General features: G+C 39.8%; 1 protein-coding gene across 1 annotated transcript; it reads left to right on the top strand.

Annotated features, from left to right (window-relative positions):
* The first annotated feature begins 24,434 nt into the window (after nucleotides 1-24,434).
* LOC149164559 (uncharacterized protein At4g14342) lies at nucleotides 24,435-54,985 on the top strand. The gene is made up of 4 exons (XM_089430935.1): nucleotides 24,435-24,631; nucleotides 24,762-24,847; nucleotides 25,210-25,333; nucleotides 54,669-54,985. The coding sequence occupies exons 1-4, from the start codon at nucleotides 24,626-24,628 to the stop codon at nucleotides 54,714-54,716; spliced, it is 264 nt and encodes an 87-aa protein (XP_089287061.1). The 5' UTR covers nucleotides 24,435-24,625; the 3' UTR covers nucleotides 54,717-54,985.
* The last annotated feature ends 17,104 nt before the right edge of the window (nucleotides 54,986-72,089 follow it).

The raw sequence follows: 72,089 nt of genomic DNA, 5'->3' as shown, positions 1-72,089 counted from the left end.
ACACTTCCCTGGCAACAACACCAAAATGTTTAGTCAATTTAATGTTCTTAAATTTCTTACATAAATTATCGACCGGAGTTGGTAAAATTGTGAAGTGCAAGTGCACTATATATGTTAGAAGCCTTCTTGAGTTTATTAGAATGATGATTGTGTTTGTTTTAAGTATTTTCTTTATTCTTATGTTCCTAATGAAATTGAAGATTTACAATTAAATTTCTATGATCAATTATGAAAAGAAAAGTAAACGAAGTTATCATGATCCCATTTAACTGATTGTCATTAGTTTCAAAAGAACTACTATGCAAGGTAATGGAAAAGCAAAATTATTTTGTAAATTCTACAAAAATTTCTTTAAGATAAATTGTGTTTTTGAAAAAAAACTAAAAAGAAAGTTATTATAAAATCTATGAATAAACTACTTATGTTCTAGAAAGACAATTTTTTTATGTTCTAAAAGAAAATCACTTCTATTCTATAATGAATTTATAAAGCATCTTATGTTGAGACCTCCATACTGTAGTTAACAATTCTACTTGAAATAATAAAACAAAAATAGAAGGAATGCAATCTAATCAAAAATATTTTCTATGAAAAGAAGAAGATTATATACAGGTTTCTATTTTAGAAAGCATATAAACGATTGAAATTGGTAGACAACAAACGAAAGACTGTAAGCAAATAACTACAAAGAAATTGAAGTTGCGATAATGCAATTAATCAGGTGCTCAAAAATCAAAGTGTCAGAATTTTGTTAAACTTAGCTTGAGATCTAAGAGCTCATCAATTTGAATCCAACGGTATGAACGACACTCAAATCCGAGCTCATATGCAGAAGTTAGAGCAAGTCAAAGTTCAAGTTTGACTTGTCCAGGTGGCAGGAGGAGATGACGTGGCAAAGGTCTCAATGAATGGGGAAACGCCAAGTGGAAGGTGGTCAATGGGTCCTGCATATCACATATCAGAGCAAAAGGAAAAAGCGGCTTAAGGAATCGACATATCGCAAATCGAAGGTGGACAAATGGTTAAGAATCGGCCCCTGGCAGAGCTTAGTTGCGATGCGATATATCGCATATCGCAATTGTAAAAGGGGCTAGTGTTTACAAAGAGCCCCGGCTGTAACTGCCGATTGTGATATCCTGGATGCGGTAAGTTATCAACTCCAGTTAATAGTTTCGTCAGGTCCACCAAATCACAATCGCACTCGCCCGCCAAATTCACAGTTCGTAAGCCCACAAAACTCTGCTGATTGTGAAATGCGATGGGTTTCAGACCCGATATTTTATACATTGTATTTAATAATCTTGGCGGGTCTGCAGAGCACCTGATGTAAGGGTCTGTATGCTAATGGACTTTGTCGATTGCAATTTGCGATGGAGTCTGCTGGAATCGTCGCCTTAACCGACGGACCTAACTACCATGTGACCACTCGACCTTAATCGCGAGATAGGTGGGGAAGTTGGCGGACCTCAAATTTCGATGGAACTGCCAGAATTAGCTCCAGATAATGAATTTAACTGGCAGTTAGCCAGATTTGGAGGAGGAAATTGTGGAAAGACTGATAGAAGTCATAACTAAGGCAGTTCTTCACCAAATTGGATGCAAATAAAGGCTAGATAGCCATTTTTGGGTATTCTGGACTAATTGGAGCAAGTTTCAGAAGCATTTGAGCATTGTAAGCACAATTTTTTACACTTTTGAGCATAATAGAGAGGCCCAAGCCATTGGAAGCTGGACCGAGGAGACGTAGCCTAGGAGGGGTGAACTCCTTTATCTTGTGCTTGTTGTAATGTTATTTTGATGATGCTCTGTATATGTTTATGTTGTTGTTCACTTTCTGGTTTATGTTAAATTGCTCATAAAATTAACATAAAAACTCTTTAATTCTCTTGCAAAAATTGATGAATCCTTAAGCACAATGAAAGCATTTTGTTTATAATATGAGGAAGATCCTAGCACTGCAAACTAATATTCTAAATTAGATCAATTTGGTATCAAAGCATAGGTTTTATTTGTGAAAGAAGGATTTAATTGTTTGCAAGTTTATATCATGCTTACAAGGTTAAAACTCAAAAGAGGTGAAGAAAAGCTGGTTGGAAGCCTTGAAGCTGGGTCAAGGGGAAGAAGAGCAAGGTTGTCAAAATCTCCAACACCAGCTCAACCTCAAGTTGTAGTTGAGACTCCAGAGATCATGTCTCATGAAGGAGAACCTACAAACATGACATGAAGATGAGAATACATTCAGAAAGGCTTTCTTTGATATGACAGAGATGTTGAAGGTCCTCTATGAAGAGAGGAATACCAGGTTGCAAGGAGAAAGTTCCAAACCTCCCAAGGGAGAAGGCTCTTCAGGAGGAGGTAGTGGAAATGGAGACAAACCTCCACCCTCTCCACCATCTTCTTCATCTTCTTCTTCACAAGCATCTTCACACTCTTCTAGTGATACAACCCTTACTCATACTCATCATCATTCTTCAAAAGGAACTGGTAAATCACCTTTTTAAAAATTTGATGTTAAATTTGAGTTTCCCATGTATAATGGTGAAGTGAATGCAGAGAAGCTTGATGATTGGATTCGTCAGTTGGAGGCTTATTGCAGGATTCAAAACCTTCAGGAGGATGACATAAATATTCAGTTAGCTTCCTTGAGAATGGAGGGTTCAACATTAGTATGGTGGGAATCAAAGACCCAAGAGAAGATTAAAAAACACGGTAAGATCTCAATTTCTTGGAATGATTTCATTACTGCAATTAAAAGACAATTCTACCCTCTAGCTTATATGCAGAAAGCCATCATGAATTGGAATAACTTTGGACAGCTAAAAAGTCAAAATGTGCAAGATTACACCCAAGAATTCAGACAAAAAAAAAAGTCTAAAAAGTCTTTGATGTTAGGTGTAGATTTGCAGTCACAGGACACTTTGCTGAAGTATATAGTGGTTTTACACAGTTACCATAGGCATACTATCTTAATGTTTAATCCGAGTAATCTATATGATGTGTGGGTGCAAGCCACTCATCTTGAGGGAAGAGGGAAAAACACCCCAGAATAAGGTAGGAAAAAGTAGTTTGAGGGTAAAGAGAAAGGAAAGGGTTTTAGGGGAAAGAAAAATGCATCCATTAAAAAGGAAGGAGAGAAAACAATATGTAAACATTGTTCCAAAGAGGGTCAAGATGAAACTCACTATTGGAAGCTTCATCCCGCAATGAAACCAAATAAATTCAACAACAAAGGAAAAGAAAAGACAATTGCAATCACTCAAGAAGAGGATTTGGGATCCGAATCGGGTGATGAAACAAAAATCACAGCCATGGAGTTTCAAGGAAAGGAATCCATTCCCAACACTAGTTCTTCGGGCTCACAAAATGAAACTCTAAATGAAAATAGGAGAATAGGACTATTTCACATAAGGGTGATATTGAAACATAATAAGATTGATATGTTGTTTAATAGCGGCCCTCAAGGCAATCTTATCGCTGAAAACATTGTCAAGAGTTTAAATATGGACATTGTTCCACATCATAAACCGTATCCACTTGGATGGATATGTGACAATGAGTAATTGCAGGTTACGAGAAAGTGTAAACTGAAATTCGCAATCACTGGAAAATTCATAGATGAAGTGGAGCTTGACGTTGTGCCGTTAGATATATGTGGCATCATTTTGGGTAGCCCATACCTTTATGACAGAAAAGTTATTTTCCATCGACATGAAAACAAATATCACATATTCAAAGGTGGAGTAGAATATATTGTGAGAGCTCACAGTAAGAAAACAAATCTTTTGTTTGTTAATGCAAGGCAGATGAAACGACTCATGAATTCGAGCAAGAATTTTATGCTTCTTATGATCAAACCCGAGAATGATATTGATTACGAAGCGTTTGATGGTTGTAATTCGAATTTGAAAACTGATTTAGTTGATGTTGTTAACCAATCTGATGAAATGTTTCAGGAATCAAAGGGATTACTTCCTAAGAGGGGAATCCAACCTGAGTTTTAGTTGCAGAAAAAGTGTCTTCTTCCTAACATTGGCATGTACAGGATGTCAGTGATGGAAAGCACAAAAATTAAGACGCGAATCCAGGGATTATTGAATAAAAGGATCATTTGGCCTACTCCTTTAGCGTGTGGTGCACCTCTTGTTTTGGCACCCGATAAGAATAGTAAGCATTTCCTTCAATGGGATTCAAGAAGTGGTTTTCATCAAAGTAGAGTTGTTGAAGGAGATATAGGGAAGACGAAATTTAAAACTAGGCAATGTTTGTTTGAATGGCTTGTTATGCTTTTCCATGCTCCTACTACTTTTACGCATATGAAGAAAGATGTGTTGAAGCCGTTTCTAGACAGGATAGTCTACTTGGATGACATTTTCATTTTCAGAAAATTTCATTATGAACATGTCATGTATGAGAAAAAAATACTTGATGTCGTATGTCAAGAACATTTGTTTCTCAATATGTCAAAGTATATGTTGGATAAGACTTGTTTGATGTACTTGAGTCATGGAATTGGTTCTTTCAACCGTGTTCAAGTTCCCAAAGGCTTTTTGGCAGTCTACATGGGACGAGGAGAAGGTGAGCTGAAGTTAGACCTCTCCAAGATTGAATCCGTAACAATCTGTGGTCATATTGACTCCATTCCAGCAGACATAGGTGAAATAATCATACATCCCGTGAAGCCGCAGATGCCTTTGCTTTGCTCGCAATTTACACAGGTAGGCTCAAGATAGTCATTTGGATAAGAGGTTTATTGGGAGAAGCCCAATGTTGGAGGAGAAAAATTGTTATTTTTTCTTCTATTGTAGTTCATTTGCATTCATTGGAAGTTGTGCAAAAGGTCTTCCAGTGGGGAGGCAAACAACGAGAGGCATTTGATGCTTTAAAACAAAAGATCAGTACAACTCCAGTACTTGCTTTTCCAGACTTGAGACAATCATTTAAGTTTTAGGTTGTTGTATGTGACTATGCCATGGGTGCAGTCTATTTGCAATGTGGTAAGCCCATTTCTTTTCATTCAGAAATTTTCAATGATAAAGTGTTTAAGTTGCAGCGACAAAGGCACTTCCATTGGATGGGTTTTCTTCTACTATTCCACTCGGTCAAAAGGTATAAGAAAGGTATAAGCGACAAGTTTGTTGATGTACTTTCTAGGCCTATAGTTTGTATAACTATTTTCCTCAAGCATCATTTTGTTTTACATGAAAGTTATGTTCAGAAAAATACATACTTTCAAGATGTATATTCAAGCTTGAGTCAAACGAATCAAGTGGAGGAATTTGTTTCCCATTTGCATCATAATGTGTTGTATCATCTTGGTAAGAAGGATGTTGCTACTGATAGTAACATGGACAAGGCCAAACAGTTCATTGAACAACTCCAAATGGTACATCAAACAATGTAAGAACAACTTGAAAAGGTTAAAGCCAAGTATTGTGGAGATCACAAGTTCCAATTCAGTGATCAATGGATCGAGATTGGAAAGGTGAGGGAACTGTACCCTCACCTACTGGTCAATTGAAAGTGATCTTTTGGGGTCCAAAAGACTTCCAGTGGGGAGGAGTGATCAGGTGCTTAAAATTATGCTCAAAAATCAAATTGTCAGAAATTTGTTAAACTTAGCTTCAGATCGAAGGGCTCGTCATTTTGAATCCAACGGTGTGAACGACACTCAAATCTGAGCTCATATGCAAAAGTTAGAGCAAGTCAAAGTTCAAGTTTGACTTGTCCAGGTGGCAAGAGGAGATAGTGTGGCAAAGGTCTCAGCGAATGGGGAAACGCCAAGTAGCAGGTGGCCATTGGGTCCCTCATATCGCATATCAAAGCAAAAGGAAGAAGCAGATTAAGGAATCGGCCCCCAACATTGCCGATTTGCGATTGCGATTTCACATATCGGAGGTGGACAAATGGTTAAGAATCTGCCCCCGACAGAGCTTAGTTGCGATGCGATATATCACATATTGCAATTGCAAAATGGATTGGTGTTTACAAAGCGGGTCTGATTGTAACCGCCAATTGTGATATCCCGAATGCGATAAGTTATCAACTCCAGTTAAGAGTTCCGTCAGGTCCGTCGAATTGCAATCACACTCGCCCACCCGATTCACAGTCTGTAATCCCGCAAAACTCCGCTGATTGTGAAATGATGGGTTTCGGACCCGATATTTTTTACATTGTATTTAATAATCCCCGTGGGTCCATAGAGCGCTTGATGTAAAGGTCTGTACGTCGATGGACTTCGCCGATTACGATTTGCGATGGAGTCTGCCGGAACCGTCGCCTTAACCGCCGGACCTAACCACCGTGTGACCACTCGGCCTTAACCGTGAGATAGGCGGGGAAGTTGGCGGGACCGCCAATTTCAGAAGAACTGTGAGAATTAGCTCTAGATAATGAATTTAACTAGCAATTAGCCAGATTTGGAGGAGGAAATTGTGGAAAGACTGACATAAGTCATAACTAAGGCAAATTTTCACCAAATTGGATGCAAAAAGAGGCTAGATAGCCATTTTTGGGTATTCGGGACTGATTGGAGCAAGTTTCAAAAGAATTTGAGCATTGTAAACATAAAGTTTTACACTTTTGAGCATAATAGAGAGGCCCAAGCCATTGGAAGCTGGACCAAGGAGACGTAGCCCAGGAGGGGTGAACTCCTTTATCATGTGCTTGTTGTAATGTGTTTTTGATGATGTTATGTTTATGTTTATGTTATTGTTCAGTTTCTCGTTTATGTTAAATTGCTCATAAAATTAACATAAAAACTCTTCATTTCTCTTGTAAAAATTGATGAATCCTTAAACACAATGAAATCATTTTGTTTATAATCTGAGGAAGATATTAGCACCGCAAACTAATATTCTAAATCAGATCAACAATTCTGGAAATAACGGAAACAAAATGAACTGAGCTAAAAATAAAAGATTGAACCTTGACTGTTTGCAGGGGCCCTCCACAAAACAACGGGTTTAGAACTTTATTTCAACAGCTAACTGCGCATGGTATTGGCAAAAACACTTCTTCAATTAAAAAGAATAAAGTTAGAAAACTTCACACTGTCAATTAAAGATTTCATATGCATCCTTGCTGTCTATTTAGAGAGTTATATCTATATATCTATATATATATATATATATATATATATATATATATATATATATAGGATTTGTGCTCAACAGACTGAGAATTTTATGCCTTATAAAACTTAAAACAATCCTAATCTAAATTCTAATCTATAACAAAAAAATAACGTTTCTTGACGATTTGCTATTTGGAAAGAAAATAGGAGAGTTGTGATCTATCTGAACTCTCGCTGCTCCGTTCTTCCACGTATTGACCTGCTTCTTTGACTGCGCCACTGGGCGATTTCCTCGATGATTTGGCTATGATGAATAGGAGGAGATCCATGAGGAGATCGGTCCCCATTTGCCCATGTGCTTCTTTGGTTGCCTCGCGTACTAGAATCCGACAAACCATGGAGATAACCACGAAATCATGAAACAACTGCAGAATCACATTAATTATGTAGCTATTGCAATCTTTTTAACTTAATAATAAGGCACATTAATAAATATGAAAAATAATACATCTGAGTACCTTACCATGTCAAAATATATAGTTTATTGTTTATTTGAGTTGATAGCAATGATGAAAAGAGGAAAAATGGATGGAAAGGGTGTCAAAAACAAAACAATCATGAGACTCTACACTTTCCATGCATTTTTCATTATCATGCATTGTGGCATACTTCCCTAATTCTCCCCCCCTCGGAAATAAATCCTTGTGAAACCTTTAGGCAATTTCCACTATTTCGAGGATGGTAATTAGTGTAAAGCAAGTGACATATACTTAGTGTGACCAACCCCATGGGATTTGAATTATGTACTTTCATAACACACTTGATTACTGACAATATCTTGGAAACAATAACACCAACAAATTTAGCTAACCCTTAAGGCTACATACACCCCTAACACATTGCCTGTGCCTTTAAAAATTCTTCATTCCATAATTCAAAGGGAAGATTGGGCACTCTAACCCACATCATGGCCATATTTAATTCGACCCTTAGTGGCCAAATACATGCTTTTAGAAATTAAGATTTAAAGGTGAATTCTCCTAGAGTCAAATAATGCTCCATATTTGGTTATTTTCATGAAAACAAAGTAAGGTACCCTCATTCCGTCATGTGGAATTTTGGTACCTATATCTTAACTTTGGCTTCTAGTGCTTGTCCATTTATTTTTTGGGGATTTATATTCCCATTTTCTTTGCAAAAATTATCATATCAAGGCTATATATGCATATAAAAAGGCCATTTCATTTATAATTTCTCCATTTGTTTCAACCTTCACCCTCTTCTACTCTAGATTTACTATCCTTCCCATTTTTTGTCTCCCACTTCCTAGATTTTATCATCTCGAGAGATGACCCTCCTTCATGAAACCTCCATGTCCTTAGTGGTTTCCTTATTAATTTCTAGTTTCCCTGAGTTTATAATAGGAGAAGTATTCTAAAAGACCCCAACATACTCATAGAAAATACGAGGAGCTCCTCTTGCCCCAGAGAACCCAAGTTAAGGAGGTCTTAAAGGGGTTGACTCACCAAGGCATATCATTAGTGATTAGAGATCATTATACACATCATGTTCACCAATTAATGGGGTGTGGGGACGGGATTATCACTTTCTTGATGAAAAATGTCCCCCTTAGCACCCATAAACTTTGCAACACATTCTACATCTTCTATGATCTCAAGATAGACCCATAAAAAATATTTGTAGGATTGGTTTATAGTTGATTGCCATACAACAAATTTAATGCTTAAAGTAAGGGAGAATCATGGGGTTATCATTGTTAGAATCCATTGCTAATCTCCAATGCTTCCTCCTTTTTTCTTCTCATAATTTCATTGCATAATGGAACACCACCTTTTAAACCCCAAAGTGTTGTGATTGTAAATAAGACTTGTAATGTTGGAGTGGCTAACATGAACATATTCACAAACTTTAATTGATGTAATATGCATTTTTACTTAATGTATTACCAAAATTGGAGAAGAGAACGACCAATATGGATCCCAATGCCAGAGGGAAACTGTGAGGGGGGGGCTTAGGAAACTGTTGTGACCTGAATTTATTATCCTATGAAGGGGGGCTTAGGAAATTGTTGTAACCTGAATTTATTATCCTATTTTCCCCCTTTTTCCAAGAATTTATAAATTTGGTAGTTGAACCATCAACTGCCAATAATTATGAGAAGAGAATGGTGAGTGGTACAAGGCTACGTAGAGGTATATGAAACATACAATTTGGAGCTTTTTGAATTGACTGTTGGAATTATGGCTTGATCCAGGAATCTTTTGCTTATAGATGTATTAAAGAATCACATGTAGAAATTGCAGCTTAACCATAGAAATCTAATGTGCACATGAGAGAAGAAGAAGAAACACATAAAGCATGAAAGAAGACAACAAGACTTGATAACGAAGTTCATCCAACTTGGACTACGTCTCCGGGCCCTGCTCGATCAATGGGGAGGCCTTCATTCATTAAATGGCATGAAAAAGAAGAATACAATCATCAATTACAACAAAGGAGTCTTATACCTCCATTCTGGAAAATGGTTGAGAAATGGAGAACTCAGATGGAGAAATGGATAGCGCCATGGCGTTCGTGGCGTCGAGAAGGGCTGAAACCATATAAAATTTGTCAAAATATGGACAAAATGGACTTTCGCCCCTCCTGCTTGCTCCTGCCTTGAACTGCGTGCCAATTCCTCTCCCCCCGCACTTTTCTTCATGCATCAGCTTTATAGCATTTCTTTGTTACTAGGTTGTTGCAATCGGAGGTCTGCCTGTTTATAATAGCAGTGGTTTGAATGGAAGGATCAGCGGGCGCAACAAAACCCTGAAAATAACCTCTCTCTTTTTTTTCGCTTAAACAGACAATACACGGAAACATTGAAAATTCCGACCGCAAAGCTTAAAAGCCGGACTTTAATTTCATGAAATCGGGTCTATAAACCATCGGGTCCAGCCCTTTATCACAAGTCGCATATCGCGCTGTCAATGGCCCTTTATATCGGGGATCCGTCGATCGCCCGATCGCCGATCACCCCGATCAGATCCTAACCGTTGATCTGCGCACCTTATCCAACGATCCAGGCACAATCGCACATCGACCCATCACTTTATCGCATGTCGCTATCGCAACGGCCCCGGGGGTCTTCCCTTTGGTTATGCTGACCGCCGATATGCTGATCCGTCAATCGCCGATATCGCACCTCGCGTATCGCATCGGCGGAGTCTATGCCTTCTGCTCCTCCGATCGCCGATGCCGATCGTCGACGCCAATATTGCATGTCACCTGCCTTAAGTCCCGATATCGCACATAGCCTGCCCCCGATTGCGATTAGTCGGAGATCGCTGATCGGGGGTTCCGTCCGCCCGGCCTTAAGTCCGCCCTTTGGACTCCTCCGATTGCGATTTTCCTTTAGAAGCCTTTAAGCCTATTTTTAGAGGAAATGCCTCCTTTTTCAAAGGAACAAAGGCAAACTCTTTTTGCGATAACTTCATCATCCGAAGTCCATTTTAGCCCATTCAAGTTGCAGTAGATTCAGAATGAAAAGATCTACGCAATGGGACTATTTCTAGGAGCATCCTTGGACTTTCATTTTCCTCTGTTTCCTGCAAGTCTACCCAGAACTTTGACTGCTTCTATCTCCTTCATTCAGACTTGGATTGGAGCATCGTTCGCATTGTTGGAATCAAGCGACAATCACTTTGATCTGATATCAAGATAATTGCCTTTCTGCCACTTTGAAATTTGAGCTTTTCCCATGCCATTGTGTCTGAAGATCCACCTGGATCAATCCTCCCCACTAAAGAGCTTTTGGACCCCAAAAGCATTAGCACGTTGTCTCAATCCACACTTTCAATCACTTGCACGTGAAACCGGTACATTCTTTCAATCATGCACACCACACATGACTCAACAACCCCTCCTTGCCAAGAGTTCATAACACACACTCATTGGCTAAGGATTACATAAAAAGTAATTAATGCCTCAAATACTAATAAGGAAAGGCCAAAATATCATCGTTGCATCTTTGAAGTGATGGGAAACACACCATCATTTTTACATTTACTTGCAATGTATGATTTACAATGGTGGCCATAACAAGCTACTACCCCAAGAAAAACCAACTTAATAAAGCAGACCACCGTGAATGGGGTGGATTTATCTGTTGAACATGTTCACCTTTCGGCTCCTCTAGCGATGTTTCTAGAGCGTGGAGTATCGGACACGAGGTTTGTTGGTGCCCCTCTTGGTTGCAATGACTACAATGATTCTTTCTCCTCCAGACTTTCAGGGCTGCCTTGGGGCGCTTTCCCCTGGTGTTCCTTCGATAAGTGTTCATGGAGCCTTCGTTATCACTGGACTGTGAGGAAGGAATTTCGTCGTCTATCGTTGGTTGGTTACTAGCTATATTGGAGCTTTCCCCTAGCTCCTTTCTGGTGTATCCGAGTCCTGCATGGCGTGACAATTCCTTGACTTTTATGGGGTTTATGATGCCTTGGCCTTTGATGCCAAGGCCCTTTCCTTGATATCCCATTTCCTTCATTAGTTTGGATCCAATCCCTGTAGTATGTTTTTCAAAGGCAGCAAATTCATCATCATGAAAATCATATGAAATCGGAGAATCGCTTTTTACCTCCAGATGGCTATGTTGTAGCTTTTCCAAGGCCGCGTCCTTGGCTTGCAACTGGCGTAGTAATTTTTGGTTTTCTTCCCTTGCCTCTTGTAGAAGCCTCCTTAGCTCAGCATTCTCTACTTGGGTGTGGTGGTTGATCTCCTCAAGTTCTTGGCATCCTGTTGTGGGGAGTGCCCTTTTCATTATGTCGGTTGAAATCCTTGATTCATTGCCAGAATCAGACCCCAACTCTATGGGTCCTCCTGCCGCGATCCCAAAGGCTACAAACTTCGTCTCGTCGCCAGAGTCAGACCCCAAGTCAATGGGCCTACCCCATGCAAATCCTGTAGTTGTGACCTTCTCGTCTTCCTCTGACTCGGAATCTGGGCTTTGTTGCACGGTGGCGACGACCTTCTGCTTCCCCTTTCTGTCATTCCTCTCAGGTCTCAGCTCAGGGTGCAGCTTCCAGCAATTCTCTTCGTCATGCCCCTCTTTCTCACAATGTGTGCAAGAGGGCTTTGCTCCCCTTCTCTTAGCTGTCGTGGTTCTCTTTGAGTGGTCATCTTGTCCATGTGTTCCCCTGTTTTCCAAATGGATGGCCTTTACACTGGCCGAGTCAATGGTAGTAGGTTCAAACAATAATAAGGAATGTCTAATGTAGCTATGTAATGATCCAATATACTTGGTTACTACTTCAGGTGAGTCAAGTGCAATGCCTAAATTAAGTGCTTGCTTTCTAAACTCCTCTGTAAAACTTTGAACATCCTGACCTTTGCCTTGCCTTAAATACTGCCAATTCATTAATGCTTTCTGCTTGTAACCCAAGGGATAAAATTGTTCCTTTAACGCAGAAATGAAATCAGGCCATGAGGAAAGAAGGTTACCCACATTCTTACTGCTTTGCAATCTGCTCTCCCACCAGATGAGAGCGGTGCTGCTCAACCGTAGAGAGGCCAGCTGAATCTTTGCCTCATCCTCCACGATCTGTTGAATCCTGCAGTAGATCTCAATCTGCCTAATCCAATTATTAAGCTTTTCTGCATTACTTTCACCATTAAACATGGGAAGATCAAATTTGACATCTAATTTAAAGAAAGGTTTCTTGTGTGCATCCCTTGAATTCCTATGATGATGGTGATGGGAGGAAGAAGAACTTTCACTCGTGGAAGGAGAAGGAGGTGGATCTCCTCCATCATCTCCGTGCACTGAACCTCACCCTTCTGGAGTTTCTTTCTCTGCACTTTCAAGTTTTTCAAGTCTTGAGAACAACTTCTCAACACGATCTGCCATTGTGTATAAAGTCTTGCAAAGTTTACTTCCTCTTCATAATGAGCCTCATCATCTGCCATGTTTCTCCTTCGATGTGCACGCCCCACTTCGGGATCGAAAGGCTCTAGTTCCCCTTTGCCTCTTCGGAGCTTGTTTCTTGTTAACATACAAACATGCAATTCACATCTAAAAAGACCTGCTCTGATACCACTTGATCCAGGAATCTTTTTCTTATAGATGTATTAAAGAATCACATGTAGAAATTACAGCTTAACCATAGAAATCTAATGTGCACATGAGAGAAGAAGAAGAAACACATAAAGCATGAAAGAAGACAACAAGAATTGATAACGGAGTTCATCCAACTTGAACTACGTCTCCGAGCCCTGCTCAATCAATGGGGAGGCCTTCCTTCATTCAAAGGCATGAAAAAGAAGAATACAATCATTGGTTACAACAAATGAGTCTTCTACCTCCATTATGGAAAATGGCTGAGAAATGGAGAACTCAGATGGAGAAATGGATAGCGCCATGGCGTTCGTGGTGTCGAGAAGGGCTGAAACCATATAAAATTTGTCAAAATCTGGACAAAATGGACTTTCGCCCCTCTTGCTTGCTCCTTCCTCGAACTGGATGCCAATTCCTCTCCCCCCGCACTTTTCTTCGTGCATGGACTTTAAAGCATTTCTTTGTTACCAGGCCACTGCAACCGAAGGTTTGTTTGTTTATAATAGCATCCGTTTGAATGGAAGGATCGGTGGGCGCAACAAAACCCTGAAAATAACCTTTTTCGCTTAAACATACAATACACAGAAACATTGAAAATTCCGACCGCAAAGCTTAAAAGCCGGACTTCAATTTTCATGAAATCAAGTCTATAAACCATCGGGTCCGGCCCTTTATCACAAGTCGCATATCACGCTGTCAATGACCCTTTATATCGGGGATTCGCCGATCACCCTGATCAGATCCTGACCGTTGATCTGCGCACCCGATCCAATGGTCCAAGCGCAATCGCACATCGGCCCATCGCTTTATCGCATGTCGCTATCGCAACAGCCCCGGGGGTCTTCCCTTTGGTTATGCCAACCGTCGATACGCCGATATTGCACCTTGCGTATCGCATCAGCGGAGTCTATGCCTTCTGCTCCTCTGATCGCCAATGCCGATCGCTGACACCGATATCACATGTTCCATGCCTTAAGTCCTGATATCGCATGTTATGAAACCAGTTCACAAAAAGATAGAAAAGATAGATCAACGCCTTAGAATTCAGCCTCTTCGAGGGGGCAACCTCCTTTACATTACATAAATGAACAATTCTTGGATGATACAAATGAAAAGACCCCCTTTCTATATATAGGAGTTTAAGGGGTCATAATATAATCAGAGCCGACATAACAATAATAATGTAAGGGCACAATAATAACAATAGGGGCACTACATGGGTACATCAATATAATAAGGGGGTTGTACTAATAACAATAAGGGGTTACACTAGTAGTATAGGGGCCTAACATGCCCCTCTCCTTCAAAAAGTGTTGTCCTCAACGCTTGAGTAGTTCTTGATGCTTCTGTATAAAATTCTTGTCCTCCCATGTGGAATCTTCAGCGGGTAAGTTCTTCCACTTGATGAGATACTCTGAAATTGATCGATTTCGTAGCTGTTGGGTTCTTGTTTTTGTGACTGCTCCAGGTTCCAATATGATTTTCCCTTCCTCTTCAATTTCTAGCAATATTGTTTGAATTGGGATCTTTTGCAACTTTTGAATAAGTGGCCATACTTCTTCGTCCTTCTTCCATTCATCCCTTGCTTCGTTTATCCAATTTGGTTGGATAATAGAAATAGCACAAAACAATGCTTCCACATCCTCATCCTTTCTTGAGAGTGCATCTGCATAAAAATTTTGCTTCCATTTTCTATAGACGATGTCAAAGTCATAACCCAACATATTTGTGACACATTTTTTCTGTTTTTCTAAAGATAATAGTTGTTCTAAAAAGTATTTAAGACTATCATGATCCATTTTTACCTTGAAGTTTATTCCCATTTGGTAAGGTCGCCATTTTTTAAGTGCATGTAGTATTTCCAACATTTCATTCTCATAAATAGCTTGCTTGCATGTAGCAGTAAAAATACCCAATCATCTACATCAAAACATTTTTCACTACGATGTTGATCTACCTGTTGTTTCATTCGATTTTGCACCAAAGTGGCATTATCCTTTAAAAGTTGGCGAACTTGTTGTTGATGCTCGATGTATTTCACTGCTTGAACCTTTTTCTTCTTGATATGTCCTTCTATCTTTAGAGTTTGAGGAGTGGTAATTTCTTCCAATCCTTTACAATATATGGTCGGATTCATTTCTTGACACTCGATGTGATCTTTCACTTCTTGAACATTTTTCTTCTTGATATGTCCTTCTATCTTGATAGTTTGAGGAGTGGTAATTCTGACCAATGAATTACAAGATATGGTTGGATTCATTTCTTCTTTATCGATGTGATCTTTCACTTCTTGCACCTTTTCTTCTTGATATGTCCTTCTATCTTGAGAGTTTGAGGAGTGGTAATTCTTGCCAATGCTTTAGAAGATATGGTCTGATTCATTTCTTCTTTCTCTGGGGTTGGGTCCTAGCGTATATCCTTTTCTTTTGATGTTTCTTGATCCTCTTCTTCCTCCTCTTCATACTCTATGTAAAATAATTTCTTCTCAGCACACTTATGACCTTTAGTGCATTTTCTATCACAATTGTAACAAAGCCCTTTTTCTCTTTTTTCTTCCAATTGTTGTGGTGTAACCCTTGTAGGTTGTGGAAGGCTAGGAGAAACAACACTTCCATCTTTATAGTTGTGAGGCGTAGACTTCCTTGTTGCCATAATTTTAATTTCCACTATGTCAAAAAACCCTTTTACTCTTTCCAATTGTTGTGGTGTTGTTCTAAAGAAGGTGTTTCTCTTTGTATCCTCATAATGTGCTATCGTTTCCTTCGTGAGAATTGACCATGTAACAAGTGGTTTATGAGAACAAAGCCCTTTATACCATAAAAATTGACCCGGTTCTAAATATGAAGATGCAATACATACCTTTTGTAATAGTGGTACACCATGTAGATCAAAATATTGCTCCATCTGAAGTATCCAATTTACCGGATCCTTTCCATCAAACTTCCTCATATCGTCTTTTCTTGATTTTAGGAGCTTGATCTTGAAATGACTATAACTCTATAATTTCGGTTCTTCTAGTTCTGAAATTGCGACCTGTAGTAGCCCTCTGTGTCCTCTTTCCAGTGCCACCAGTCTGATCCAAATTGGATTCTCCAAAGAAGAGTTATGCACAATCTCCCAAGATGACCTGATTATAGACCTTTCTAGAAGAGTGAAATTGTATGAAGTGCCACGTGTCATTGTTTTGACCTTTGGCTCTCTCTCTCTCTCTCTCTCTCTCTCTCTCTCTCTATATATATATATATATATATATATATATATATATATATATAAGAAACTACAGTCCATCCTCTTTCTATACCTTCTTACAAAATTTCAATCCGATGCTCAAAGAGAAAGTTATGACGATTTTCCCCAGGTCACCTGTTTGGAATGTAATTCAGGAGTCTGCAAAAAGACCAACTTCCTCAGATCATATCTCCACAACTATAGTGCAAAAAGCTCTGAAATTTGGACTCGAGGTTCAGTGCGATTTTGTCTCAAATGGGTTTTTTTTTAGCTTCTGAAATGTCGCAGAAAAAAGTTATAGCGAAAATGCCACGATGACCTATTTGGAGTAGCGAAACCCTAGAATCCAAAGCTCTGACACCAAATGTTATGAAACCAGTTCACAAAAAGATAGAAAAGATAGATCAACGCCTTAGAGTTCAGCCTCCTCGAGGGGACAACCTCCTTTACATTACATAAATGAACAATTCTTGGATGATACAAATGAAAAGACCTCCTTTCTATATATAGGAGTCTAAGGGGTCATAATATAATCAGAGCTGACATAACAATAATAATGTAAGGGCACAATAATAACAATAGGGGCACTACATGGGTACATCAATATAATAAGGGGGTTGTACTAATAACAATAAGGGGTTACACTAGTAGTATACGGGCCTAACATCGCACATAGCCTGCCCCCGATTGCGATTAGTCGGAGATCGCTGATTGGGGGTTCCGTCCGCCCAACCTTAAGTCCGCCCTTTAGACTCCTCTGATTGCGATTTTCCTTTAGAAGCCTTTAAGCCTATTTTTAGAGGAAATGCCTCCTTTTTCAAAGGAACAAAGGCAAACTCTTTTCGCGATAACTTCATCATACGAAGTCCATTTTAGCCCATTCAAGTTGCAGTAGATTCAGAATGAAAAGATCTATGCAATGAGACTATTTCCAGGAGCATCCTTGGACTTTCATTTTCCTCTGTTTCCTGCAAGTCTACCCAAAACTTTTACTACTTCTATCTCCTTCATTCAGACTCAGATTGGAGCATCGTTCACACCGTTGGAATCAGGCGACGAGCACTTCGATCTGATATCAAGATAATTGCCTTTCTACCACTCTGAAATTTGAGCTTTTCCCATGCCACTGTGTCTGAAGATCCACCTGGATCATGGCTAATGTGTTGTCCTTGATGGCAGCCTACTCGAGAAAGATGCACTTGATGTCAACAATGTGATAATATGATTATGGAACTAAAGCAAATAACAAGTATACATGTTATAGATGATGTGGACAAAGAAATGGCAGTTCAATTACAGATAGATGACAAAAGTGAAGTTTGAGAAAGTATACGCAGTTCTTGTGAAGAAAGGTCACATAAATATGCAAGTTCTGTGAGAAAATCATGTACATAATCCGAACCATGGAAATCTGGATACTAGGGGTCATTACCATGGTATTTGCCCATAGTACTTAGGGCAAAAACGTTTATTTGATCCTGACAAAGAATATTAACGATATAACCAAGGGATTTACCCGAGGTATTGGCTAAGGAAAAAGATATATAAGGAGATGGAGATCAAGGTGTCGAGTGTGCAATTAGATGATTTATTCATGTGTGATATAATCTGAAACATGTGTGAACCAGGGAGCATGGAGGAGACTAAGCTCTGAGAGATATGAAAGTGCATTGAATACTAATGGTTATACTTGACTGACTTGTCTATGTTTAAGTATCTAATGATGCAAGATCTATTTGAATGAGACTGAAGTGATCTACGATTTGATAGTAAGGTATGTGGAATGAGAGTTGTGTTTGCAATGAAGGTATGATTCAGTAATTTAAGATCTGTACGTTGGTTCGCTTATGGTTAGTCACATACATACGCAGATGTGATTCAGTATTTTCATGTATAAATTTTGTGATAATTTATTCAATGTGTTGAAATATATACGCGAGTGTTGTGCATGGTAATCACGTACATACACTGATTTGTCTTGTGGAAGTCACGTATATGTACTAGGGTTTGAGTTGTTGTTTGATGTGTTGAGAAATCTAGGGGGCAATAAGGGTAGGTAATTTCTCTTACTTTGATAACTACTTGTGATGTATTTTTTACGTTACTTAATTAAATTCTTCTTTACTTTATTGTTATTAGTGTTCTCTATCATAAAAAAACTACCAAATCATAAAGAATAATCAGACAATAAGACACAAGATATAGGTGATCAGTCAGGGCCAAAACCTCTCCAACTGAGAGGAAAATCCACCATGATCCTTCTCTTCTTATAAAACTTCAATTGACGAATTCCAAGACCTATGACCCTTGACCAAGACCCTCCAAGACCATGTCATCCTTCCTTCTTGATGAGCTTTCCTTACACAATTCCAACAACAAACTTCGACCTTCCAGGAACTTCTCCAGCAAGTTCGACCCCAGCAACAATTTCTGCAACTTCGACCTAACAACTTCAACAACTTTGACCTAACAACTTCACAACTTCGACCTTGATGCAGCTTCAGTAATTTCAACCTAGTAGCTTCACATCTTCGATCTAGAGGCAGCTTCATAGCTTCATTCTTGCAACTTTACAGTTTTGACTTTGTAGCTTCGATCTTGCAGCTTCAAAGCTTCGATCTTGTAGCTTCATAGCTTCGATGCAGCTTCATAATTTCGTCTAGCCCAGAAACTATAGAAACCATAACGAGAGAGAGAGAGAGAGCCAAAAACTTCAATCTTGATTTTCTTCTTCTTCTTCATCCTTTTCCAACTTCTATCTTAAGGAGATCGAACTTGCTTGAGTGAGTGTGCAAATGAGGTCGAATTCCTTCTTATTTATAGGCTTGTGAGGGGTACGAATTGCTATCTTGAGGCCGACTTGTCCCTTCATGTAGGCCGACTTGATCTTTGTGCCATGACGAGGTCTTGGAGGGTCTTTTAACTCTATTTTGACTCAATAAATTTTTCTTTACAATATGTAACATGCCCAAATGGGTCTTCAATACATGACAATGACTCAATTGACTTTATGACAAACCTAGAAGCACTCAATGGGTGTGTAACCTAAAAATAAATTTCCGTTGAGCATGAAACCCATGCTTCAAGAACACAAATAATAAATTTATTTTTCTCTTTTCATTAAATACATAAAACCACGATTACATATGCCATTATGAAGACCGAACCTAATTACATATTTCAACATGATATTGACTGTTGATGATGTCTATTTTATTTGTTGTTGTCCGTCAATGATGTCTTGATCATGCTGATCTTTGTCTAACAGTATTGATTGGGTTGATTTAGTTGTGGATTGAAATATTAATTAGATTTAATGCTGCAAAAGTATGACTGGGTATGGTTCAATGCTCTGTGAATGATTTAGTACTTGATTCAATGTTACAGTGATTTAGTTAGCTAAATGATTCAATGTTCGATAATATGAGATCTGTATGCAGGTGCTATATAAAGGAAGCGTATATATGCGAGATTTCTTCATAACAATAACGTATACATTTTGAAGTAAATCTGATTAGGGTTTGCATTGACTGCGTTGATGAGAGAGTGACTAATTATATTTATCCATGACTGAGTACTCAATAGATTGATTTATGCCTTGGTATATTGATTAGCGATTGTGTAGTGATATGATCTAGTTATGGTGATTCAGTATGGTATCTTGGTTTATTTAGTGATTGGATGGTTTGATTGAGTATTTGGTTTCAGATTGGTTAATTAGTATTTAGCATAATGTTGGGTGTGGGTCCAATGTGAAAATATGATAAAAGGTGGCCTGCAAGTTTTGATGTTTTTGAGTCAGGTGGATCTAGTATGAAATATTATGAAACATGGTCCACGAGTGGATGTTGAGGGTTGGAGCCTTCACCAAGGGAATCAGAGATTCCTTCTAGTGGTAGATGGTAAATTTGTTCAGGGTTTAGGTGCTCCCTTCCGGTAGGGGCCGGTAAACGAGATTAGGGGGTTGTAGCTCCCTTCCAGTGGGTGTTGGAGAACGAGTGGAGGTTGTAGCCTCCTGCAGGTGGCTACCTACATGGTAGTAAGAGTCTGCACTAGTACATGATGTAATGAAGGTTTTCTTTATATAATAAGAAAGAAGACAAAGATGATGACAACGATGGTTTTCTCCCACATTGGGTTTCCACCTGAAATCATAGTGTTTTATGTATGTTGCTTATGTGATGTGATTTATCTGTTCTTTACTGCATACTGGATGGTTAATGAATTAATAATGAAATGGTTAAGTTAACTCACTAATGAAAGTTATGAAAAATAAGTAAATTGTATATATGTTGTTTTCCTTAACTAAAGTCGCGTACACACGCTGGTTGCATAAAGAACAATAATGTACAAAATTCATAACATGAAATGAAAATTTAAAGTGGATTAAAAATACTGAGGGAATACTGAGTCACCCACCCTCAATATTTTTCCTAACATTGACCACACAATCCTGGAAGGACCCGATTTCTCCAACTGGGCCGTACTCGCATGCATGGTGGCAATAATGAGAGAACAATTGGGTGTGTGGAGTGAGCAAAAGGAATTGTAGAGAAGAGTGTGTGAAACCCAAATGATCTTTGGAATGAACTAAAAAATTGCATGTGGATTCTAAGAGTATGACTCAGAGTAGAAAGTGAGGGAAAATCATTTTAAGATGTAACAACCATGTGGAGCTGAGGTTTCCTGATTGTTTGGGAAGTCGGTGTTGTAGCTTTTAGTCAAAGCTATAGGGCTCGAAGGAATTTGTTGAGAAAGTTTTGTTAGATCTATGCATGATAAACACCAAGATAATGAAGTATCAAGGGACTATTGGCTTAGTGAATGGCTTAATTTGTGTTGTGTAGGCCCAAGGTGACAACATTGTGAAAGATTACAAGCCTTGGCTAAATGGCTATAAGGAAAAATATAGAATTTCTATATACAAAGGAGAGTATCTTTCAAGTTCTCTACCCCAATAAATCCTTAACATTACCGGAGAGAGTCTTCCTCTCAAAGAATCAAATCTAGCTTTGGGGTGGCCAATTGCAAGAAAAACCTACAATATAAGTAAGCTTATGGTTGGGTGGAGAGTGATTGTTCCTCCTTCAGTTTCCAACAAACTTAAGTGAAAAAATAAGTGCATTTATATTATTTGTTAATGAAATGAAAATTAATGTCGAATGTCTCATAAATATTGCTATGTTGGTTATTGTACATGTTGCAATGATGAGAAGGATCAATGTGTGATTATGCATGTTTCTTAGCTGTGATTTTCTTTGTGTATGACCTTTGCACATAGAAGTATTTCCTTGAATTATTTTGACTGTGGTAAATAAGAAATGTTGTGAAGTGGAATTTATATGTTGGGTTGAGCTTCAAGGTTCTTTAAGTGTTATATTATGTGATTGGCCCTCAATAGGTCACCTAAAGAGTGGAACAACTGCCGTTATACCCTTGTTAGTGGTACATGACTTGAATGTTTTCCTATGAAGGAGATTTGGTCTCTTTAGAGGTAAGCTAGAGTTCTAGTCCTCATTGGTAAGATATTAGAGTTGACAGTGTGCTATTACAATCTTAAGGACCTCACTCACTTGGGTTGTGTAATGGAGTTGGCCATGGGTCATCTCCTTGTCTTTTTTCAAAGAAGTAGTTGATGTTAGCAATGCATTGAAGTGCCTTCTTAGGCTGTTGATGGTCTTTCAGCCTTCAAAAGTGTTTGGTAAACTTTTATGCCTTGTGAAAGTAAGTTTTAGTCCTTTGCAATTGACTTAGAAGCTTAGCTAAAGACTTGAAACTTGAGAATTGTTCCTTGGATTTGGGTTGTTTCGAAGATTTAAGGATTGGGGGTCTATAACCCCAGCCTTGGTCACATGGCCAACAAGAGTTGTGACTGAGGGCATAGGCGTGGGCCCTCCCTATTGGACCAACCTCAAGTCTCACAAAGGATTCCTTAAACCTTTTGATAACCTAGTGATTGGTTGACAAATATGTCAACTAATGGAAAATTAGGTCTCTGTTAGTTGACAATCCATCAACGAGGTTGATCTAAACCAAGATGGACGTGATGAAGTTATTAGTGATTTGCTAACTTAGAGAGAGATTGAGAGAGAAAGTAACGAAAAATTTAGATTCGTATGTCAATGCAACATGCCATGTATAGCCCACATGGATATTGTTGGACCCCACTGGCAGGTAGGTGCCAACGTGGAAAGATGATGTGGCATGAAGGCAAGTTCTAAGTGATGTGGCATGTTGACATGATGGCACGACGTGGCTTGGTAATGTAAGTGAGATGACATCTCACCTATCGTGGCAAGTGACATGGAATTTAGATTTCCAAAAAGCCAGAGCTTGTTAAATGAACACTCATGGATTTTTCCACATCTAGCTAGGATTCAAAAAGTCTGTTGAGATAGATATCTAGTGAGTGGCAGTTGACCATGTAGAACCACTCTGATGTGGTGATTGCCGATAAGGATTGTAGCAACCCTGTGGAGTCGAGGTGGAGGCTAGGTGGCAACTAAGTGGTGGGTGACATAGATGGGCGAAAGGACTGAATTAGTGGGGATCTAGAGGTTCAAAATTTTCTTAAACTGGGACTTTTGTAAATTCTAGATCCAAGTGGGTACAATACTTCTAAAAGAACTAAATGAATTCAAAAGACCAAAGATTCGATAAGTGCTGAAATGAGGGATTCTTGGAAATCTTGAATCCAAATAAGAGTGGAGGGTTGATGTATTTCCCTTCCGAGGATGTGACTCTAAACAATGTTAACACATGGACAAGTATTGCCACGTGGAAATATATGGATGCTAACATGGTGATTAGGAGAGAAAAACTTAAAGGGGCCATAATTTCGCATATAGAGCTCGATTTTTAATGAAGTTTACATTGTAAAGCTCTTAACAAGCAGATGATGATGATGGTCTCAAAAAGGAGTTATAGGGGGAGTAAAAGAAAGTGAAAAATTAGAACCCCATCTCTTTAAAGATGATTTAGGGAGTTGGGTACGTTACAGATAATTCATTCGTTATTCTTATTAAGCTTTATTGTAACTAGGTAATTGAAAGTGATTATTTGGAATGAAGATGAGTAGGTGGAACCCTCCATGATTCCTTTATGATGTTCAGGTCAATGTTATGGAGATTTGATCACTCATTGGTCTATTTTTTATTGGAAGGGGATCTTTGTCAAATCAACATACCCTTTCTCTAGACTATGGAATGATTGGGGGTCAAGGTGAACAAGTCTCGTGAAACATAAGTTTCCACTAAAGTTCTGACCTAGTTCCTTATAAGTTCCACTATGAATCACTGGTCTAGAAGACATCTTAAGGAAATCTATAGAATTTTTTGCCACAATGCATTTTAATACTCCACTTCTTAGCTCTAACCTTATTCTTTTCCTTCGAGGTTGCAATAATTTCATATAAATACGAGAATATCATGGTTCCACCCTCAAAGTCCTAAAGATCTCACACAAAGTCCACTCATTCTTCTTCTTCCTCTATTACCAAGATTTGTACATAAATACATACCAAGTTCAACTTCTAAATCTATTATACAATCTTTAACAATTTAGTAATTTTCTTTAACAATTTAGTAATTTTCTTTGAATTTTTGTTTGTTGACTAACTCATAAAGTTTGAACCTAAAACCTTTAAGAACATAACTCCTCACTATCAAAGCAATTGCCAATTCTCTACTAATTTTCTTTTTATTTGATTAAAAAAACCTACCACCTTATATAAATATCTTTCATTACTCCACTTTATAATACATTATTATTTAACCTAAAAAAACATAATTATTTCACTTAAAAAGGATTTCAATACATATTACAATTTTTTAATAAAAATTGCCTTTTTTTTTTTTTTCCCGGATTTTAGACATCACATCAAACAAACCACAATAAACTTTTCAATGGACATACAGGTACAAATACAAGGCGTTATTGGAAATACTTAAACCCAGATGTAACTTGAAAGCGAAATTTAATTTGAAAGACCGCTGCGTAATTAACCGACATTATCTATTTACCCGATGTGTTTATTTTCTGTGCAAGTACATGGTCATTCACAATTTTAAACAGTTTTGTTTGTCGGATAGAGGGTTTACGTCTAAACAGCCAGAGACTTCCATTTAAACGATTCTGAGCATTGTTTGGATTTCAGAATCTGCGAAAACAAAGGATTACATTTTTGAAATCTCAAGTATTTACTGCCCATCACAATGCAGGTCACAATTCTTTCTCCTTCCCAGACAATTCAAGTTCTTCCATATCATATAAATGATGATTATTCCGGTTTCTTTTTTTCTTCCCATTACTGAAAACTTTCGTTTTCTTTCAAAAAAATTGGATTGGCAGGCGAGCGATAGGTTTAACATCAACTCACAACTCGAGCATCTGCAAGCAAAATACGTTGGCACTGGACATGCCGATCTCAACAGATTGTAAGTGTTTAAGTTGTGGTGCCATTTCAATTCCCTTCTTCAATACAATCGATTCGACATGTAAACCACGTTTTATTTTATTTTTCATTTTTTGGCCGTGTTGCTCGTTCAAACCCTGGTACCTATTTCGGTTCTGTTGTTACGCTGATAATTACGATTTTCTGTTGCTTGTTCAGTGCCGTGTATTAAATTAGGGTTTTGTACCACATGTTCAAATCCCTGTATTTAATTGGGGTTTCGTATTATGTGTTTAAACCCCAACAATTTAATAAAGTTTTGTGTTACCTGTTCAAACCCGTCTAAATTAGCGTGTTATGTGTTCAAAACCGAAAAGTGATAAGAGTTTTGATTTTTATGTGAAGTGAGTGGGCAGTGAACATCCAGCGGGACAGTTATGCATCATATGTGGGCCACTACCCCCTCTTGGCCTATTTTGCTGTTGCAGAGAATGAGTCCATTGGGAGAGAACGCTACAACTTCATGCAGGTGAGTCAATCGCTCTTCCTTTGTATAACTGCCAACTTCAAGTTTACGTGTGTTTTTCTTATGTAATGATTTAGTTAAATTCTTAATAAGCCATTTAGCATTCTTAATTTAAATAAAAACTACTGAACTGATGAAATTTTCATCAAGCAAATGTCATTGGAAAGACGCATAGGTGTGGATAGAAATGTAGGCTGTCATTTATGTGTGTTTTTTCTTATGTAATGATTTAGTTAATTCTTAATAAGCCATTTAACATTCTTAATTTAATGAAAACCACTGAACTGATGAAATGTAGGATGTCATTTACGGGAAAGATCTTCTATTGCTCTTTTGTTAAATTGAACCTAGTTACCACAAACTTACTTGGACTTGCATGTCCGTTACGGCTTTTGTTGTGTTTGATATCAACGAATAAGGTGTGCTTCAAGTGTTTGTGAGCATCAACAAGCTTGGAGCAATTCCATTTCCCATGCTAACACAATTTAACAAGAGCATGGATTCAAAGATTCCCTGCCATCTTAAATACCGTTCAACCAACGTGAAGGATTTCTGAATACTTTAAGTCAAAAGAAAGCCTCTAATTTTCATGGTTGTTGTCATGTAGATCAAGTCCTAAAAGCTGATATCTTGAGAGCATTCTTTTCTGCAAGCCACTCCTCCTAGCACATAGTTATGCAGGACTGACTCTCCAAGCCTCTTGGCCTTCAATATCTCTAATGATTCATTTGACATAGAGTGTAGATTTTCCACGAAATTCTGATCTGCTGTTATGAACAATCTGAAAACAAATTTTCTTTTCACACAGACACAAAATTTCTCTACCAAATAGCAGCGGAATAGAACAAAAATAATTTCACAAAATTCACACAATAAAACACAAATTTTCTAGGGAACCCAACAAGGAAAACCCTCGCTTGCTTCAGAATTTCATTAAGGAAAATTAAGTAACATATTTCATACACATACAAGCTGGTTCCAATCTGAAAATACAATAATTTTCCTGCCTGTCCTAGGCCTGAAACCTCTGCCTGATAGCTGACCTGCTTCCTCCTCCTATACGCACTAGAGGCTCTGATTTTCCAGCACAAAACCTTAAGAAATAATCTCCTAATTCCTAGCGTTGGCTGAGCTCCTATTAATTAGGGATTTCCCTATTGCTATGCGCACTCCAAAGAGAAATTGCCCTCCTCAATAATTCGCACAAGGAACACTTGGCTTGTTCCTCCACAAGCTCTTTTGCTCACAAACTCATGCTCAAGAATTGATTGATTAATTGTGCCTTCGATCTCCTTATAAGCTTTTCGATTAGGCTATTGTTAGTGAGTTTTCTAAATTAGGAGTTGAACCGGAGCTTTTCTAGTTAACAAAAGTCAACACACTTAGTTACTGAATCATCCTAAAATTTAGGAGGCTAACTCCGCTTGCTCACTCAGTTCCCAATTTAACTCACACTAGAGGATAGATAACTCATCCTCCACAAACCTGCACTAGTCATACTGCTTCTTGAACTTGTCCTCATCACTGGAACTTGTATATGACTAAGAAGATCTCCAAATCTATTCCTTGAATTAAGGCACAAATCAAGGAATCCATTCCTACGCTATTTTTTAACACTCCCTCTTAGCGAGGAAGGGATTATGTACAACTCCCAACTTATCTCTGTGATGAACAAAACTACTTTTTGCCAATGACTTAGTCAAAATGTTTGTTGTCTGCTCCCCTATTGGAATGTACGGTAGCTTGACTATCCCCTTTTACACACAATCTCTAAGACGGTGAAGCTTAATCATCGAAGGTAGCTATCAATCTGAATGTACCATGCTCTCGAAGCTTGCTTGAGCCCATAAAGAGCTCTCTTTAGCCTGCACACATGTGTGTCTCTGCTGAATCGCCTGAACCCCTCTCGCTACTCTATATAGATCTCCTCCTCGACAACCCTATTGAGAAAGGTTGTCTTCACGTCCATCTGGTGGATCTTCCACCCCATCTGTGTTGCAAGTGCCAAAATAGTCTTGATGGATGAATATTATGCTATTGGGGCAAAAGCCTCCTCATATTCTATGCTCTCAATTTGTTAGAAGCCCTTGGCCACAAACCTGGTCTTGAACTTCTCCACACTCCCATTTTCTCCATGTTGCAACTTGTACACCATCTGGATCCAACTACTGATTTCCCCTTAGGTCGTGGAACAACCTCCCAGACATCATTCTTCATGATAAAGGAATACTCCTCCACCATGGCATCCTGCCAAACCTGCTGAGAAGTTGCTTCCTCATAAGAAGAAGGCTTAATGTCCACCAACTTTGTCATCAGTTCCATATAACCTGTCTACCTCTGTGGCTATTTACTTTGCCTAAACATGGTGCTAGGAGCCTTGACCTGCTACTGAGCCTCCTGGATCAACCTCTCGGCCCCTTTGGCCTTCTTCCTCCTTGTGTTGGGTGGCTTTGGCTGTTCTATCTGCTCTCGGCCTGGCTTGTCCTCCTCATCTTGCTGCAAATCTTGCTGCGCTACCCTCTTGCTGCTGGACTGTGACTGTGGTTGAATTTGATGTGCTGGTTGTGACTCCTGTTTGGGAGAGAGTAGCTCCTCCTCAGGTACTGCAATTTGCTCACACTCTAAGGAAACTCTCAGAGCTTGGTCCTCCTGGAATCTCACATCTCGCCTGAGAACTGTCTTCTTGAGTCCTGGAAGATACAACTTGCATGCATGAGATGTCTCATTGTACCCCACAAAGATACCCTTCTCTGCTGTGGCATTCAAGTTTTTCTTGTTATCCTTGGACACTTGACAGTAGCCTTTTGTGTCAAAGATCAAAAAGTGTGAAACATCAAGCTTCTTGCCTGTGAAGACCTCCTTTGGTGTGACTTGTCCAAGTACCCTGTGTGGACTCCTGTTTTGCAGAAATACTGCAGTGTTGCATGCTTTTGCCCACAAGAACCTAGGCCGATCCTGATCATGCAACATAGCTCTAGCTGCTCCAACAATGCTCCTCTTAGCCACCCCATTATGTTACGAGGTGTTATTAACTCTCTTTTAATGCCTTCCTTTGCACAAAACTCCTTTGAAGGCATTAGAGATATATTCTCCACCATTGTCACTTCTCACTGCCTTGATTTTCTTCTTGGTTTGCTTCTCTATCAAGGCCTTAAACTCCATGACCCTATCTAAGACCTCACCTTTTTTTTTCATAAAATAAATCCAAGTTTTATGAGAAAAATCATTGTTGAAAGTAACATAATACCTGTGCCTCATCAGTGATGGAGAAGAGAAGGGCCGACACACATTTGAATACACCAGCTCCCAAATACCCTTGGCTTTGCTATACTGACTCTCGAAGGAAGACTTGGCATACTTGCCAAGTGTGCATCGGAGCATCCCTTGAACGCTCCACTCTTGTCAAGGCCTCTTGCTGGTAATCCCGTGGCAATCTGCTGAAGAATCTTCACTACCCCATGATGCAAGTGTCCCATGTGCCTGTGCCAAATTTTACCTATATCTACACATCCTGCCTTGCTGCTCAAGGCTGCATTAGTCTCTACATGCAACTTGTAGAGGTTTTTCACCCTCACACCTATCTGCTTCTTACATCCAGAAGTCAAGTGCTGGAGCTAAGCCTTCAAGGATAGCTACTGAAACCAAGTTCTTCTTCAACCTTGGAACATAGAGAACATCTTTGAGATGAAGGGTATTACCTGAACCCCTCTCAAAGCTGACAGTACCAACTCCCTTCGTAGCAGCATACTTTCCATTATCTTCAAGCTCGATATTCACTTGCATATCTTTCTCATCCAGCTGGCTGAAATACTCTCGATTTCTTGTCACATGGAAAGAGGCTCCTGAATCGATATACCATTTATTGCTCCCTACTGAGCTTGCCATGCAAACTGTCAATGAGAAGTGCTTCTCAAACTATGAGGCAAACTCATCTACCTCAACTAATGCATCTACATGCTCCTTATTCAACCCCTTCTTTCGGTTAGGACATTTGGAAGCATAGTGTCCAAAAGTATGGCAATGGAAGCATTTGATCTTTACTCAAATGTGTCTTCTTCTTGTTACCCTTTTGACTGAATTTTCTCTTCACCTTGACTTTCTTGCCTTTGCCTTTGCCTGCCAGAGCAAGATTCTCCTCCTCCTCAACCTTGGAACCCTTGCCACTGCTGCTAGATGTCTCAACTAGCTTGAGCCTTAGCTCCTCCTAGATGAAGTCACTCCATGGGCGTTCCCAATCCGACAACTTATCTTGTCTAGTAATACTCTGAAGAAAAAGTGTTGCTCTTCAACAACTGCTAGCTCATCACGGACTTCCTGAACTTTGGTGAGATAGGCAGTGACACTCTCACCCTGATGCAGCTTGATTGTCCTCAACTTCTCTTGGAGGACCATCTTCCGGTTCTCTGAAGAGTTCTGGTAGAGCTTGACTAAGGCATCCCACATATCCTTAGCTGTATCTTTACCTGCAACATGAGGAACTATATGATCCCGAAGTCCATCCAAGATCATTCTCTTGGCCTTGGCCATCTACCTTTGGAAGAGCCTCAACTCGTTTGGATTTGAAGGTTCTGCAACACCTTTCTCAGCAAATTCTTTCAGCCCAAATTTGTCCAACAAGAACAATATGCAGACCTTCCAAAAACCAAAATTTGAAGAGCCATCCAATCTATCCTGCTCTCACAATCCCAATCTTGTGTGAGTTGTCATCTTTGAAGACTATGTGCTGATTGATCTCTGTTCACAACTTTGATACCATGTAGATTTCCACGAAATTCTGATCTGTTGTTATGAACAATCTGAAAACAATTTTTCTTTTCACACAGACAAAATTTCTCTACCAAATGGCAGCGGAATAGAACAGAAATAATCTCACAAAATTCACACAATAAAACACAAATTTTCTAGGGAACCCAGCAGGGAAAACCCTCACTTGCTTCAGAATTTTATTAAGGTAAATTAAGCAACAAATCTGGTACACATACAAGCTGGTTCCAATCTGAAAATACAATAATTTTCCTGCCTGTCCTAGGCCTGAAACACTGCTTGATAGTTGGCCTGCTTCCTCCTCCTATATGCACTAGAGGCTTTGATTTTCCATTACAAAACCTTAGGAAATAATCTCCTAATTCGTAGCGCTGGCTGAGCTCCTATTAAATAGGGATTTCCCCTATTTCTATGCGCACTCCAAAGAGAAATTTCCCTCAATAATTTGAACAAGGAACACTTGGCTCGTTCCTCCACAAGCCTCTCTTGCTTACAAACTCGTGCTCAAGAATTGATTGATTAATTGTGTGCCTTCGATCTCCTTATAAGCTTTTCGATTAGCCTATTGTTAGTGAGTTTTCTAAATTAGGAGTTGAACTGGAGCTTTTCTAGTTAACAAAAGTCAACACACTTAGTTGACTGGATCCTCCTAAAATTTAGGAGGCTATTTCCACTTGTTCATTCAGTTCCCAATTTAACTCACACTAGAGGACAAATAACTCATCCTCCACAAACTCGCACTAGTCAAACTGCTTCTTGAACTCGTCCTCATCATTGGAACTTGTACATGACTAAGAAGATCTCCAAATCAATTCTTTGAATTAAGGCACAAATCAAGGAATCCAATCCAACACTACTTTTTAACATAGAGAGCATCTTCTTGTATAAATGCCCGTCTTTCCCAAAGTCTCAGACTTCTTATATCCCTTGCACTGCAACAAATGTTTCAGGGAATCTTGTGGAAGCCTTTCTTACCATCAAATCTTGACACAAAAGTCCAAACCTCCTCTACTCCTTGGATTGGAATGGAATTTTTCCTTAGCATCAAATCTTGATACAAAAAAAGATGAAATTTTGACAACTAACAAAGGTGGTAGCTGAAGGGACCTAACATGAAGAATAATATAAATTTGTGGATGTGAACTCCTTTGTACATTTTCGGGAATGGGCTACCAAGGAAATAAATTTGTTGGGCCACCTAGCGAATGACCACCTTCTCTATTCTTTGCACAACTTGTTGCCAAAGGTTAGCAATAGAGACCTGGATAGTTGTGAGTGCTTTTCTTGGAAATTTGAAGATTTGTACTGTTTGGACTCATATCCATCCAAGATTCTCTAGCCAATTGGGTAACTTGTGTTAGCCCTGGTTATAGCAGTTGGTCTTAGTAGCCCATTGAATGTTGGAGCTTGAAGTCTCGTAAAATATGTTTAAGAATTTTGGCTTGTTCTCAAAGGATACCCCATGTTTCTTGATAGGAATGAATGCCAAGTTACCAAGTTCTATATGAAACCTTGGGGAAAAACAAAATAATTTTGTTAATTTAAAAGAAAATTTAATTCGAAACCATTCACGAATCACAACATTACAACTATAAATTATAAGTAATAATCTGATAACCACAGTTGATAACTTATAAGTTTGAAGATTGAAATCAAGATGTCTCATACAAAAAGGATAATACAAAAAAAAGTGTTTCATCAATGATCACTCTATTAATATGGTAATTAGTACCTACATATCTTGAAATGGGTCTACATCCTTATCATTTGCATATTGCAGTTCTACATCATGAATAGACATTGGGTGATATGAGTGTTGAAAGTTTAAGCTAGAGGCTTGATTGGTGGTGATGGTTCTGTTGAGTTTTGTAGCTCGAAAGGTACTTCTAGTCTTGTGTCTTGACTCGAAGGACCTTGCTTTGCCTCTTTAGGAAATTGCATGTGACATGCAGATTGTGTAAGTGAGTTGCATGCACGCAAATGTGTTACATGTAACATGCATGAGGTGTGCATGTAAGTAAGCTAAATTTATGACTTGTGCTTGAGTTAAAGTAGAGAAAGCTAAAGATAGGATAGTAAACTAAAGTACCGTCACTTATCTTTAGTTAACTTGATGAGCTACTTTTGGCTATCAATCTTAGCATAGGAAAGTTATAAATTGAGCCTAAAGTGAGGAGTTAGGACACAACAACGACACATGATTGGGAGAGGCTTCTCAGTGAGCATGTGCTGGGTTCAAGGGAGTACAGAGAGACTGGTGATCAGTTTTGTAATTTGTATTTTCTCATTTGGGCCTTTATCACAGGACAACAACCCAAGTAAGTAATGTGATTAATTTATTAATGAAGAATTGTTGATTGGGCATAAATATGTTTTTGTGTGATTCAAATAGAGTAATTTTGCTTTCGCTAAATATTTTTGGTTAGGAACTTAGCTGTGTATTCGCTTAGTCAATAATTGTTGGGAATCGATTACCAGGTGTTGGGTTCTGGAAATTCTAACATGGTATGAGAGCCCCGACTCTGAACCGATCTCAGAATTACATGTGCTGGGATCGTGTCATATTGTCGAAGGGAAGTTGGTGCGGATCATATGAACGAAACCTTTTTTAAGATTGTTTAAGGGTTGAGAGGAATTTTTTTTTTACGGGCAATTTTTTTTAGTCGAGAAGAGAAAAAAAATATAATTCAAATAAAAAGTGGAAAAGAAAAAAAGGGAACCAATATTGTTTTTTAAAGAAAAAAGTAAAAAAGGGGTTTGAAAAAAGTTTGGTTGATTGTGGTGGTGGTTGACAAGCTTGGCTAGCTAGCCACTTGCAACACCCATCGCCAGGGCTTTCGACTGGTTGTCCCAATCGCAAATTGCAGCACTCGACAGGGTGAGAACAGGCAGAGCTGAGGATTGGATAGCAGGGTCGACTGACAACAATTGGATCACAGTAAGCAATCGGCGACTGGAAAAAGAGACTGCGTGGTTGGCGTGATAAGTTAGCGAGAGGGATTTGCATGATAGTGAGCGGGCAATGGCTGAAGAAGACACAAAGCAAATGACGTGGAGCTGGAGGCAGTAGGTCGCAAAGGACGTTGGGTGATAACTAACTGATAATGGAGGAAAGTGGCAGACAGTTGATAGATTTGGTCGACGCTGAGACAGGGCGAGTCCGTGAAGACTATGTGAAAATTGTGGAGTTGTGGAGGGTGAAGCCAACATTGTGGAGATCGAGCAGAGGGTGGTAAGCCTGTGGTGGTGTGCTGGACCGTTGGTTGGGCCGTGGTGGTGGTGAGCAATATCACATGGTGTTGTGTTATTGGTATTACATGGTGTTGTGTTATTGGGCATGTTAGGGTCCCACCCTAACCCCCTTATTTATGTAATAGGATCGAGTCAGTTATAGTTAAGTAAAGAGTCAATAAAGCCCATATTAATAATTGTAAGTGGTTAACCTGCATTTAATGACGGGACCACAGTTAATTGCAAATGGGCCATGGTATTAGATAGATGGTATTAATAAGAACCATGGTATTGCATGTATGAATCCTACATAAAGGATAGAGACTCCCTGCGAGGGGCATCGTGTCTTATTTTGTAATCGAGCTCAGCTCTATTGGAGGTTGCCCCCTCGAAGAGGCAAGTGAACTTTTCTTTTTGAATAATAAAATACTTGCTGTTATTGCTCTTGTTCTATGTTCTTGGTATATTTCTTCGCATATTTGGTATTCTGGTATCATCTCGCAGGTTAAGAGCATAACAAGTGGTATCAAAGCGCTTTCCAGGGCCGGTGGGATCTCCATTTTTTAGCAAATTTTTTTTGGCTAGAGATGTGTTCTGGTGTCTTTAAATCACGGGATTTGTCGTTGAGCGCATAAACCTGCGGATTTGGGGAGGCATGCACGCAGGAAATACAAGAGGTGGTCACGCTTGTTGGACTCCCTTGTAACCCTTGTGGGTGCCCCTTCGAGTAGTAGCGCATTAGACAGAACCGCGCACGGACTGTCTTCCAAGTACCTTCTGGGTATATCGAAAGCCCCCTGGCTCCCTTGAAACCTCGCCATAGATAAACTGTTAGTCGTCTTGCTGCTACAGTACACCGAGAACAACACTCGGAGAGATTACTCGCCCGTACGATAGGGTAGTCGGGTTGTACGGCTAAGGGTACGGTTGATCCTCCTTGGTTAGTGCCCTGAAAAATTGGGCCGAGTACCACTGTCGGACTCTTATGTATATTGCGATCTGTAGCACTTGACACCCCTGGAGACCCTAGTTCCCTTCTCTATCGCGGGATCACGCATAATCTCTGCCAGATCAGAGCTCGCAAGTGGGGTTTTGCAGCAGCAGCAACAATCAGTTCCACCGTTCAGATTTATCAGAACAACCATTTCGATATATTAGATCCATCAGATCCGCAGCAGCAATCAGTTCAGCCGTTCAAATCTATTAGATCAGCCATTCAGATCTCTCAGATCCCTCAGATCCACCATCCAGATCTGAGTAGTTGTGTGGGTTCCTATACCTGGGCGTGATTTTCGCAGGACTTTTGGTAGCATTGACATTTCAGGGATTCGGCGACTGCAGTATTCCTAAGCAAGGAGTAAAACTTTGTAGGGAGTAAAAAAAAGTCTGAGATACCCTGGGGCGCTTATTAGTGACTTAGCCCATAAGAATCAGGACGACGAGTTGAGCAAGGTGGTACCATTCAATTGTTAGTGCCAAAAAAAATTCGGGCGGTCCCAAATTTCAAGTAAATCGGCTTGGTGCATGGTACAAACTAGAAATCAAGCTATGGCGAATGAAAGGATGGACAACCTTGAAGCATCCTTGAAAGACATCCAAGAGCAACTGACAAAAATAACTACAGCACTCTCTATGGGCAAGGCAGACGCCCGCGAGGAGGCATATATTGGCAATGGACACAGTGAGGGTGAGTCTAGCCACTCTCTGTTGAAATTTGGTACCGGAGGACAGGTGGTTCCTTTAGGCTTTGATCTTTGGCCTAGGGAAAAGTGTCCAAAAGAATTTAATTTTTCTCCTAAAGTGACTTTATAATTTTATAAAGTTAAATCTAATTTAAAAGTGACTTTAAATGATAAAGTTACTAAGTCTAATTTTAAAGTGACTTTTATAAAGTCAATGAAAAATTAGAAAGGAAAAGTGACTTTGGAAATAAATGACTAAGTGGGTCTTTATTAAAGTGGGGTGAATTAAAAAATAAAAAGTGAGATTTAAATGAGCATTTAATCTCAGCCATTGATCTAAATCTATTTCAGCCATTGGATTTAGAGATCACCCAAAAGTCACTTGGGTCACCCAAAAGTCATTTGGAGTTATATTAAGGGAGGAAAAGGAGGAAAAGATCACATTTGATTCAATTCTTTCATGAGCAGATTGGGAGAAGGAGAGCAAGAGAGCAAGAGAGATTTCTGAGCAGGGAGGAGAAGGAGACAGTAGCTTGGCACGCATTCCAAGGCAGCAGTTGAGCAGATTTGTATAGCTGATTCAGCACATAGTGAAAGACAGATTTTTGCACAAAAATCGAGGAGCAGTTTGCTGATTTTTCTGCACACAAAACGGAGGCCGTACAACATTTATTGCTGTCCTGTTTGCTGTAATTTCCAGATTGCTGTGAGGCACGGGAAATGAGATAAGTTGTAAATTTGCTTGCTGATTTTTTGCTGAATAATTCTCACTGTAAAAAGGCAATTTTCAGAAATAAAGAAGAGCTCTCAAACTGGTTTTCCCCAAGAATTGTAGGGGGTTTTTCCAGGGTCACATTGACCAAAAATCTCAGTGTTTAAATGTGTTTTAATGGCTGTTTATTACTGCTGATTTTTATTTCTGCAATTTCCAGCATTCTGTAAAATTTCCAGAATTTGTGTTTTCAACAATTTTTTTTTTTTTTTTTGTTCAGCTTGTTAAATGTATGGTTATGGGAAAGGGCATTTAACTATATGGGAGAAATAAGGAGAAACTGAAAACCGGGGTGGGAAAACAGAAATTTCTACATGGTATCAGAGCTTGAGTGCTGAAGGGCAGTTTGGGACAGCAAAAGGAAAAATTACAGCTGCGGATTTTTCACTCAGAAAATTCCAGCAAGCTGATTTTTTCATAAACAGCAGTTTTACCTTTACTACAACAGTGCTATTTTTCAGTTTTAGGACAGCAGGATGTCATTGGGATTGAGGGTGGAGGATAGGTTGGATGGGCATATAAATTACAGTGTTTGGAAGGAGAGAATGCAGAGTATCTTTGAGGAGGCAGAAGTCTGGGATATCATGGTGCATACCACACAGAACCCTGTTGTTGTCCCTACTGATGCTACTCAATTGACAGCTTATAATAAAAAGAACAACAAGGGTAAGAGGCTAATTCTAGACGGAATCAAAGACCATTGCATTCCTCATGTGAGAGGAAAGAGTAATGCCCATGAGATGTGGACAGCGTTGTCCAATCTCTACCAGAGTACCAATGAGAACCGGAAGATGGTCCTGAAGGAGAAGCTGAAGAACATTAAGATGGGTAATGATAGTGCAGCTGGATATCTCACAAAGATTACTAATGTGAGAGATGAGTTGGCAGTGATTGGAGAGGCCATTCCACCCACTGAGTTGGTGCGGATTCCAGTGAATGGCCTCCCCCGTTCATGGTTGAACTTTGCTGATGGGGTTTGTGCACGTGAGACCCTTCCCACATGGGAGAGGTTTTGGGATGATTGCATTCAGACAGAGATCAGGAAAGGTCAGCTTGGGGCAGCCAAGCCAGTTGAGCAGGATGAGGATGTAGCACTGGTGGCAGGAGGCAAGAAAGGCAAAGGGAAGAAGCAGGATTTCACAAGCAGTGGTGGGGGCAAAAGCAAAGGTAAAGGTAAATAGGGGAACACACAGAAGGACTATTCCAAGGTGAAGTGTTGGAATTGTCAAAAGATGGGACACTATGCAGTTGTGTGTCCGGAGAAGAAGAAGAAGAAGGGGAAGAACCAGGACGTTGCAGCTTCAGCAGAGATTGAGGACTTTGCTGGTCGTTTTGACCGAGAGTTTGCGTTCACTACGTGTGAGTCCTCTAGTGCAGGATCACCTGCCACACAGGTTCAGAGGGAGCATGCTTTTCCCTCGATTAGCGGAGCATCTTCAGGTATCTGGTATGTGGACAGTGGGGCTTCACGTCATATGATAGGAGTCCTTGAGTACTTCTCAAAGCTTTCAGAGAGTGACACTGATATTGAGGTAGTACTCGGTGATGACAGAGTTGTTAGAGCAGTCGGGGTGGGGACAGTGACATTTCAGAGGGAGTCCAAACCTCCCTTGAAGGTGTCAGAGGTTCTTTATGTGCCAGGGATGAGGAAGAACCTTATATCCGTCTCAGCGTTGGAGGACAGAGGATATGAGGTACTGTTCAGGGGAGGACAGGTGTTGATGTATCCCAGGGGCACTCCAGCTGATTTAGCTAGGGTGATAGGTGTACGCCATGCAAAGGTGTACAAGTTTGCATTCCAACCCCTTTTGGCATTGAGCAGTAGTACCGACAGCAGAGCTAGCAGTTCTGAGCTGTGTGAGATTTGGCACCGCAGGATGGGACATATGTATCATGGAGCCTTGAGGACATTGCGGGAGATCACTACAGGTGTGCCAGATTTCAGTACTGATCACTTTGATACTTGCAGAGGTTGTGCGATGGGCAATTTGCCAAATCCCCTTTTCCCAGCAGTGACAGCAGAGCGACGGGGATACTTGATTTGATTCATTCCGATGTGAGCGGTCGGATGTCTCATGTTTCCTTGAGTGGATATGAGTACTATGTTTTATTCTTTCATGATCACTCCAGGAGGACCTGGATTTATTTTTTGAAGACCAAGAGTGAGGTCTTCAAGCGGTTTCAGGAGTTCAGAGCTCTTGTGGAGACTCAGACAGGTCGAAAGATCAAGTCCTTGAGGTTGGACAATGGAGGAGAGTACACCCTTGTAGAGTTTGTTGACTATTGTGCGGAGGCAGGCATTAGGAGGGAGTTCACTGTTCCTTACAACCCCCAACAGAACGGGGTTGCAGAGAGGAAGAACAGATCCATCATAGGGGCTGCCAAAGCCATGTTACATGATCAGGGGTTGCCATAGTTCTTGTGGGCAGAGGCCTGCAACACAGCTGTTTACTTGCAGAACAGGAGTCCGCATCGTGCCTTGGGGCACATGACTCCGGAGGAGGCTTTCTCTGTGAAGAAGACTGATATTGGTCATCTTCGTATCTTTGGGTGCATCACATACTCCTATATACCCAAGGAGAAGAGGACCAAACTAGAGCCCACCGCAGAGAAGGGTATCTTTATGGGCTACAGTGAGACCTCAAAGGCCTTTCGGATTTACATTCCTGCACAGAGGAGAGTTGTTGTCAGACGGGATGTGAAGTTCGAGGAGGACAGGGCCTTTAGGAGGTCACGGGAGTTAGAGTATCTGGATCAGCCAGACCCTCAGCAGCAGTTGAGTCAGTCGCAGGGATCCAGTGGGCAGGGATCAGGAGGATCCGGAGGTACATCTATGAGGATGTCAGGTCCGTCAGTGAGCAGTGGCTCGCCGAGCCAGAGGGGTGGTGCTCCGGGCAGCATGCAGAGCAGTTCACTAGGGAGTCCATTGATGGACAGTTCACACGGTACCTCAGCTTCTACAGGTTCAGGTGCAGGCAGGAGGACAGCAGACAGACAGTCAGGAGTTCAGGCTACTGATGATGATGAGGAGGAGGAGTTTCATTCTCCGGTGGGAGAAGTGCGCTCAGGGAAGAGGAAGCCCAAGTGGCTTCAGGACACCTTGAGAGATGCCACATCTGTTGCTGAGCCGAAGAGGCCGGTCAGAGAAAGTAGACCACCTGAGAGGTTTTGTAGCTATATGGCGATGGTTACCAGCATCCTTGACTCTGAGCCTTCTAGCTATGTATGAGGAGGCAGCTAGCCAGCAGGTCTGGAGAGAGGCCATGCAGGAGGAGTATTCTTCTATCATGAAGAATGATGTTTGGGAGGTGGTGTCGAGGCCTGAGGGCAAATCCGTGGTTACTTCCAGATGGCTTTACAAGGTAAAGCATGCTGCAGATGGCAGCATTGAGAAATTCAAAGCGAGGTTTGTGGCTAGAGGGTTCTCCCAGGTAGAGGGAGTTGATTATGAGGAGACCTTCGCTCCCGTGGCTCGATATACTTCGATCCGCTCCATTATATCGATAGCAGCAGAGATGGGTTGGAAGATCCACCAGATGGGTGTGAAGACCGCATTTCTCAATGGCTTCATACAGGAGGAGGTGTACATTGAGCAGCCACAGGGCTTTGAGGTGCATGGGAAGGAGTCCCATGTGTGCAGACTGAAGAAGGCCCTTTATGGCCTGAAGCAAGCTCCCAGAGCTTGGTACTCCAGGATAGATACATATTTGCAGGGGATGGGTTTCACAAAGAGTGAGGCAGATCCGAACCTTTACTTTATTGTGATTGGTGAGGAGCCTCTGATTTTGGTGCTGTATGTGGATGACTTGATCATTACAGGTGCAGAGAGACTCATAGAGCACTGCAAGAGAGATCTTGCGACGGAGTTTGAGATGAAGGACATCGGTTTGATGCATTACTTTTTGGGCTTGAAGGTGTGGCAGGAGGAGGGGCATTTCTTCCTGGGGCAGGGGAAGTATATTGTGGACATCCTTAGCAGATTCCACATGGAGGATTGTAGACCCATGTCGACACCGATGATCACCAACTGGAAGAAGCTTCATGCTGCGGATTCCGAGTTGGTGGATCCCACATTGTACAGGCAGCTGATTGGTTCCTTGATGTATTTGGTCAACACTAGACCAGATATCTGTTTTGCAGTCAACACGATGAGTCAGTTTATGAGTGAGCCTAGGAAGGTTCACTGGGTGGCTGCAAAACACATCTTGCGGTACTTGCAGGGGACAGTGGATTATGGTCTGGACTACAGGCAGGGAGATGGAGTGAGATTGGCAGGATACACTGATTCTGATTGGGCAGGTTGTGCTTCTGATAGGAAGAGCACTTCAGGGTGCTGTTTTGGGTTGGGTTCAGCAGTAGTGTCATGGTTCAGCCGGAAGCAGCGGTCAGTAGCACTGAGTTCAGCGGAAGTAGAGTATATGGCAGCCAGTCTAGCTAGTTGTGAGGCTATCTAGCTTCGCAAGATGTTGTTTGGCTTATTTGGTCAGCCGTTGAGACCTTCAGTGATTTACTGTGATAATCAGAGTTGCATTAAACTCACGGAGAATCCAGTATTTCATGACAGGTCAAAGCATATCGGGATCAGATATCATTTCATCAGAGACTATGTTCAGAAGGGAGTTGTGAAGCTTGAGTATATTTCCACTGATGAGCAGGTTGCAGATATCCTTATCAAAGCCTTACCACGGGGCAAGCATGTCTACTTCAGAGACAAGATGGGTGTGGTGAGGAACACCTTCCTCGGTAAGAGGGAGTGTTGAAATTTGGTACCGGAGGACAGGTGGTTCCCTTAGGCTTTGATCTTTGGCCTAGGGAAAAGTGTCCAAAAGAATTTAATTTTTCTCCTAAAGTGACTTTATAATTTTATAAAGTTAAATCTAATTTAAAAGTGACTTTAAATGATAAAGTTACTAAGTCTAATTTTAAAGTGACTTTTATAAAGTCAATGAAAAATTAGAAAGGAAAAGTGACTTTGGAAATAAATGACTAAGTGGGTCTTTATTAAAGTGGGGTGAATTAAAAAATAAAAAGTGAGATTTAAATGAGCATTTAATCTCAGCCATTGATCTAAATCTATTTCAGCCATTGGATTTAGAGATCACCCAAAAGTCACTTGGGTCACCCAAAAGTCATTTGGAGTTATATTAAGGGAGGAAAAGGAGGAAGAGATCACATTCGATTCAATTCTTTCATGAGCAGATTGGGAGAAGGAGAGCAAGAGAGCAAGAGAGATTTCTGAGCAGGGAGGAGAAGGAGACAGCAGCTTGGCACACATTCCAAGGCAGCAGTTGAGCAGATTTGTACAGCTGATTCAGCACATAGCGAAAGGCAGATTTTTGCACAAAAATCGAGGAGCAGTTTGCTGATTTTTCTGCACACAAAACGGAGGCCGTACAGCATTTATTGCTGTCCTGTTTGCTGTAATTTCCAGATTGCTGTGAGGCACGGGAAAGGAGATAAGTTGTAAATTTGCTTGCTGATTTTTTGCTGAATAATTCTCACTGTAAAAAGGCAATTTTCAGAAATAAAGAAGAGCTCTCAAACTGGTTTTCCCCAAGAGTTGTAGGGGGTTTTTCCAGGGTCACATTGACAAAAAATCTCAGTGTTTAAATGTGTTTTAATGACTGTTTATTACTGCTGATTTTTATTTCTGCAATTTCCAGCATTCTGTAAAATTTCCAGAATTTGTGTTTTCAGCATTTTTGTTTGTTTGTTTGTTTTTTTAATTTTAATTTCAGCTTGTTAAATGTATGGTTATGGGAAAGGGCATTTAACTATATGGGAGAAATAAGGAGAAACTGAAAACCGGGGTGGGAAAACAGAAATTTCTACACTCTCTTCACCTCTGGGGCACCCACCAACAATCCCATCCGCGACCACCCAAGATGGACATGCATAAATTTGATGGCTCTCACCCGGCAGCATGGATAGCACAAATGGAGCAATATTTCAATCTGAATTACATCCTGGATAATGCCACTCAGCTTAGTGTGGGGATCATGTACTTGGACAATGAAAGATGGCAATGGTGGCAATGGCATCAACGTTGCTATGGAAGGCCCTTGACTTGGGACACATTCAAAAAAGCTCTTATGGATCGCTTTGACCATGACTCTGCTTTTTTGGGTCATCTCACTAAGCTTCGACAGACTGGAACAGTGGATGAATATATTACAGCCTTTGAAGCCTTAGCTTTCCGCACTTTAGGTCTACAAGATGAGTTCTACACGGAATGCTTTATCAGTGGTCTTAAAGAGGCCATACAAGCTCATGTCCGACTGCACCACCCTCCCTCATGGCTGGAGGCTTTCAGGATAGCTCGTGAAGTAGAACGTGCGTTAGCGGCCTAGTATAATCGCTCAAATTTCACCGCCAAGGGTCGCCCCCCCATAGGCTCACAGCACTACCCAAACACTCAAGGTTCAAAAGGTGTCACCTGCAGAAATGGCGGAAAGAAGAAAGCAGGGATTATGTTACTATTGTGATGAAAAATACTCCCCCGGGCATAAATGCAAGGAGCCCAAATTTTTTCAAATTGATGCTACTGATCACAGCTCATCGGAGGAAGCCCCACCACTTGAGGAACCAGAGGAGGAAGAAGAGGACAACCAGAAGGACAATGTACCTAAAGAACCAGTTATTTCGCTGCATGCTTTGGCAGGGATTTCTTCGCCTCAAACTCTCAAAATCAGAGGTTTTATTAAGCATCGCCCAGCGGTAGTCTTGATTGATAGTGGAAGTACACATAATTTTATCCATCAAAGAGTCGCGGAAGCAGTGCATTGTTTTGTACGAGCAGTTTCTAACTTCCAAGTCCAAATTGCTAATGGGGGAACAATGAAATGTGAAGGCCGCTGTGAAATGTCAAACTTCAAATGGTGGATTATCAGTTAAAGACCCACATGTATGCCATACACATGGGAGGGTGTGACATTGTCCTAGGTGTTGAATGGCCTCGCACACTTGGCCCAATCACAATGGATTTCCAGGAGTTATATATGAGCTTTAAGCAGAACAACCACACACATACCCTCTGCGGATTCCAAGCGGGAGCTCCCTCTATCATTAGCTCACATCGGATGGAAAAATTGTTAAAAAAGGGCCATCATGGAGTTATAGCTCAATTTAATGCCATCCAGGCCTTCGAACCCAATTCTCTTCCGATTCATCCTGGGATGCAACAGAGCTTAAATAACCATCTGCCAGTCTTTGACAAGCTTCATGAGCTTCCACCCTCGAGAGGGGAACATGATCATAGCATCACTTTGGTCCCAAGGGCCCAACCACCAAATGTGCGACCATATAGATATCTGTTTGTCCAAAAGAATGAAATAGAAAAAATAATCAAGGAACTTTTGGAAGCAGGCGTCATTCGTCCCAGCATTAGTCCTTATTCATCACCGGTGGTCATGGTGCTCAAGAAATATGGGGAATGGCGTATGTGTCCAGACTTCAGGGCCCTCAATAAGTTGATAGTCAAAGATAAATTTCCCATCCCGGTTGTTGATGATTTGCTAGATGAACTAAATGGGGCTCAATTCTTCACTAAGCTTGATCTTCGCTCAGGCTACCACCAAATTTGCATGAAAGAAGTCGACATTCCAAAGACTACTTTCAAAACTCATGAAGGCCATTATGAGTTCTTGGTCATGCCATTCGGTCTTTGTAATGCCCCATCTACTTTTTAGAGCCTTATGAACCACCTGCTCAAACCATATCTCAGAAAATTTGTCCTTGTTTTCTTCAATGACATCCTCATCTACAGTGGCACTTGGGCCGCACATCTTCAGCATGTAGATATGCTCTTGCAACTGCTCTGCGAGCATAAATTATTTGTTAAGATGTCCAAGTGTTCTTTTGGCATGGAAGAAGTTGAGTATTTGTGTCACATGCACTGCTTCTGCAACTCTTTGATGGATAAAGTTATGTGTACTTCCACTACCAATCAAGACTACTACTGGGCGATGCTTAATAAAACCTCTGATTTTGAGAGTTTGAGGCGAAGAAATCCCTGCCAAAGCATGCAGCGAAATAACTGGTTCTTCAAGTACATTGTCCTTCTGGTTGTCTTCTTCTTCCTCCTCTGGTTCCTCAAGTGGTGGGGCTTCCTCCGATGAGCTATGATCAATAGCATCAATTTGAACAAATTTGGGCTCCTTGCATTTATGCTCGGTGGAGTATTTTTCATCACAGTAGTAACATAATCCTTGCTTTCTTCTTTCCGCCATTTCTGCAGGTGACACCTTTTGAACCTTGAGTGTTTGGGTAGTGCTGTGAGCCTGTGGGGGGTGACCCTTGGCGATGAAATTTGGGCGATTGGACTGGGCCGCTAACGCACGTTCTACTTCACGAGCTATCCTGCAAGCCTCCAGCCATGAGGGAGGGTGGTGTAGTCGGACGTGAGCTTGTATGGCCTCTTTAAGACCAATGATAAAACATTCCGTGTAGAACTCATCTTGTAGTCCTAAAGTGCGGAAAGCTAAGGCTTCAAAGGCTGTAATATATTCATCCACTGTTCCAGTCTGTCGGAGCTTAGTGAGACGACCTAAAAAAACATAGTCATGGTCAAAGCGATCCATAAAAGCTTTTTTGAATGTGTCCCAAGTCAAGGGCCTTCCATAGCAACGTTGATGCCATTGCCACCATTGCCATCTTTCATTGTCCAAGTACATGATCCCCACACTAAGCTGAGTGGCATTATCCAGGATGTAATTCAGATTGAAATATTGCTGCATTTGTGCTATCCATGTTACCGGGTGAGAGCCATCAAATTTATGGATGTCCAGCTTGGGTGGTCGCGGACGGGATTGTTGGTGGGTGCCCCAGAGGTGAAGAGAGTGGCTAGACTCACCCTCACTGTGTCCATTGCCAATATATGCCTCCTCGCGGGCTTCCGCCTTGCCCATAGAGAGTGCTGTAGTTATTTTCGTCAGCTGCTCTTGGATGTCTTTCAAGGATGCTTCAAGGTTGTCCGTCCTTTCATTCGCCATAGCTTGATTTATAGTTTGTACCATGCACCGAGCCGATTTACTTGAAATTTGGGACCACCTGAATTTTTTTTGGCACTAACAATTGAATGGTACCACCTTGCTCAGCTCGTCGTCCTGATTCTTATGGGCTAAGTCACCAATAAGTGCCCTGGGGGGTCTTAGACTCTTTTTTTTCTTTTTCCTTTTTTTTTTTTACTCCTAACGGAGTTTTACTCCTTGCTTAGGAATATTGCAGTCGTCGAATCCCTGAAATGTCAACGCTGCCAAAAGTCCTGCGAAAATCGCGCCCAGGTATAGGAACCCACACAACTACTTAGATTTGGATGGATCCGAGGGATCTGAATGGCTGATCTGAGAGATCTGAATGGCTGATCTGATAGATCTGAACGGCTAAACTGATTGCTGTTGCGGATCTGATGGATCTAATATATCGAAATGGCTGTTCTGATAAATCTGAACGACAGAACTGATTGCTGCTGCTGTTGCAAAACCCCACTTGCGAGCTCTGGTTTGGCAAAGATTATGCGTGATCCCGCAATAGAGAAGGGAACTAGGTTCTCCAGGAGTGTCAGGTGCTACAGATCGCAATATACATAAGGGTCTGACAGTAGTACTCGGCCCAATTTTTCAGGGCACTAACCAAGGAGGATCAATCGTACCCTTAGCCGTACAACACGACTACCCTATCGTACGAGCGAGTAATCTCTCCGAGTGCTGTTCTCGGTGTACTGTAGCAGCAAGACGGCCGACAGTTTATCTATGGCGAGGTTTCAAGGGAGCTAGGGGGCTTTCGATATACCCAGAAGGTACTTGGAAGACAGTCCGTGCGTGGTTCTGTCTAATGCGCTACTACTCGAAGGGGTACCCATAGGGGTTACAAGGGAGTCCAACAAGCGTGACCACCTCTTGTATTTCCTGCGTGCATGCCTCCCCAAATCCGCAGGTTTATGCGCTCAACGACAGATCCCGTGGTTTAAAGACGTCGGAACACGTCTCTAGCCAAAAAAAAATTTGCTAAAAAATGGAGATCCCACCGGCCCTGGAAAGCGCTCTGATACCACTTGTTATGCTCTTAACCTGCAAGATGATACTAGAATACCAAATATGCGAAGAAATATACCCAGAACATAGAACAAGAGCAATAACAGCAAGTATTTTATTATTCAGAAAGCAAAGTTCACTTGCCTCTTCGAGGGGGCAACCTCCAATAGAGCTGAGCTTGATTACAAAATAAGACACGATGCTCCTCGCAGGGAGTCTCTATCCTTTATATAGGATTCATACATGCAATACCATGGGGCAATACCATGGTTCTTATTAATACCATCTATTTAATACCATGGCCCATTTGCAACTAACTGTGGTCTCGTCATTAAATGCAGGTTAACCACTTACAATTTTTAATATGGGCTTTATTGACTCTTTACTTAACTATAACTATGACTCGATCCTATTACATAAATAAGGGGGTTAGGGTGGGACCCTAACATGTGGACAAGCCCGTGGCTATGGTGGAACAACGTGTGACGTGTAGTCAAGATCGTGGGTCGTGATGTCATGAGGACGCGGAGAGTAGTGTGAACGACGTGTCGAGGCTACGAAGACGTGAGGAAATCGGCTCAACATCGAGAGGGGTCAGTGTAGCGACATTGTGCAAGTGAAGTTGGGAATGCAGAGTGGCTGGGGTAGAGCAATGTTGATTGGTTTGGATTGCGGGTGGGATTGAGGTTGTGGCCAACCCGTAGGAAGCCTGAGCCAACAAAGCGACAGATTGATGGTTGGGCGTGGATTACGACAACATAAAGAGCAACGTGCAGAGGGTGAAAACTTAATTGTTGGTCAGTTTGACAGTGATGACTATTGGTTTATGTTGAGTGGATAGGTTGGATGGTGCAAGAAATTATAGCCCATGGAATGAGCATATTGTTTTGTTATTTGAGGAAGAAGAGTTGTGGGAAATCGTGGAGAAGGCCATCCAAATTCCCACAAATCCTACTCAGTTGACTGAGTTTACCAAGAAGAACGTGAAGGGCAAGAGAATAATTCTAGACTCCATTAAAGACCATATTATACATCATGTGACAGGGAAGAAGTTGCCTTTGAGATGTGGGCATCTTTAACCAAGTTATACAAGAGTACAAACCAAAATTGAAAGATGTTGTTGAAGGAGAAACTAAGAAATGCCAAGATGTTTGAAACTGACGTAGTTGCATCGCACCCAACCAAGATCGCTCAGATTAGCGGTGACTTGGCAACAGTTGGGGAAACTATTGATAGTGAAGAGTTGGTCAGATCAACCTTGAGTGGCTTTCCTCTGAAATGGGATGTCTTTGTTGATAGGATCATCACACGAGAAAATTTGCCTAGTTGGGATAGATTGTGGGATGATTTTGTATAGGAAGAGATAAGGAGATGTTCCAAAATTGCAGGCCAACATGATGGTAAGGGTGATGAGGAGAATTTTGCTCTTGCTGCAAAAGGGCTAAAGTAAAGTAAAGGGAAGTGGGGGATATGCTTCTGTGAAGGACATGAGCAAAGTGAAATGCTTTGCGTGTCACAAAACTGGCTACTATGCGAGCCAGTGCCCATACAAGGAGGAGGATCAGGTGGCTGCATGAACATCAACTGAGATTGATGACTTTATGGAGAATTTTGAGAAGGAAATTTCTCTAGTTGCTTGTGTTTATGACAATAGTACTGTTGTGTATGAGGACAGTGGGTTATGGCTAGTGGACAATAGAGCGTCTACTCACATGACGGGGATGAGGTTAGTGTTTTGCAGTATTTCAAAGATCGGCTTGGACTGCAATATGTTTAGTGGACTAGTACCATGCATGCAGTGAAGGAGGATTTCTGGAGGTGACGTGTGTTATTTGTTTCAGGGTTGTTGGTACAAGTGTTCTCAGTAACAACCTTGGAGGATGCTGGATATAGAGTTTTGTTTTGAGATGGATAGGTGCTTCTATATTTAGAGGGAGCGACCTTGGATGCAGCTGTAGTGCTTGGCATCAGACGGGAGCAGTCATATAGGTTTTGGAGCAGTCATATAGGTTGTTGGGACAACCTATGGGTATATCTGAGGGGATCTTGGATACAAAGACAATGTCAGTTGTTAAGAGGGAGCAGGTGGCAAGGAAGAGTGATTCTTCAGGTATTGTCAGGAGCCTCAATTGGTATGATATGACATTGTTAGATGCCCAGGATTAGGATCCTAGGAGCATGGTTGGAAGGAATAGGTCTTCAGATGAGAGTCTGCAACAAGTAGCAGGGAAGTCTTCTAGTTCTGTTGAAGCAGTTGCAACAACGAATAACGTGGTGGTGTTGGAGACAAACCCAGGTGGAGGAGGTTCTTCCAGAAGTTAGCGAGGGAGTGTTGAGTTTTATAGCTCAGAAGGTACCTCCCTCTTTAGGAGCTTCCATGCGATATGCAGAGTGTGCAAGTGAGTTGCACACATGCAAGTGTGTTACATGTGACATGCATGAGATGTGCATGTAAAGCAAGCTAAAATTATGACTTGTACTTGAGTTAAAGTAGAGAAAGCTAAAGATAGGATAGCTAACTAAAGCAAAGTCACTTATCTTCAGTTAACTTGACGAGCGAATTTTGGTCCTCAATATTTGCTTAGGAAAGTTATATATTGACCCTAAAGTGAGGAGCTACGACACAACAACATCACAAGATTGAGAGGGGTTTCTCAGTGAGTGTGTGAGGTTTTTCAGTGAACGTGTGCTGGATACAAGAGAGTGTAGAGTGGTTGGTGATTAGTTTTGTAATTTATATTTTCTAAGTTGGGCCATTATCCCAGGACGAGAGTCCAAGCAGGTTTTGTGATTAATTTATTAGTGAAGAATTGTTGATTGGGCATAAATCTGTTTGTATGTGATTCAAATCAAGTAATTTTGCGTCTGCTAAATATGTTTGGTTAGGAAGTTAGCCGTGTATTTTTTGAGTTAATAATTGTTAGGAACTGATTACTGGGTGTTGGGTTCGAGAAATTCTAACAGGTTCTATATCCTCATCATCTGCATATTAGACCTGTACATCATGAATAGACGCTGCAGGGTATGAATGTTGGAAGTTTCAACAAGAAACTTGATTGGTCGTGTAATATCCTCAAGTAGGTTGAGGTGAGACATGACACTCAATGACATGTTTAAGTCAAATATCTCAAGCTTCACATAACATATCGTTCTAAAACCCTTTTTATATTCGAACTATATGTGGAGGTTGGAATGAATGTACACAAGTTGGATCATTAATGCTACTTTTGATTAGAGTGTGATAGAAGGTGGAGACTGAAATGAATGTATGTGAGATCCTTAGGCTCTGTTGTTCGAATTTGTTTTGCTTTCACCGAATGGATGAAACATTGAAACATATCTACTCAATTTCTCTTAGCATATGAGAAATAACAACTTACTATAACAAATTGGTGGCTAGAGATGAGAGATGAATGTTGTTATTATGATGGAAACCGCCTTGATCAAAAGGCCCCTTATCATCCATGGCTATGGGATTTGAAAATATGCCAATAGATTGTACAAATGCTTCAAATTACTCATCTACTTCTATTGCGATTCCCACATCCATATAATTTTTCCTTAAACACTATCTTATATCTTTGTATGACTTTAGAATCCTTGTTTGGTGTGGTGTTGTTCTTCTTGGTAATGACATGTTTCTAGAATGATAATATTTGGGGTGTCGTGCATAGGATAAAAGGTGTAGTCATGGGATCATTTTGATCCACTTTTTGGTATTATGCCCTTCACTTGATTTGAAAATATTTTCAAGGGGTCACAATCATTTGTCTTCATAATTTCCCTTATCCTCTCTAGCATCCTATCTATATTTATGTAGACATTCCCCAAGTAAAGAATATTTGTGTCAAATGTCTTGATCATGGTCAGGGTTGTTTTGTAAACTGTAGAAGGTATTGCACCTTGTCCTAGCATTTAACATTATGAATGATAGACTTGATCTTTCAGTCCTCTATTAGAAGTGGAAGCTCTCTGTTATTCCCAATGAGGGTGGATTACCGTCCTTTATAATCATTTTCTGACCTTCACAACCTTATCTATGTCTAAAGTGTGGGAGGCAAAATGAGTTTCAAGAGTCTACAAGTTTTGAAAAAATCAAATTTTAAATCTGAAATCACATACAATTTAAAATTTACCTTCATTTCATACCTCAAGAAGTGAGTCTAGCAACTATATGGAAGCCCCCCTTGGCTGAGGTCATTCGGTGATAACTGCTTGTGAAATTTGTTGGCTTCTTTTAAATTTAATTATGTTCTTCTTCATCAAACAATTATCAAATGTAAAACATGAAAATCACAGTACACAAGAAACACAAGATATAATGTTAATTTTAGATAACAATGGTATGTTCTATGCTTAAGAGCAATTTACTTCAATTTTCTTATTAGCCCAATATGAATTTCCAGATTAACAATCACATTAACTTCACAGTGAATGCAGATAGAACATAGATAAAACAGTGGAACAAGCGAAGACAAGAGGACACAAGATATGGCGTCAGCCAGAGACAAACCCCAATGTGGGGAAACCCTTTGATCAATTCTTCTTATTATTCTTCAGAAGTTAAGCAAAGAAAAAGAGTACAATATGTAATATTCACTTGTACAATCAAAGTGAAATCTGTTCAAACAAACAGCAGCCACAGAAAGATCTAACCAGAAAGTCAACACTAGTCAACAGGCCAGAATTTGACCTCCAAAACAGATCGGTCAAATCCAGTCAACTCGGCCTCCAACAGTCATCTGAATCAGCCCAAAACAGTCCCGAAATAACTCAGTCAAACTTGGTCAACGCAGGTCAATGCTGCAGTCAAAGCCTTCTGCAGTCAACGCTGGTCAAACAGTATGGATTGCCTCGATTTCTGTGCCCAGAAATGCTGCCTGCCCAAACATAAATTATCCCACCAAAATTGCAGTCAAACAAGGTCAACGCTGCTGCTCAAACGCTGGTCAAACTTCCCTGAAATTCGGTCAACGCTGAAACAGAAAATCTGTCTTCTTCTTCGCACGTGTGGAGAGAGAGGATCCCAGAAATCTGTGCCCAATCAGATGAGGAGAGAGAGATGTATGAGAAAATGAGTGATGTCCAAATGAGGCAAAGGCACCCTCTATTTATATGCAAACGTTGAGGATGAATAGACGTGATTGTTGGGCATATGAGTTTACATTAGTTTGCTAGCCGACACCTTGACAATTTGTCCATAAACAAAATAAATTTATAGTTCCATTTGTACATGTCAGAATGAGATGATCTTTAGATCAATCCTACACCTCTTGGAAAGAGGAATCCAATAAAAATATCAGCTCCATCATATGAGCTGTCCAAGCTGGAGTTTGGCCCTAGTTGCCAAATTTAACATATAGGCTTCAAGCCAGGGCAAAACCCCTCCAAAGGGAAAACCCAAAAAAATTTATCTTCTTATAGAATCAGATCAAAGTGAGATATCCAAAACCCATGACCACAGAAAGACTTCAACCTCTAGATGTCAAGTCAAACCCTCCTTTCTGCACAGCAAATCGATTAGCAAGAGACCAGCAACAAATCTTCAACAATAGATATGATGAGGCAGATCTTCCTCAAATCAGACTTCAAGAGAAACTCTTCTTCCATTTCAGACTTTGGCCCTCCTTCTGTGAAATTTCAGAACCAATCCAGCAAATTGTGTGTGTCCAAATGAGCTCAAATCATCCTCTATTTCTACTGTCCAGAGGGGTGTGAATGGACATGTCTTTTGGGGCTGGGCCGACTTGGCATCTGGTTTTTGACCCAAAATACATATTTTAAAATTCCTTTTCCTTTTTCTTTACACTTGGTCCAAATAGGACTTTGACTCTTTGACTCAACAAATCCTAGAAGCATGAAGAACATGCTTATATAATAAAATAATAATAATAAAAATTCTTTTTCTTCTTTTTTCTTTTACATAAAATATACAACGATATAACTAGAAAGACCATTATGAAGACCGAACCTAGTAACTTTTTCTAACTTGCTGCAGTGTCTAAACTCTGCTACAGGATGAACAGTGATCTAGCAGTCAAGGTAAAATTCCAACAGCATTGCAATTAACTTAGGCAAGTGAGAGAGACATCTCTGGTGGTAATAAAATACTTGAACAATCCTAGATTGGGTGCCATATTGGAGCCAAGTTGGCATGTTGGAGATACACAGAAAGTCACGGGGTAATGAGCATATACGATGATTTGAAATAAGTTCCAGATTACGCAATTACACAGCGTGCCTTGGCGTAACCAGTCTCCATATCTAGCTAATTAAAGTCTACAGTACTTTAACTAATTAAAGTCTAGAGTACACAGACTTTGGAAGTGGTTGACATATTGCAGAAAGTGTCAGCCAATCTCCTAATAAGTAGGAAAGATAATATGTGGAATCTGGGACAATATTATCAGCCATATTGGCGTAGCCTTTTTAATGTTATAGACTCATAGTAAAGTGTGAAATATATACATTCTTGCTTTTTCACTCAGCATTTGCATTCATTTTTCCTAGTAAGACGCTCAATTGTAAAATCAAAGAAATGAATTTCATGATTCATGGGCTATAGATATATGCATTGATGATTCAGATTTGGAATATGGATATGGAGATGGGGAGCTGTATTTGTAAACTTAAATCACAGTGAATTTCTGATATCTGTTAACTGGTAAGTAATCATTTTAAGAAAAAGTGTCAAAGACTAGGTTGCAAAAAATATGAGTTGGTCTATATTCTTAACAACGTAAGAAAGGTAGAAATGTTTATATCAAATTGATTCTGGAATTCTCTATAGTAATAATATGCATCACGTTAGGCATATGTAACAGTAGATTACAAGGCCCTCTTGGCACAAACCTAAGACTTGAATTAGTCGTAAGACTGACCGTTGCTATTGGTTTGTACCAGTCAAGAATGGAGACCAAAATTAAACATATTGTTACAATGCACATATATCTAAGAAAAATGATGGTTTCTTGGCTAATGTCTTGTTTTTCCAAAGATATTATCTGCCTGATAATCATTGTAGTATGAGTACCACTCTTGAGAGTTGGCGATCAGTTAGCCCATGCCCAATGTATCCCTGTTCCTGGGAGCTTTGGAGCTTGTTGGAAATACGTCCTTTTTGTTGGGAGCTTGGGAACTTGTCAATTGCATTTTGGGGGTTTGATTTGCGTGCTTTCTTTTTTTGGGACCTTGTAGAAGCTTTCTATCTGTTATGGATCTTCTTGATAGGCAAAGGAGCTTTGAGAAATGGCTAACCATTTAGATCCTGAAATCATAAGAAACAGTGCAAAAAATGGCGCCAAAAATAAAAAAAAATTACTTTAATTTATCAATCTTGCCATTTTCAAAATTCTCAAGGTAATTTGAATTTAAGGGGACTTGCCCTGCCCCTCTTAGCTATTTAGATCTGTTCAGAGTCAAGAGATGGGCGACCAATGTGCTCGTGTCAGTGAATATGGAACTTTCTACACTAGTACTAAGACATTGAACAAATCTAATTCATGTTTTAGATGTTTATAGCTAGGTCCCATTATTCCCTATTGATTGATCTAACAATTTAGGATCATAAAGCAACATCAACCTCACAATAACAAAGACTCTGAAAGTTTGATGTTAGTTGAAACAACCAATTCATTCTCATGAAAATAAGTAGTTGTTGCCATCATCTGAAAAAAGGTAGAAGCAACCAAAGTACTAACCCCTCTTCAGAGCAATAATACATTGGCACTATTTGCAATAATTTGTTTTTAACAAACTTATAAAGCGGAATGAAGCGGTAGGTCAAATTCATAAAACATACCATGGCACTAAATAATATTATATATAGTCATGTATGGTTAGTAAACAGTTGATTTAATGTCACATTAGCTCAACCTACGTGTATCAGAACATGGACATGGGGGTTGGAGCAAATTTACAAGGACTGAGTACATGACAACTACTAGAAGGCTTAAAAGGCTAAACTAGTTATGAAATTAATCAATATTTCAATTTTTGAGAACTTCACACACACATACATATACACACACACATACAGATATATATATATATATATATATATGTATGTATTATTGGCACTATTTGCAATAATTTGTTTTTAACAAACTTATAAAGCGGAATGAAGCTGTAGGTCAAATTCATAAAACATACGATGGCACTAAATAATATTATATGTAGTCATGTATGGTTAGTAAACAGTTGATTTAATGTCACATAAGCTCAACCTACGTGTATCAGAACATGGACATGGGGGTTTGAGCACTAGAAGGCTTAAAAGGCTAAACTAGTTATGAAATTAATCAATATTTCAATTTTTGAGAACTTCACACACACATACAGATATATATATATATATATAGTATGGCCACTTCCAATGTGTTGTTTCCTGCAAATTTGGGTGAATTTTCTAGCCATACTGGATACTCATATCCATGTAACCAATTTATGCAAATTCCAAAAACTTGTGCAACACGCTGATAATGAAGTGATATAAAACTTAAAAAATGAAAATTTCCTTCCTATGCACCATTGAAGGTGAAAATGATGTACCTTCTGATAGTGTTTTCTGAAAGATATGATATGAGGATTCCTTCTCAGACTAAATCTAATCTGATCCACCCTTCACACACTAATGTCACTCCATATGGTGCCTTTTTGTTATCTTAAAAATAACCCTTGTGTTTATCCTAGTAATTGAAGAATAGCTTGGTTGGAGGGTTTGAATTTATGTAGATAGAGTAAATCTAAGCTTTATCCAGTTATTCTCTGTGGTTATCATCAATCTGTACATCTTTTAGGTTAGAAACTTAAATTTTAACTTTTGTATGAAACTGACATATTAATGATTGTCCTCACAGAAAATGTTGCTACCCTGCGGGCTGCCCCCTGAAAGAGAAGAAGATTGAAGATTTTGCCAAAAAACAGACTTTGCTTAGATTATGTACTTAGTTATATTTCTTATTATGTACTTCTATACAATTCAGTTGGAATTCAAACTCTTTGTATCTTTTTATATAATGTAATTGTAGTTTTTACCCCCTGAAAGAGAAGAAGATTGAAGGATTTGCCAGAAAGCAGACCTTGCTTAGATTATTCTTGTTTTGTACTTCTATAGATATCATGTGTAATACAAACTCTTTGTGTCTTCCTTTAAACAATGCAGTTGTAGTCTTTATTTCTTGTTCTTTATTAAACATGGCTTTTCCAGTTTAAGCAAATATAGATGTTTTGAATCTTGATAGGTTAATTTTATAGAGGCTGAAATGACTTGTTAGCTCTCTTGTAAGGAATTGAATAAAGTCCACTCAAATGAGTGAACAGAGTCAGTCTATGCATATTTGCTTTTTATGGTTGAAATGAGTTTTATTATTATAAATGATAATTTTCGAGAGGTTATTTTCAAGTAGTGGCTGACTATCACATATGCTTGTAAATATGTATATGATATATGGTGAGACTTAAAAGCTTTAAGCAAATTATTAATGTCTAAGGTCATATTGAACAAAATAGTCATCTTTTCATCTTCGTTGTTTTTTTCAAGAGCAAAAAAGCCATTATATTTATGATAGTGAATATACATGTTGCAGTCCTGTAGATGACTGCTTCAGCCTTGGGGCCCTTCAGTTGACTTGCATTCCAAACGAAACAAAAACCTAAAAACAGAAACCTAAGTGTGACACCCTTCAATGTTTCAAAAAGAGAGAGAGACATTGTTTCAATGATTCATGACCGGAATAAAAACTACAAGGCATTCCTAATTTTCCCCTTCGTTGTAATCCCACTTGTCATTTCTTTTTTGGTTTGTAAATTAGTGAGATCTATTTATATTATACAAAAAATGATATAAGTAGTTTGAGCTGTGGCCTGCTTCCTCGGAGAGAATGGCCACCGCCTGTGAAGAGAACCATCATGATGCGTGCTAATATTGGCTATGCCATTATGTCGGCTTTAGATCCCCACAAGGCCCAACTTGGTCCCAACTAGCGTTTCCTTCAATCCCAATTTAAGGGAAATAAATCCCTCCCTTATTTAAATTCCAAGTGGGAGCAATGGCAAGGATATAGTTAAATCCATTTCTATAAAACCACTGGATCCAAGCTTTTTTATAATGTGCACACACGTATATTCCCAAGACTTAAGCAAAACCACCGTGGCCAAGATAGTAAATATGGTCTTACAATCATGATTGTGGTGCAGAGGTGTTACAACGCAAGCTCTTACCTTACTATAGCGCAGTCCCGAGTCCTGGCTTGTAGCCTTTCCTCTATTTTCTAAGCTCCTATTAATGCTTTAGCGACCAAGGGTTATGACCTTGGCCCCAACTCTTTTATGTTATGTGCAAGCTCCAATCGCGTGAGACATGTTGATTTGCTGCTACTGCCACTATTGATCTTGTCAACCAATGTGCTTGCTCCACGTCGTTGCCCTTTACTCTTCAGCCTCGCTTGATGTCATCTCGACTGGTCCAAAGATGTGTGCAAGAAATTTGTTTGGGAGACAAACTCTAGGTAATGGAGTTTCTTTTGTCTATTACCGCACTTGAATTTCATCTAAAGTCGACCCCACATTTTCAAAGTGCGTTGCACTAACCTCCGGGCAGAGTTAGCACTCCTCAAGGCCTACTTGTCAATTGCGTCCTCCAATAAATGTGCTCCGCATCATCTTGATGTTTGAGACGTTGGCTGATCTTCTATGTCAGCCAAACTCTTTCAAATAATGTGCAATGGCTTAACCGTTGGGACGAGTTAGCATTTCGTTGCGGTCCCACTCATGCTCCATACTAGCCCGGTTCCCATCTGATTGGTTGACCTCACACGTCAGCTCGGTCCTTGTTAGCCCAATTGTGCGCTTCTGTTGTCCTTTCAAGATAGAACCTACGACTTGGCGTAGTCAAGTGACAACTTTTCCCCGACATAACTCAAGTTCTGTCTCCCAGCGTTGTCAAGTGTTGGACTTCTGTCGACGCCTAAAAAAAATAGGTCTTCCACTCTCTCCCTTCGTTGCACTCTCGATCACTGCTGCACTGCTTCTACAAAGAAATTGATCTAGCCTTCTGCCACGCTCCTCTCTATGGATTCCTTTCGGCCCTCTGTAGTCTCCACGCTTCCTCCGTGCTACTCTGGTCACGTTCAAGGAAGAATTATATTCTTCCTGACCTTTACAATCTCTATGCAACCTTACACATTCCTATCATATGCAAATTCCTCTTGAGCTTTGCTGCCTCTAATGAGCCCCATAGTGTTCTCGCCTGTTACAAACACATTCACTACAATTATAGAGATGATCTCCTTAACAATGAACAAAGGCTTGACTCATATTGGAAACAAAGTTTCTACATAACAGAGGGCCATAACAGAGAGGTCAAATACTTTGTTTCCAATATTGAGCATTGAGAGCCATGGGCCTCCACCATAACAATGAGTACTTCATGGATCCGCAGTATCACTCATTGATTGCTCGTGTTCCACCTTTTGGATGAGGATGATGCACCTGGTTCACCATGCCCAATTGGCTGAACACATGCACCACACACTTGGCAGATGATCCGGGGTCCAAATGAGGGATTATGTCATCATCTGAGCCTTTATAGATGTTTACAGTCACTTTCAATCCACGTGGAGACTCAAGGATGCCCTTGTGCCTTCTACATGCATTTGGGGGCACCACAGGGATTTGCTTGGATAACAAGGGGCCAACCCCTTGTCCACTGTGTTTGAGGTCCATTCTCACGTCATGGCACACTCTGGACTTCATTAGGCCTCCTTAAAGGCCCAATGACTTACTTTATTGATCATTCAACCCTCTTGAGAGGCTTATTATTTTATTATTGAGCTATCTCGTTGGGTTTGTCACCAAGGGATGTTATTATTGCATATTATTATATTATTTGGGGTTCAATTAGGCTATATTAGGCAAATAGAATTCCTTAGTGATTGTATAAATTGAAGTGAGATATTTATTTTGATCATCATCACTTGGATTGGGTTATTAGCTCTTGTGAGATTTTCACTATCCCTTTTGGAGGACGAGTTTGGATGATATGGATGAATTTTGATGTTTGGATCTATCTCTCTTGTCTTGGAGCTTCATTATTGGCATAATTTGATGATTGGATATACTCTTTTGTACATGTAAGTGCTCTTTTTCATGCTTATTCTTGTTATTTACTTTGTCACATGAATGTTGCTGGGATTTTCGCTATACAAGTCTGAAATTTACTGCTTTCCTATATGAATTGGTGGAAATTTTGATCTTTTATAGCATTGCATCATGTCATGGGCCATGTATGAATGGGTGAATGTTCCTAGAGATAATTTGTGCTAAATACATCTCGATAAGTCATCAATTATTGCAAATCGAAGTATAAAGTCCTTGAAGTAGTTGCTCTCATGCCCTAATGCCATGTGAAGTTGCTTGAAGGCCTCCTTGATTGGGTGAATTCTTTCCAAATAATAAATTCTCCTTGACTCCATCTCTCCCAAAGGACAAGGCATTAATCCTTCCATAGGTGGTCACTTTCAAAGCTTATTTCTCTCACCTCTCTTTCTCTTTCTAGGCCTAGCCTCCATAGGTCACCTAGGGCATCATTTATCTCATGTTCTAGCCATCAAAAGACTTCGATCTCTTGCCCATAACTGAACTAGGGTTTCCTCTAGATGCACTCCAAATTTTAGGAGCTTCCTTTGGTGGGATCTTGAGATATACCAAGCCCTAGCTCGAAGATATTCTCTTGCCCTAGGTTTCCCATAGCTAGTTGCCTCATTGAGATCATTATGTTTAATCAAAAGAATTTTTTTCCATTGATACTCTTCTCCCTAATTAGGTCAAACCCTTCCTTGGTTGATCAACGACGAACGTCGTACCCTTGACCTTATTTTGGTTCTGCTTGGTCTTGTGTGGTCCCACAACCTATTAACGCCATTTTCATAAAGATCATGTAGAAACCAAGTCTCCATAAAGATCTCTAGGTCTAGTAGTCTTCCTGACAAGACATACTCTCAAAACCTTATCTCTAAAGATCCTCTTAGCCCTTCCTAGAGAGCCTATCACCTTTCTTCTAAGGTAAGAAACCTATCTAATTGAGTCTCTCTTGTGAATAGGACTAGGAATCACTTCCTCATCTTATCATTGACTATATTTTCTCATGATTCCTCGTATATCGGGACTCCTCCTATTAGTGAAAGTTCGTAAAGAGCAAGGAGCTTTAGCTGAGGTGACAATGGGCTATCGCTCCATTGTTTCCCTTGACCTAGTAGTTGTTGTATAGGATCCCCTCCTAGGACCCTTGCTAGTTTGAGCAGTAATATTCCAACCTTTAGATGGCCTGACAATTTTTGTTGTTGTTGTTGTTATGTGAGTTAAGGATATATATCATTTAGATTGTTTATCTGAATTATGGATATGTATTTTCTACATGCGTATTTGCTAGCGTCAAATTCAGTGTACTTGTAACAAATACAAACACTAGACGTTGCTAAGCTCTATTGCACCTTTTAAGTTTGTGAGAGTAAATTCATTTTCAAGAGTGCGGTGAAGCTTAGATTTTGCATGAACCTCTAAAGGTTGTTGAGGTGAATTAGATGAATATCCATTAATTGTTTTTATATTAAACATATGATTATGATACAAACATTGATTGATTATTCAAACCAGGGTTGCGGGGGAGTGCCCCCCCCCTTCACGCTTCCAAATTGCACTTCGATTCCGAATGCAATTTTTTTCAAAGAAACAAATAAGTTTTGAATGCGGTAGCCTAATGATCAAGCCTACGGCCGTAGTGTTGATATGCGATTTATGGTAATCTTCAATTTCATCCTTTTACTTAAATTTTTAACATTACCATAAAATGTCTCAGGATGTTTGAGAGTGGTTCCGACCTCATTGGATTTCATATGGAGAAAGTAGAATTTTAGATTTCATTCAAAATCCAACATACTGATCAGTTTTTCAAGATTTCAGGATTGGGGGGATTGCAATGTTTCCATTGGATTTTGTCATGTATTAAGATATGGAACTCCTATTTAATCAAGAGCACCAATCCCTCTATGTACCTTGAGTTTGTGACATTAGTTGTCAAACTCCTCTATCATGACCCTCCTAAAATTGGGGGCTACACTTGTAACCCCTTACCTTGGATTAAGGAAGAGAGAGCCCCATGAGGAATCTATAAATAAATGACAGATGAAATCATTTTCTCATAATTGATTTGGATTTGGAATATCTCTGTTTCTTTTGAGCTGCGGCTTTGAGGGTTTTAAGATACCTTTCCTTTTGATTAGTTTTCGGTGTTGGCGATCCCACCCTAGCTAATTCCCTTCTCTCCAATTGATTTCGGCGGTGAAAGATTCCATCCTAGTCAACCTTTTTTTTCTTCTTACTCGTCTGGCATAATCTTTCAAAGGACAATTGCTCATCTGGTTTATTTGACATGCACAAGGGATAATCTTCTATGGACGGATTCGTGGAAAAAACCTACTGGGAAACCCTATTGAATTACCTTGAAGCAAACGTCATGGGTTCTGAGGCACAAGTGGATTCTGTAGTAGTGGGCACATCTAGGCCACAAAATCTTACTTGATAAGCCCACTTTGAGGTCAACAATAGGAATCTGGAAACAATTTCATATGGCAGCGATTGCGAAGGTCTTTTAGGGCACGAATTGAGTGCTGGTTTCCCTCCCTAGGCTGTTTGGATGTTATTCAAGGAATTGGTCTGTCAAACAACAATTCTTTGAAGCATCAAGCACTTACTCCTGGACTGGAAGCTCGATTTGCCAATTGCTTCACCTCAGTTAGTCAATTAGGCAACAAGCTTGTGTGGAACAATTCCTGTTCATATTGCGGAGGGGGCTGGGAAAGCTATGACCCCGCACTACCCCACAAACTGTTGGACACATACTGCCTAAACAAGCTTGGAAGGCAGATGACAACCCATTTAGGGCATCATTAGGAAGCAGGATTTTCAGCAGACCAAGATCAAGCTAAGTAGTAGAACAGGTCAGTTTGTAAGTTGACTTAGTAGTTGTGGAATCATTATTGTTGATTACTGTTGTGAATAATTTATATTTGTGAGTTAGCTATTGTTGGACAAATAGAACCACTCACATAGCAGGCCTAGTGGTAGGTTGATACATTGATGTGTTGTAAAAGTTTACTCTTATCTGCATCATTGTGTACTGTGTTATCGTTTGGAAGTTGAAAGAATACTATGGGAATTATTAGTGTTTTCTCTTTTGAATTTCACAACACTAAGGGAAAAATTCCCCTTGGGACATTACAGGGGTTTCAGTGTTGGCTTATTCTGCCAGCCTGTGAACATATGGATTGATATCACTGACCGAGAATATTTAGGGAAGGATTCAATGGAGGGTAGGAAGAAGAAACCTCTAGAAGAGACCATGTAAACTATGACTGCTCAGTTGCAGCAACACCAGCAGCTAATGACTTAGCTTCTTCCCCGTTTGTGAATAATGCGGGTAGCAACTGCCAACTTCCATGTTCATTCTAATACCCATTGGGACAGCCAGCTAGAAGATTTCGAGACCTTGGCTTCCACAATTCTTAGATGGGTGGAAAACAGGGAATTGTGGATCACCATAACAGAATAAAGATACATCACCTTACTGAAGGCTCCAACCCTCAGCACTTCCTGCATGGACCATGTTTCATAATTTTCATACTGGATCCACCTAACTCAAAACATCACAACCTGTAGGCCACCTTTCATCAAATTTTCAGACTGGACCCACTACCATCATTTAAGCCCAATATCAAATAACAAATTGAAACCAATCACTGTATCAAATCACTGAACCAACTTAATCATCAAATCATTGAATAAACCAATTATCAAATCTCAAACAACCAAAGCAACTAGATCATCTCAAATCATTGTATACTCTTCATCAGAATGTCAGACCACTTACTGTTCATCATATAAACAAGATCTTGTTGCTACAAAGATCGATCAATCACATGTTAGAATGTATATGCTATTGTTGTGAGTCATGCCTGCATAAGTATGCACTTTCCCTAATGAATACCTACATACATATCTCAATATCCTGGGAACTGAATCTACATCCCTGTACCATTGAATCAATCACTCAATCACATGCTGAAACTATCATATATTACTGATCCAAATACATAACGATATGCTAAATTAATTCACTTAATTATTGAATTAACTAAATCAATCGCTAAATTTCAATCAAGCAATGCAACCAGTACAACTAGATCAAACTAAACCATAATAGATAAGAAACTTTAATACACAACCACTTATCAATATACCAAGTCATACATTATTACTGAAACCAACTGTTGCCACTGCAAACTCTAATCGACAACATGTCAAAATATATATGGTATTATTCTGAAGAATATCCACTTATATACACGCTTCCCTTTAAGCATTCCTACATATAGATCTCAAAATACTGAACATTGAATATGAATCACTGCACTACTAAAATAATCACTCAAACACATACTAAACTCATCACATATTTTTTAACTGCATACAGAACATAACATCATATTTTGTCAACATCCCATAACGTAATTAGTTCAACCTCAACCAGCATTGTCAAACATAGATCATCATGAAAGACTTCATCAAAAGGCAACAACAAACATAATAAGACTGATCATACATCATATACATAAAAACCCTAGCATGTATATGCAACTCCTATAAATAACTTTCGCATATGTACACGCCTTTTATACTTGATTCCCGCATACAAATATGTCTATTCTGCAGAATGTATACGCAAATATCCAATCAGGTCCCCATATGTACGTGATTTTTCTGAAGCATATCAGCGTACATATCTGTAATTATTCAGTCAAACCTTCACTGCACAATAGAACATCAATCAAACCCAAATCTTGGCATACACTATAAAAGACACACATCATAACATCATCATCATAGATCTATCAACCAATAAGAAGATTATTTAATGTGTATTCATTTCAGATCTATAAGATCTTATCCATCATCACACTCTGAGTGCACACTTATTTCATTTCAAGAAATTCATAAATAACCCGTATCATACACCCTTAGCACGTTGATTTCCATCTCCTTATATATCTTAGGCCTTAGCCAATACCTTAGGCCAATTCCATAGTTATCTCGATGGTATTCTTTGATGGGATCAAATGTCCATTTTCATTCTCATTAATATGGGCCAATACCATGGTGCGAAAACTATACGTGACTTTTCTTCACCATATCTACGTATGCACACAACTGTGCTTCATAGAACTTGTGTATACTCCCTCAAACTTCATCTTTACCATTCCTCTATCTCTGAACTGATATTCCTTTGTCCAATATTTCTGTCACATCTATACTCATCTGAATACTCATCCTACTACCATCATGTTCACATATTTATTAAGTAGGTTTCCATCAAGGACAACACATTTGTCATAATTCCAACAAGAATAACCTATTAGATGCGAGGTTTTGAGATGGAATGAAAATCTCCATGAGCTAATAATATTTTGAACATGTTTGTATTACAATTACTTGGACCCAACAATCCTGAAACTAAGATAGAGGAACCCCTAGGACTTGAAGCATATACTTTCGACCAAGGACGGTTCAGCCAAAAAAAAGGATAATAGATCAAAGAACTATTGAATATATTTCAATATAATCTTGTAAAATTTAACCTAGATGAGTAGCTATTACCATCATGGATGCACTCACCCTTGTTCTTTTATAAACCTTTTCTTATTTCCTTTAAGGAAGCATAAAAGGACTAAATCCATTGTTTTCTCCAAGATAGTGCAAAAGTATGGATTGAACACAAAATTATACTAGTTTTTGCATGATACATAAGTCTCACAATGTATTGATAGCCCCAATTCTTCTTCTTCCCCATTACATATAAGCTGACATGCTCAACTCCATACACACTAGGATCACTAATGCATGTGGGACTTGATCTTTTACCTATAGTTTCTACCTTATTTTAGAACCCTTAATACATATTCACATATTCCTCATTTCGTTATATAAAATCTAGTGGACTAGTTGTAAACTTGACATTCATCAATGTGAAAGCAATGAATGTTTAAGCAATCAAATCTTTTCAGCTTCAATATTCATATTAGAAATATTATCATTGTCCTATTCATATAATCTATTTAAATAGTGTTGTAAAATGGACACTTAAATCACATAATTTTTTACAACGACAATTTCTACATGGAGGGAAATTTTTCATATCACAGTTAGCTTTTGGAAATTTGACTATATATCATTTTAAAATTAATAGGAAGTGCATAGAGTAAATCCACACATTTATTTGTTTTTATGAACGTGAAACATATATAAATACATTGATATAACATTTAGCTTTACAAATTTGATGATTTTTCCTATTCACATACGACTCTTCACATTTACCAAACAATATTTACAAGACACCAATCCTATAATTATATATGCATCAATTCCACATTAATCTAAATGGGTTTTTGGGATTCCAAGAACCTTTTTGAACTTTTATCATTTAATAACATTGGTGAATATGATCACAATTTGGTCACTAGTGGAAGAATTTATCAATTGAGTGGCATTGGCCCCTACATGATGTCAAATTAAATGTATTTCATGTAGAACATATTCTAAATGGAAATATGTTACTTACAAGTTGAAGTGATGTATAATAGGATAGAAAAGTAATTATTTGTAAATCAACTATCAAATACTCCAATAACTTCATGCTTAATACGAAATAAAATATCACAGTTCAATTTTTATGGGTAATTGGATATAATATAGCTTTTATAGTTCATTGCTTTCTCTTTTTTCTCTAGTGTAGGAGAATCCATTGTCTCCTATTTGAAATGAGAATCAATATTATCAAAGGGTGCATGTGGAAGAAGAGGACCCTATGTGTTGAAATGATTTATTGTGTTGAAGGATCATGTGAAGCATCCTTGTGTATACCGGCCTTCTTCATTTTGTGTATCATGAAAATTTTGTATTATTTTTATAATAAATCATTGGTGAAACCATATGTTTTATGTTGTTCATATGGATTATTTTCCTTCCATTGGGTTGTATTAGCAAGTCAATCAGAAGAGTGTGGTCCTTAGTTGCTCTTAAGTCTGTAATTTTCTAATTGACCCAATTACTAATTTTAAGTTTCCCTAATTTTATCATAATTTTCTGCTCATTTATAGTTGTTTATCACACATAAATGAAAAATCTCAATTTACAACAAGAATTACCATCAAATATCTTACTAATTGTTGAACTTAGAAACAACAATGACATACAATGGAAGTAGACACAAAAATTTTGGGCAAAGCCTTGGAAAACCTCCAAAGGGGAAAATAATAAGAAGAGATCTTTTATTATTTATGTGCCTTCCAAAATATAAATAGAGATTACAACAATTTTCCAACATTAAATACATGACTTATATCATAAATTGAACCCACAGAAAACCTTGAAAATTGTGCTTGTTTCTCCTGCTCAAAATATATGCATAGTTTCTCCTTAAAGATTGTGCTAATTGATTTTTTCATAGACGTATCATTATATAGATATAGGCAATAGAAATAAATTCTTTCTAAAATTGCATTCTTGATCTCGTAATTTTCCTATATGAAACAATACAAATTTAATCACAATAAAGTTCCTTGTAAATCATGTCAACCATGTCCCTTGATTTTTGTGCCTTCTTCATGCTATATGGAATTCAATAAATACTTATATATCCTACACTTAAATATGCATGGTTATGTCCATTTTATTTTGTACTTTCACCTTGGGATGTGTGCACCAACTCCCTTGATATTTTCAGCAAGTTATTCTATCCCTCCTCTCTTTTTTTAACCTCACAAATATCTCTCTCTTTCTCTTTCTCTCACTTCATTATGTTAGGAAAAAGTTTGAGAGGGGAGGAAGTGAATCGGTTTTTTCAATTCACTTTAAACTTTCATTTCATATTATGAATTTTGTATGCTACTTTTCTTTATGAAAACAACGTATCTACGCGACTCCAGTGAATGCAAACAACATATATCCATATTACTTAATTTTTCATAAATTCCATCAGTGAATTAGATTAACCATCTCATTATTAAAACATCCACCATTCATTATGCAGTAAATAATAATTAAATCATATGACATAAGAAACACACATAGAACACCAAGATTTCAAGTGGAAACCCAATGTGGGAGAAAACCAATGTTGTTGTCGTCTCTATATTTTCCTTTTATTATTAAGAAAAGATCATTACATATTGTACTGGTACAGACTCTTACCAACACAGAAGCACCAAAATGTAGGAGGCTGCAACCTCCACTCATTCTCTAGCACCCACTAGAAGGGAGCTACAACCACGTGATCTCGTTTATTGGCTCCTACCAAAAGGGAGGTCCTGCGCCCTGAATGAATTTACCAGCTACCACTGGAAGGAAGCTTCGACTTCCTCCCTGAATGCTCCAAACCTCAGCACCCTTCATGGACCACATTTCACAATATTTCATACTAGATCCACCTGAATCAAAACATTAAAACTTGTAAACCACTTTTCATCATATTTTCATGCTCGGCCCACACACAACATTATGGTCAATATCAATTAATGTTGGGAACGGGTCCCTTGGGGATCAATTTTGGGGTTAAAAACCCAAGTTTTGGGGCAGAAGGCCTGAAGCTTTTATAAAGAAATGTAAATTGTCCGCATTGTGTGGTCACAGAGCGGGAAGATATCAAGAGTCAAAAATGGTTTTCCGCCCTTAGTCTAGATAGATTGTGTTGGTTTTAGAGATCCGCCCTTGGTCCGCGGACCATGGGACTGTATAAAAAGGAGGCCTTAGAGGAGTCCAAAGAGAGAAGTTAGTGAAGTAGAAGTGCTTGATGATTCTATAAAGAGCTAAGAGTGAGAGTCTTAGCGTAAGAAGAGGCTCTGCAGCTGAGTGCGCAGAGGCCTAGGGTAGAAGTCCATAACTAAGTGCACGGACCCCTGCAGCTCTATGCACAGGGTAGACAGAGTTTGTATTGAAAATCTGAATCATCAATAAAGAGAAGTATTCTGAAATTACTGTGTATTTTTCCTCTATGGATTGCATGTGATTATGTTATGTTAAGTTCCGGGTTTATGTTATAATGTTAATTTGATTAGCGAATATATATGTTTTTATATGTTATTTGAATGCAAGGAATAATATATGTTTACGTGAAGACGATCTTAATTGTATGATAAAGTTGGTGAACACTTGAGATAATTTGGGAACTTATACAGTAGCATATTTACAAAGGCAGATAAAGGCCTGAATCATCATTTAGGGTTGTGCGAAGGATGATCGTCTACCTTCGCGAGGGTTCTAAGAGATGGAAGCGAAAGTACATCGATAAGCCCTAAAGGCTTATTGATCTGAGCGAAGGAAGGATTTAAGTTATACATTCGACATCATGACCATCACATGATGCAGAAACTTGGTTCCTGCATCCCCCCATACTGCTTCAAGTGAGACTTCAGTCCGCGATCCGCGGACTAATGCTGAAAGGGCCAATAGTGTAGGGATTTTCTTAGCTGACTAATGCTGAACCTCGGTCAGGGCCCATTAAGCCAACAAATGGTTCGGTTGCCAGGACCGGGATTTGCATAACGATATGTGTGATGTCATATCATCGGAATCCAACTAAGAAAGAGATCAAAGACAAGTTGGACAGAAAGATCCATGAATTCGTGGCACAAGAGAACAAGAATCCACGATTGATGAAGAACAATGGTTGGATAGATATCTATACACAAAAAGACACGAAATATTCTTCTGTTCCTTCCTAGTTGAATTATATGAGTGGATCGGGAAGTTGGTAGACAGGCAAGGGAGGTGGAGGCTTGACAATCTTATTGTCTGGACCCTGGAGTTAGTGTGAAGATTGGAAGCCTCTGAAGGTAAGATCGTGCATGCTGTCAACCATTGGCTCAACTGCATCATAGGAGGGTTTGTGACAGATTTTGCAGTTGATACTTCTATCAGCTACAGCAAAGCAGAGCGCCGCTTCTTCAAAGGACCGCGAGGTAAGTATTTGAAATCACTAAATACTTGGATTAAGATGCTCTTGTGCAAAAAGTGGGTCATGCAGTTACCTTGATGTTTAAAGCTACGCAAAGCAGAAGGTATTTTAGGGATGGAGGAAGAAAAGGTCCTAAGTATAGCCTGTTGATTGAGCCTCCTTTGAGTGATGACGAAGGAGCAGCGTAGACTTCTCCACTGAGCGTTATTCAGTTGATAAGACAAGGGTTCCTCCAAATACCTACACCACCTCCATCCTCATCCCATCCATCGACACTGCCCCCATCCTCACCTCCACCACTTACCCCATCCCCCACACCACCGCCACCTCCACCACTGTTCAACATGGCAAACTCCGTGAAGATACCTGTATTCAAGGGCATTGGAAATGAAGATCCGGACTAGTTTTGGTTCGTCGCGAAGGTTGTCTAGGAAGCTCAAGGTATCACGGATGACCAAATGAAGAAAGCCACGCTGGTTAGTGCTGTGCCGGACCGTGCACTAACGTGGTACATTAAGTACAGTACTGATAAACCAACGTCCGCGTTGGAAGATTTCCAGACTATGCTGAATAGAGAATTCAGTAGACCTAAGTCTCAAGCGCAATCAATTGTGGGATTCAAGGAGATCATGATGAAGCTTGGGAAGACGCCCTGGGATTTGGATCAAAGATTGAAGTGTACAATCCATGAAGCCAACATGAACCTAACTGATGGGCGACACCGTGAATGGTTCGTGGCCTCGCTGCTACCCCACCTAAGGGTTGCATTATCACAACAGAAGATTGGGACCAAGGCAAAAGCTCTGGAAATCGCAATGAGACTCCATGAGACACCAATGTGGGATGATAATATGGGGGTTCAACAGATTCACATGTAGTTGCAAAACCTTGCCTCGAAATGAAAATTCTGAAGAAAGATAAAACAGCTTAGTCGAAGGCACGTGAAGAAGTTTGGTGCCTGAAATGAAAAGGTTAAGGGCATGACAAGGATCATTGTCCAGTCTTTGTGAACTATGTTGCAGTAGGGGGACCAATGCCTCTAAGGCCGGAGGCTGCAGCAGGGCCAAGTGCAGGGCCCATGCTATGGTGCGATATATTCCAAGTAGCTAGGAAACATGCGACTGACAATTGCCATTTGCTGCAGAAATTCGTACAGACACCACAACAGCTCTTCTACAATTTCTGTCAATCAATAGGTCATGACGAGCATAATTGTCATAGTTACAAATTAATGATGGACAAGACACCTGCATACAGGGTGCAGGTAGAAATGCGGCCTCCGGACCAAGGCGTTAGGGGAACGTGAGGTGAGTATCAGGGGTGCGGCCGAGGCCGAGGTGGAGGGGGACCTAGTAGAGGCCGAGGGCAGCTTATTTGTTACAATTGTGGAGGACCAGGACACTACGTGAGAGACTGTTCAAATCCGACGCGATTGTCATGCCACTACTATACTCAGTTTGACCATGCAACCAAGGATTGCCCTATATTGTTGGCTAAGATTCGGGAAAGGGGGCGCAGCCAACGTATAACCTCCAAATGATGAGGGTTGAGCCTCATGAGGAAGACCCTAAGATAAACATTATGTTGCAGAGTGGAACGACGACTGGCAAGGATTAAGGGAAGCAACCTGCAAAAGGTGAGTGGGTTCACAAAGCACTTGAAAAGGAGACTAGGTTTGATCTGGAGTGCACAAAAGAAACCTTTATGTAAGTGAAGAAAAGCTTCACTGAGGCCTCTACCTCAGGAAGTTAGGATAAACCAATTGAAGAAATGGACCCATCCATGATTACCATGTTCTTAGAGACCTGCATGAAACTGATCCACGATAATAAGGTTGTGAAAGGACTATAGGAACCGATCAATCGATGTGCTGGCAAGGACGGTGCTACTGGAAAACCGCACGTAGTCAGAAAGCTTGGTAAGCATAAGGCAAGGACTGGACGTGAGATGAGACTAACCGCACAGATAGGGGAATACGAAATGGACTAAGTTGTCATGGATCTAGGGTCCAACGTGAATGTTTTGCCAATGGGAAATAATGGGGAGACCTGCACTCCAGTGGTCTTAGATCCAGTTAAGGATGGAGAATCAATAGAAAATTATCCCAATGGGGAGGCTACAGGGAGTAATAATTGACATCGAAGGCATGAGCGCACTAATGGATTTTGAAGTAATAGAGATTGTGGATGATAACAATCCCTACCCTTCACTCCTTAGGATTGATTGGGTCACTGCCATGAATGGGGTAATCAACCTAAAGAAGCGAATGATGATATTTGAAAAGAAATCACTCCATGTAGTGGTGCCACTAGATCTTGCAGAAGGACCAAACTAGTCTGCGATTATGAAAGTGATGATGATTTGGACCAAATTTAAAAGATATCGGTGCGAGACCAGGATTGGGTAAATTCGACAGAAGATAGATATATTGCATGGGACTGTGAGAGCTCCTGCACATCAGATTCGGACAAAGAATTAGAGCACTAGTAGAACCCGATGCATGAAGTATCTACATTGCATTGTAATATGATGACCAAGTCATTGCATTGCGTGTCATCAAAAGTAAGGAATCTGCCTTCTTATGATGGGTTAACTAATGTGAATATATTTTTGGATTCATTTGAAAGAGAAATGTCGGAGAAACATCACTTCTAGGCCTTGGATTGGGCGTTGCGCACTATGCCTCCAAGATGGCGGGGTATGCACAAGGATAATTTTGGTGATGGCGCAAATATAGGAGGATGATGAGAATACATTTTGGACAACCGAAAGTATGGATGACAGACAAGTATGATGGACGGGATGATCCATGCAGTCACTTGGCCAAATGGACTAAGGCTTATGGAGTGGAGTCCCAACTTGAATGGGTGCATCTATTTTGTCATACCCTAGATGTCATACCAATTAATTGGTATTTGGAAACAGAAATCTGCCATTACACTGAAGAATGGGGCATCTTTTGCCAGGGGTTTATAATGACATTCAACTTTGAGGATGGATTTGATTGTATTGACGTGGCGCTAGAAGAGGTTAAAGCAGCGATCTTTAGGATACCGCAGGATTCTTTAACCCTGATTCAACCTGATTGGAATACCCAGTCGATCCACACACTAGAATGATATAACGTGACCGCTGAAGAAGAAGAGAGGATCCCAGAAAGATTAATATTCAAAAAATCGAGGGTCACCTCGAGGTTGAAGGACCACATATAGAGGATCTAGACATAATCGCATCGCTGAAAACTAGACAGGTCAACATTGGCACAGAGGTGGAGCCGAAATTTGTGAAGATTGGGGACTATTGGGATGATACGACAGTAGATAAGGTTGTTGAGCTCCTCTGCGAATATCATTACTTGTTCCCCTCGAAGTTTTCTGATCTAAAGGGAATAATTGGAGACCTGGGTGTCATGAAGATCACCTTGAAACCAAACGCAAAACCTGTGAAACAAAGACCTTACCGCCTTAATATGAAGTATAAGGAAAGGGTCCATGGTGAATTAGATAAGATGCTTGTGGCAGGTATTATTGAATTGGTGGAAGAATCTGATTGGGTAAGCCCAATAGTGGTTCAGGAAAAGAAACAGAAGGAAGAAATAAGGATATGCGTAGATCTCTAGAAATTGAATGATGCTTGTGTGCATGATCCTTTCCTGACCCCATTCACTGACGAGGTCCTGGATAATGTAGGTGGCCAAGAAGCATACTCTTTCACTGATGGGTTCTCTGGGTACCATTAGATCAAAATCGTGCCTGAGGATAGAAGCAAGATGACCTTCGTGACTGAATGGGGATGTTTTCAGTACACCGTAATGCCTTTTGGGCTGAAGAATGCGCCAATGATCTTTTTGCGCATAGTCATTGTGGCATTCAAAGACTTCATTCATAAATTTCTGGAGGTATACTTTGACAATTGGACAGTGTTTGGATTGGTCAAGCGCCATGTGGCGAGTCTACGCTTGATGCTAGATACATGTAGGAGATACCAGATCATGCTCAATCTGAAGAAGTGTCTGTTTTGTGTCCCTTTTGGGATCTTTTTGGGTCATGTGGTATGAAGACAAGGATTAATGGTAGACCTCGCGAAGATCGCGGTGATAATCAACTTGGAGGTGCCGAGGAATGTGAAGTAGTTGCATGCAACTCTAGGCATATCGAATACTATAGGAAGTTCATCAAGAGTTATGCCCAGATCACCGTGCCTATGGAGAAAT

This window comes from Pinus tabuliformis, chromosome 5_1, assembly GCF_031772625.1.
Source record: "Pinus tabuliformis cultivar Carrire ecotype Pingquan chromosome 5_1, CPIR1, whole genome shotgun sequence".
In the NCBI taxonomy this organism is placed as follows: Eukaryota; Viridiplantae; Streptophyta; class Pinopsida; order Pinales; family Pinaceae; genus Pinus; species Pinus tabuliformis.
The sequence above is the reverse complement of the archived record's forward strand: the minus strand, read 5'-3'. Positions and strand labels throughout refer to the sequence as shown.

Excerpts from the sequence above, each read along its gene's own strand:
- LOC149164559 (XM_089430935.1), top strand. Across the intron at positions 24,848-25,209 it reads CATGCCGATCTCAACAGATT|TGAGTGGGCAGTGAACATCC; the intron begins GTAAGTGTTTAA and ends TTTTATGTGAAG. Across the intron at positions 25,334-54,668 it reads AACGCTACAACTTCATGCAG|AAAATGTTGCTACCCTGCGG; the intron begins GTGAGTCAATCG and ends TTGTCCTCACAG.